The sequence below is a fragment of the Benincasa hispida genome, chromosome 3 (assembly GCF_027475165.1).
Source record: "Benincasa hispida cultivar pf3 chromosome 3, pf3_genome.v1.1, whole genome shotgun sequence".
In the NCBI taxonomy this organism is placed as follows: Eukaryota; Viridiplantae; Streptophyta; class Magnoliopsida; order Cucurbitales; family Cucurbitaceae; genus Benincasa; species Benincasa hispida.
Window position 1 is genome coordinate 49,291,090 of NC_143480.1, and position 72,089 is coordinate 49,363,178.

General features: G+C 32.9%; 4 protein-coding genes and 1 pseudogene across 5 annotated transcripts in view; 2 read left to right on the plus strand and 3 right to left on the minus strand.

Moving 5' to 3' along the window:
- The first annotated feature begins 26,159 nt into the window (after positions 1–26,159).
- On the plus strand, positions 26,160–27,794 carry LOC120074432 (mogroside I-E synthase-like). The gene is made up of 2 exons (XM_039027551.2): positions 26,160–26,776; positions 26,863–27,794. Exons 1-2 carry the CDS (start codon positions 26,290–26,292, stop codon positions 27,792–27,794), a joined length of 1,419 nt encoding a protein of 472 aa, XP_038883479.2. The 5' UTR covers positions 26,160–26,289.
- A 1,778-nt stretch (positions 27,795–29,572) lies between these two features.
- Positions 29,573–30,751, minus strand: LOC120072885 (18.1 kDa class I heat shock protein-like). Its single transcript, XM_039025414.2, has one exon. It carries the CDS (start codon positions 30,157–30,159, stop codon positions 29,728–29,730), a length of 432 nt encoding a protein of 143 aa, XP_038881342.2. The 5' UTR covers positions 30,160–30,751; the 3' UTR covers positions 29,573–29,727.
- A 9,042-nt stretch (positions 30,752–39,793) lies between these two features.
- Positions 39,794–40,853, plus strand: LOC120074247 (copper transporter 2 pseudogene; annotated as a pseudogene). Its single transcript, XR_016528588.1, has one exon. The product of XR_016528588.1 is annotated as a copper transporter 2 pseudogene (transcript).
- Positions 40,854–42,260: 1,407 nt separating this feature from the next.
- PAS1 (FKBP-type peptidyl-prolyl cis-trans isomerase family protein) lies at positions 42,261–56,587 on the minus strand. The gene is made up of 21 exons (XM_039025806.2): positions 56,430–56,587; positions 55,996–56,086; positions 55,784–55,868; positions 55,562–55,631; positions 55,215–55,312; positions 54,989–55,111; positions 54,672–54,704; positions 54,223–54,281; positions 53,998–54,082; positions 53,754–53,912; positions 53,510–53,567; positions 53,055–53,200; positions 52,473–52,570; positions 52,213–52,282; positions 51,606–51,665; positions 51,425–51,481; positions 44,001–44,069; positions 43,804–43,881; positions 43,273–43,374; positions 43,125–43,196; positions 42,261–43,006 (listed from the first exon to the last, which is right to left on the minus strand). Exons 2-21 carry the CDS (start codon positions 56,061–56,063, stop codon positions 42,731–42,733), a joined length of 1,866 nt encoding a protein of 621 aa, XP_038881734.2. The 5' UTR covers positions 56,064–56,086; positions 56,430–56,587; the 3' UTR covers positions 42,261–42,730.
- Positions 56,588–69,766: 13,179 nt separating this feature from the next.
- LOC120074329 (uncharacterized) overlaps positions 69,767–72,089 on the minus strand; it is a 2,642-nt gene continuing 319 nt past the window's right edge. The window contains exons 1-5 of the mRNA XM_039027419.2: positions 71,623–72,089; positions 71,234–71,539; positions 70,807–71,155; positions 70,559–70,693; positions 69,767–70,453 (exon numbers count right to left, since the gene is read on the minus strand). The exon at positions 71,623–72,089 is cut by the window's right edge and continues 319 nt beyond it. Of these exons, the coding sequence (XP_038883347.1) occupies positions 70,338–70,453; positions 70,559–70,693; positions 70,807–71,155; positions 71,234–71,539; positions 71,623–71,913 (1,197 nt within the window). The 5' untranslated portion in view covers positions 71,914–72,089 and the 3' untranslated portion in view covers positions 69,767–70,337. The remainder of the gene's footprint in view (positions 70,454–70,558; positions 70,694–70,806; positions 71,156–71,233; positions 71,540–71,622) is intronic.

Below are 72,089 nucleotides of genomic sequence, written 5' to 3' on the forward strand. Positions count from 1 at the left end.
GAGCCTTCACTAGGAGTCCCTGCTTTTGGATTTTGGCTCGATCCAATACCCAGTCGAGCTTATGACCGAGCCATATACCAATCTTCCCCTCCCCCTACCCAGTCTCAATCATGCCTTAATGTCATATGCTTCTGGATTTTGGCCTGGTCCAATACCCGGTTGGGTGTCGAACTAGGCCACATACCAATCTTCTCCACCCTTAAGCCCGGCCACTCTCGTATGAAGCCCGGTCGGGCGTCCTCTACCCTTCCCCGATTTTGCCCCCTTCCCTCTTGTCCTTTCCTCTCTATCCCACCTATACCCGATCAAATTATACATGGGCCCGACGATCTAGCACCGGGTGCCAATCTTCCCCAAATCTCTTCCCCATTCTTCTCCGCCCGGTCACATACTCGGTCATTTTCGTATGAAGCTCGGTCAGATGCCACCTACCCCTACCCGATTTTACCCCCTTCCCCCTCGTCTTTTCCTCTCTTTTTCGCCCATACCCAGTCGAAATATACATGGGGGCCCGACCGATCTAACACCAGGCGCAATCTTCCTCAAATCTTCCCCAAATCTTCTCCAATCTTCTCTGTCCGGTGACATACATGGTCACCATCGTTTGAAGCCCAGCCGAGTAAGACCGATTTTTGGAAACTCATTTTTAGGCCCAAAATTATTCAAAAAATGTCGAACATAATGTTTCTAGGAAAAAAATTAACATTCAACATAGATCTAACATAGATTTCAAATAATCATTTTATAGCATCTAAGATAAACTAACATTGAGTGAAAAAAATGAAAATCCATACCTCATTAGTTAAAAAATCCTAAATAATCTTCAATGAAAAGGAAAATGGTCAGGGAAATGGAGATAAATGGAATGAGATTGAGAAAATGGTAGGGGTGACCGAAAATGGCAAGGGAAAATAGTGAGAGTGGGGTTTGGAGGGTTTGAGTAACTTTTGAAATGTGGATGGCATTAGGGTAATTTTACTTAGTTTTCAAAATTGTGGGGGTAAAAAAAAATCTTTTTAAAAAGGGTCCAAAACTCAAAACTAAAACTTCAAAATGGCTATTTTTGTCAATTGCCCATTAGGAAATTTAATTAGATTTAAATTTGATTTTTTTTTAGAAAAAAAGTTAATTTGTTTAAATTTTAAATAAAATTTGGTCTTATCCCAAATTTTATTTATCAAATTTGAATTTATATTTCCAAGTCAGATTAGAGTTGAGGTTAAGACTTCTATTTATTTCAAATTATTGAATTTTTATTTTCAAGTCAAAATAGATTGTGGATAAAATATTTAATTTCTTTTGAATTAAGAAATTTGGCCATAATTCAAATTTCGTACAAAATTTAAATTCTTAAGCTTTTATCTCCAAATCAAATTGAGTTAGGAATAAATTTTGAAATTTCTCATAAATTAAAATTTTGACCATATTCTAAATTTTATCCCAAATTCAAATCTCAAAATTTAGATTCTTATCCTCATGACAAATTAAATTGCGAATAAGATCTTAAATTTATCTCAAATTAAAGTTTGGTCATGTTCTAAACTTTATCCTAGATTTTAATTAAACTTATTTATTAAATTCGTAGTATAATTAATAGAACCAAAATCAAGAATAAATGACTTATATCTTGACTTCAACTTTATCTTTTTTGAGATCCACACACTCTCGAGAAGAGAACATTTATTGAAGGAATGTCACGTCATAATCAAATTAACGATGAAATTACAAAATAATTGAATTTTGGATGAATTAAAAATTGACATGTGTCTCAAATTGAAATCGTAAACATAAGCTAACAAATTCTGATGATGTCATGTATTTTCATCATGACCATTGAATTAAATACAATTAATTTGTATAATTTGATATTATTATTTAAGTTAAAGTCAAATCGGGCCCAATAATATGCATAATTTAACTCAATTGTTAAATAAGGTCTAAGTTCAATTAGTTGGGCCTAGGGGCTGGGTCCATGAACCAACCAATTCCAAGTCCGTAAAGTGCACTAGAGAACTCTATAAATAGAGAAGTTCTATTCATTTGTTGGAGTTGGGAATTCTACATCCTAAAGAGCCTAGAGAGAATTCTCTACAATCAGAAAACTTCTTGACTCCTGAAGACTGAATCACTCTTTAGAATCAAAGATTCTTCCAAGACTTCAATTTCGAAGACATCCCATAGAGCGTAGAGAGAATTTTCTACAATCGGAAGACTTCTTAACTCCTAAAGACTGAACTACTCCTTAGAACCAAAGATTCTTCCAAGACTTCAACTTCGAGAACTTCATGTTTCACTTCTCCAAATCAAGTATATGCATACAATTGAGAGAATCAGAGGATGAAGTTATAGAGATCAAACAACATTCGCCATCAAATTAACATCAATACAAGTTCAACTCCACAAAAAAAATTTCTCTAGAAACCTCGTATGAACATCTACTTGTGATTGTGAAGATTATGGAGCCAAACTAGCCAGAAGAATATATTCATCGTTGCAATTTTTTGATGCATTATATGCTCTATGGACAATGTTATATAATTAATAGAGATAATAGTTTTGTAACATTGCACGAAAAGAAATGGTCTTATTGTAAAATAAAAGGAGACTATGGAACTAATTCAACATCTTATGTTCCACTTAAATAACAAAAAATATGTATCCATTTGGGGTGTTCAATACATCGGATAAAAATCTGATCAACTCAATTCAATTCTTATGATTTGAATTGTAATACATTCAAATAAATGAAAATTGTATGAGTTATGTTAGTTTATAGGTTCACTTAAAATACCGAAATCAACTCAAACCAATTCGAATTTATTATTAATTTTAAGAATATGTTTTTATTACTTATGATACAATTATATATACATATAATGATGTTAATTTAATTTAGGGTTGTTTTCAAATATAATAAATGAGTCAACTTATTTATAAATATAGCAAAATGTCTATTAGTGTCTATTACGGATAAATAATAACATTTTTCTATATTTAAAAATATTTCTCGCACTTTTGTCATTTAAAACAATTACCCTTTAATTTAATGTCATGATTATTTGGATAACTCTAACAAATCCTAAAAACAGGTTTTTTTTATCATTATGGAAAGAAAATTTTTATAATATTAATTAAAATTGAGTTGTAAATCTTAATTCAATATATATAAATAGTTAAATAAAATTTTTACGTATTAGCATTTTTACATATTTTTAGAACAAAAATTTAAATAAATTAATCGAGTAATTCAAACCAACCCAATATTTCATCGTTGGATTGAGTTGTATTCATTATTTAATAAAGGTTATTCGAGTTGAAGAAACTTACAACCCGAACAATTGAATTGAGTTGTTTCCTACAAAACACCCTTAATCTTGAATATAATAATATAATAAACTTAAAAGGGAAAATTGTTGAAAAAAATAAGGGCATTAGCGAAATATATGAAATAAAATTAAAAAAGAAAAGGTAAGAAAAAAAAACTAAAAACAAAATTAGATTCGATTAACAAGAAGTAAGATAATAATTATCACAAAAAAGAAAAAACTTAAAAAGAAAAAAGAAGAAAGAAAATACAGCAAGAAAGAGAGGAAGATAGAAATCTGAAGATAAGCGGTTTTTTAGAAGGACGGGTACACATGGAATTCGAAATTTCGAGGCAGACCAATAATTTCCACTCAATACTCAGGATTAGATTATCAACTTATTTAGATTATATTGGATTGAAATAATCGATTTACTTAAAATAATCCAAACTAACTCAAACTTATTATAATTTTAATATATATATTTTTTAATTATAATATAATTATGTATACATATATTCATTTTAGTTTTTTTATTTATTTATTATTCAACAATTCCCATTAAAATTGAGTTTCCACTAGAAGAATTTCGGGCTTTAATGTCGGTTGTCTTTAATATCGGTTTTAAACTGACATTAAAGGGCTTTAATAACACTGTTTTTAATGTCAGTTGCAACCGACATTAAAGCCCTTTAATGAAATTTGCAACCGACATTAAAGCCTAGAATCTGTCCGTTTTATCAATTATTGTCCCTTTTTTTTAAATTCTGTTGCCGAATCCATTTTTTTGGTCAAAAAGTATAACATGACACATCATCATCAAACCCTGTGGCTATGACATATTATTTATGTATGGATTGCAAATCTATTACATTTAATCCACAAATCCTGCTATAAAATTATAATTTAAAAGGTCGTACAATAATTCAGCCCCTTAGAAACACAAATTACAAGTAATACAAACATTATGATTTTACAAACATTATGAATTTATTGTCCCTCTTCACTTGGTAAGTATGGATCCCTACATAATTCTTCTTAAACAGACCCCCAGCTTCAGCAGTGTCTGGTTATAGGCATCTTTGTCTGACCACTGTTGTTCAAAGAATCACAAACAAAAAAGGTTTAAGACAAATGATTGAAAGTGAAAATGTGATCAGAATTCATATTCAACTAACCGTATTTATTAGGAATGTGTATAAATGGTACATTCAAGGTAAAATTCTTTACTAGAGTTCCCCAAGAAAAAACATAAAGAGGTTGCGCGATACCAAATCTTTACTCCTTTGTTGCACCATAGTTGAATAAATGAGAGAATCTTCTTTTTAAAACTGTGAGTCATTAACTAAAACTTATTAAAACTCTGAGTTAAACATTCTTTTAGTGTATTCAATTAGCATAATGCACATGTTCTCAAGCCAATCAATCGTTTAGTTTCTGCATCTATCGCTTAGCTCCAGCGGCCCATCGTGTAGCTCAATCGTTTAGTAAATGATCTTGCGCATATGCTATCGTTTAGTGACCGCACCCATCATTTACCTCCATCGTTTAGCGCTGACGCTTTATCGTCTAACGCATTCACCTATCGCTTAACATCATCGCCCATCGCTTAGCATTCTGCCTATCATGTAGTATGTCTGCTCATCGTCTAGCGCTCATGCCCATCGTGTAGCGCCATCTTGTAGTCTATCGCTTAGCGCCCGTGTATCTGCTATACAATCGTCCAGCGCCCGCCTACACGATCATCCAACACCAGCGCATCTGCTACACGATCATCTAGCGCCCGCGCATATCTACACGATCGTCTAACGCATCGCTTAGCTCCGCGCATCTGCTATACGATCGTCTACCTCATCGTTTAGCTCCCTACATTGCTACACGATTGTCCAGCGGCCGCCTATACGATCGCCTACCTTATTGTTTAGCTCCCCGCATTACTACACGATCGTCCAACGCCCACCTACACGATCACCTACCTCATCATGTATTACCCATTTACTACACGATCGTCTACCCAGCGCCTTGCGCTCAACATTTCGCTTTTACTGCTCTTGCTCACGCATACCCAACGCAGGAGCAACTCTTGGCAACACCTCTTGCCAATACTTTAACAAATGTATCATATACAACAAAACCATTAATCAAATCAAATTTCAAAGGCCATAAACACATAAAAAGGCCTAAATCTAGGAGCAGAGAGACATATTGAAGTGAAACCGCAGCTGGCTTTCATTGAGACATTTACACAAACATTTGAGAGGCATAACATAAGAACAAAAATTATTGTGAGTTTAAGAGAGGAAAGAGAAGAAGAGCATACTGATCTGGACAAACGTCGAATGGCGAAGTTCAGATCTTCAGATCTGGACTTCGGATCGAATGATGAACGGCGGCATACGGATCCGGGCGACTGGGTGCGGCGGCGCAGGTTGCACGACGAACAAACCTGCACGGAAGTCAGATCTACACCATGATAGACACTTCACCCACGATCAACGAACGAATGGCAAGGGTTTGGAAGAGAGAAATGAGAAAGAAAAGGGTCTGAAGAGGAAAGTGTGAGAATGAGAGGAAAAAGAAAATAGGGGGAGAGTGAAGGGGGAAAATGAAAAAAATGGGGGGAAAATAGAAAACAGGGAGGAGAGTGAAGAGGGAAAAATTAAGCAAGTCTGGTTTAAAACCGACATTAAAGGTATCCCTACAATGTCGGTTTAAAATCGATATTAAAGATCCGCTTTTTAAAAAAAACAAAACCGACATTATACATTCGATTTTACTTTTTTCAACCGACATTAAAGTTCAAAATTCTTGTAGTGTTCTAATCTTTGTTCAGTCTAGGAAAATAATTAAATAAAACTTTTACATATTAACATTTTACTTTTTTTAGAATAAAAATTTCAATAAATGATCGAGTAACCCAATCCAACCCAACGGGTGGGTTTCATTTTTTAACCAGGATTATTTGAGTCGTTGAATAAAGTTGTAATCCAAACGATTGGATTGGGTCTAAAATGTCATTTAATCCAATGTAACTCAACTCACCCATAAATACCCTTAACTGAACTCAGCAAAGACAAAAAGTTTACTCTACTTTTGCAAATTGTTTCATAACTACCATATTTTTGCTAATATTTTTTTAAAATCCTCCTGGTTCGAAACTTAATCCTTCATGCACATAACCAAAGCAATTGGTATTGATGTTTGTTCAATATTAAGTAGAGGTACTATACATGAATATTAAATGTGTTTTTCATGACTTTTAAACTTAATAGATTATTAAAAATGATCCTTTAATGTTTGAATGAAATTTTACATAGTGGATGTTAGTTGTTATTAAAAAGAAATAATGAGAATGGTTAGAGAAATTCTAAAAATTGATTAAAACTACTTAAAACTACTTTTATTTTGATTGATAGTACAAAAGTTGAAATGTCACGGATATGTTAGATATAAACTTGAAAATTTTTAGGTTATATTTGTAATTTAATCTTAAGTTTTTTAAGTAATTAAAGAATAGAGACTTTTATGGAACAATTTTCCAAATAGTAGTGTAAATGAAAACAAATAACTATATATTAATGATTGAAATGGGAATAAACAAAAAGAAAAATAAATATGAATACCAACATAACTTATTAGTAAATAAGTACCTGTCACGCTATAAAAACTCTTAAAGTCTAAGATTAAATTTCATTTATTGTGATTAACTAAATAATTAAACAAATTAATAATGAGAAATTTAGTTAATATGAATATAGCTCAACCGATATCAATTTATAGAATCAATACCATTTAAGCCATTGGTATTCATGTTTATTCAACATTTTTATGATGATATTAAGTAGAGGTACTATATATGAATATTAAGTGTGTTTTTCATGACTCTTAAACTTAATAGATTATTAAAAATGTTTCTTTAATGTTTGAAATTTTAGAGTGGATGCTACTCATTATTAAAAAGAAATAATGAGAATGGATAGAGAAATTCTAAAAATTGATTAAAATTACTTAAAACTACTCTTGTAAGAGATAGTAAAAAAGTTTTAAATTTATCATCAATCTAATAGATACAAAAATGAAAATGTAACAGATATAATAGATATAAATTTAAAAGTTTTTAGACTATATTTTTAATTTAATCTTAAGCTTTTTAAGTAATTAAAGAATAGAGACTTTTATGGAACAATTTTCCAAATAACAGTGTAAATGAAAACAAATAACTAAATATTATTGATTGAAATGGGAATAAATAAAAATAAAAATAAATATGAATACCAACATAACTAATTAGTAAATAAGTACCTATCACGCCCTAAAAACTCATAAAGTCTAAGATTAAATTTCATTTATTGTGATTAACTAAATAATTAAATAAGTTAATAATGTCAAATTTGGTTAACATGAACATAGCTCAATTGATATCAATTTGTACAGTCAACTTCGAGGAATGAGATTCAATTCTTCATCCCTATGCTCTGTCAAAATTAAGGCTTGGCAATTCCTCTTCTTTCCACTCTGCCCTCTCTGGATTCTGGAAAGAAGATCAAGCAGGCATGTCCTGGCTCGGTTGTCAGCTATCAGGATTAGTCATTTTTGTCAATTTCAGAAGTATAATGAAGATGGAAGGTAGAGAATTGAGAGAGTTCTGACACGATTTGGTGAATAGTGGCAAGCGTTTCCTCTGTATCTTGAGATTCGATGTTGTTTACGATCGAGAATCAGGGGAATAGATCAAACAGGTAGTGGGAGAAACAACGGATGATCAAAACGACATCATTGTGGAGCGGGTGACTCAAGAGATGGTTTTGTCCCACCCTGCAATTGGTGGATTTCTGATGCATTGCGGTTGGAACTCGAGGCTGGAGGGTGTGGTGGATGGAGTTTCGTTGATATGGAAAAAAAATCTAGTACTATCGTAGTACTAACTTCTTTCATTCATTATTTAATACATGTCATTAAACGATTTATTAATTTATTATTTATTTATTTTATAGACCCACATAATTTTTAAACTCTACTATTGTAGCAAGCAATTCATGAAGGTAGTATGAAAAATTATTCGATGTTCAGAGACCAACCCATGAACACTACTTGGATTGACAGAGTTTGGAAAATTGGGACTGAAAGGAGTGAAAAATGGGACAAATTAACGGTGAAGGTGATGGTCAGAGAATTGATGGATGGCCCAAAAAGAATGGAGATCGAGAGATCAATGGACAAGCTCTCAAAATTGGCTAATAATCAAAGTGGTATCAAAGGTGCGTCCTCTTTTCATAACTTGGAAGTTTTCATTGACGACTTCAAAAAACTAAGACCCTATCATTAAACACCTAAATCATAAATAAATAAACAAATAAATATAAATTTTTGCTCTTTATTTCAAGAGTATCATTTTACTTTTAAAAATTGCTGCATTATTACATTTTCATAAACATTTCAAAACTATTCTTAAATCTTAAATAGATTTGAATGAATTGAGACTAAGAACAACATTGTGCAGTGACCTAGCTGGAACGGTGTAATTCCAAATTATTTCTTAGGTCAAAGTCACGTTATTTCAAGTCTTATTGTCCATGCAAATTTGTTCTAAAGGATTCCTACTCCAATGTAGGTTTTGAAACGTTTATGAAGCTCAAGAGTAATATTATAACTTATGAAAGTAGGGATATTTTGAAAACAAAAGATAAAGTTGTGCGAATATTTTTATAATGTAACTTCAATTCAATGATTATAAGGAGTAGCTACATTCTTGTGACCACATCAAATAACTTTTAGGGGGTGTTTGACAACCAATGAGAGTTGGGTTGAGTTGGTATTTTTTACCAACTCAATATTTGACAACCAACTTTAAATGTTGGTCAGGTTGAGTTGGTTATTTTACCAACTCAGCCCAACTCTCCCCAATTCTTTCTCCCTTCAATGTTTTTAATGGTTCCACTCATCGATCTCCGTTGGCAATTACCGCTAACATACTCCGATGACCACCTTTAGGTGGCAACTTCAACAAGCAACTCCGAGCTCCGACAACCACCTCCAACGACACTCTAACAATCAATTCCGACAACCACCTTAGTAAAAAAAAAAAAAAAAAACTTTGACTTCCACATTCACACAACCAACTTCAACGAAGAACTCCGGGCTCCACCAACCACCTCCGACGACAACTCTAGCGACTAACTCCAATGACTACCTTCGCACAAGCAACTTCGGCGACATACTCTGCCTACCACCTTCATGTGCCCAACTTCGACGACCACTGATAAAAATAAAATGATGGGTTTAATTACCCACCATTTTATCACTTTCACTCTCACCCGTTTTTCCACGTGTTTTCATTACTCTCCCAACTCCCTCAATTACTTTGTCGTTTCTCTCTCTCATGCTCTCTTCACATTTACTCCCATTCTCTCATCTTCTCTCTTCTTTTTTCGTCTAGTTCGTCTTTCTCATTTTCTCTCTTCTTTCTCTATCTGGCTTGTATGGGTTTTATTTTTCCCTTTCTTTCTCAACTCCTCCTTTCTCTTTTTTTTTTCTATGGTTGTTCTTTTAGATCTAATTATTCTTCTTCTATTTCCTTTTTTCTCAGATCTAAAAAATATTACATACAACATCCTATTACTGGTTCACTAAACAAAAGTTTAATGATATGTTTTAAACAACATATCCCTTGATGTTTTCAAATATTACATAATTCTAATGAAATAGTGGAATTTAAAATTATGGCTCAAGTTTTTTTTTTAAGATAGTTTGTACACTGATGTAACATAATAGTAGAAAAAACATACATCAATATTTCTAAAATCATTTCACCGGTTTTAGAAAAAGGTAAATCCATATTCCACAAGTTGGTCAAAAAAGACCATCTAATAGTTGGTTTGATGATTTAAATTGTAAGATTTTGGTTTTTTTCAAGATTAACATTAAGTGTCATTCCTTCTATGAATCGCCCCATCTATCCTCCTGAGGAGAAGTTTGGTTTCAAACCCCGGTCCAAATAGGAGAAGTACGCCATGCTGCTAGGAGAAGCGGTGGAGTGTTGCACCCTAGATGGCGAGAGTCCAGTAGCCGAAAGCATCACTAGCTTACGCTCTAACCCGAGTAGCATGGGGCATGTGGAATCCCATGTGAATCAGCAAGGACCACCTTGCAAGGCTAAATACTCTAAAACAATGTCAATAGTTTCATTTGATGGCACTAATCCTTTCAGGTCTTTTTAATTTTTATGGTAATTAATAATTAAGTTGGGTTTTTTAATTGAAAAATCACTTCTATATGAGTGTTTAAAAAATTGAATTCAAAATTTTATGTTCTATTATGAATATTTTGTAGAGAATTTATTATGTTTTGAGAATGGAAAAGAATTGGAAGTTTTTTTTGTTTTTATCATAGAAAAGTTAGAAAACAAAAAAAACAAAAAAACAGCACCAGATACCCCAACTCAACTCAATTTTGCATCCAAACACAGACAATAATTATCATCTCAACTCAACTCTGCATACCAAACACAGACAATGTAACTCTCCAGATAATAATTATCAACTCAACTCAACTCAACTTAACTCTCTATTTTTATCGAGCATCAAACACCCTCTTAGTTTTAGTATGAGTTGTTAAGCCTTGTAGACTTTCAAAAAAGAAAAAAGTTGTTAAGTCTGTGTAGTTCAATATATACTTGCATCTTTTTTGGGAAATTTGTCTAGATGACCCAAAAATTGGGCCCAAAATGTCAATTGATCCTCTGGTAACGTCATTGCCATACAAAATTACTTAATTTGCCCTTACTTCGTCTTCTTACCTTTTTACTGAGAAAACCCACCAAAAATAAACTATTATTCATTCAAATTTTCCAAGGCTAATGACTTCGTATTGCTCATAAACGAAAAAAACTATTTTCAGCTTGCAAACAATTCTACTTCCGGCTTTCAATCGAATCTTATCGGTAAATCTTTCTTTCAATATGGTTTTTTTTTGTTTGTTTTTTTGGTTTTGGATGTGTTTTGTGGTTGAAGACGAGTAGAAAATGTTTGTGAGCGAGATAAGTGAAAGTGAAATCGGTAGAGCGACATCAAGAAAGCGACACCGGAGAGATAAGTGAACCTATGGTTTTTTTGTTTGTTTTTCTGGTTTTCGATGTGTTATGTGGTTGAAGACGAGTAAAAAGAGAAAATGTGAGGGAGATAAGGGAGAGTGACATCAGAGAGAGCGCCATCGGAGAGAGCGACACCAGCGAGAGCAATTCTAGCGAGAGCGATACCAGCGAGAACCATTCTAGTGAGAGTGATTCCAGCGAGAGTCATTCTAGCGAGATTTAAACAGAATGTTGTTTTACATTTTTTTTTCTAAAGGAGTTTACTGATTAAATTTTTTTAATAAATGCAAGAGTGATTTAAGATGGCTACACGTTTCAGAATAGCTGAAGCTGACAGATTTTCTGGTCAGGTAGCCAGCTTGGCCCACATTGCCAGTGCAAACAAGATTGTCAAAAAGAAGCTCACGCCAACGTAGTTGGCCATGTTCAAGAGAACAGTTTTTGGGCGATTTTTTGACGTTGATATGGTGTTCAACAGCCCAATTGTCCATCACATGTTGCTCAGAGAAGTGAAGAGGACAAAATCAGACTCAATGACATTCGCTGTCCGTAGGAAGGTTGTCACCTTTTCGAAGGATGACTTTTTGGTGATGACTGGTTTGTGGTAATCCCCATCACGAGTTGATCGAAACCAGCAGTCCTCATATGAGCTTACCATCAAGTATTTTAGTAATCGAGTGACAAAGGACACTTTACATCTTTGTGAACTCGAAGAAAAATACAAGGACTTAAAGTTTGAAAACGATGATGATGTTGTGAAGATCAGCCTAGTTTACTATACTGAGGTCGCAATGATGGGGAAAAACAAGCAGAAAACTGCAATCGACCTCAAACGTTTCAAGGACGTTCAAAGCTTAGAGTACTATAATAGTCTTGATTGGGGTACCATTATTTGGGAGAGGACATTGGATGCCCTAAAGAGTGCCTTGAATGATAAAAGCAGTCTATACAAGATAGGGGTCAAATTAAATAAAAACTATGTTGTGAAATATTCCTTACGTGGATTTCCACAAGCGTTCCAGGTAAATTTGATTAACATAATAATCGTGTTGTTTGATCTAAAATTTCGATTGTTCTTAATATATTTTAAATTTTATTTAGGTATGGACGTACGAGATCCTAGCTTCATCGATAGTTGGGAACATTGCGAAGTGAAGGAGCAAGGTGGCTTTGCCCTGCATATTACGATGGTCATACTCCCACTTAGTGTCCTTCAAAGTACTCGAGAGAGAGATATTCGAGTCTAACAATGTAAGTTTACTCTATGCATAACATGTTTAGCTGGTTGTTAAATTGACACTAATAAGTTTACTAGGTTGTTAATGCAGATAAAGGTTAAAGAGGGTATTGTGATGTCGAATGCTGAAAGGGAGTTTTGGGATACCCCAGTGGAACGACAACCTATATTTAAGCTAGGTGCAGATGATGATAGTTCTGAAAGTGGCTCAAGGTCGACGAGTGAGGGGGGTAGTCCCGAGAGTGAAAGTGACGGTGTTGACCATCGTGGAGATGCCAATGATGAGGTTATCAGGGTTGAGGGAGGGGATGATTCCGAGCATTCTGAGCACGAGGATGTTGAATATGGAAGGGTGGAAGGAGGGACATACACACATAGTGATGATATGTTCGATGATATGATGGAGGACATACGCGAGGAGGACGAGTTGAACCAAGTTGATATCTTTCATGCGGACTCCGGTACAGAGCGTCCTGTGGATAAGAAGTGTCCTGAGTGTGTTGCCCGCTGCAGGGAGGGAGCCAATGCAGACGAGTCTACTTATTTGTACTTGCGATCCATTAACAACGCACTATCAAGGTTGGATGGCCGTATATCAGGTTTAGATAGTCGTGTCTCCAGTATGGAGGAAAACATGACTGACATGAAAGGGCAATTGTCGACCATCCTTTCATTGTTGCAGTCTATACACAAGGTTTGCATCCTTTTATTTCTTTATGTGTTTAGCTTTCAAGTGTTCATGAACTCACCATTTTCCTTTACTAATTGAAGGGTTCCACGTTGAATGAGGAGATGACCAAGTCACCCATCCCATCTCGAGAGCCCGATACGACTACAACTGCCTCTAACACTCCCATCCCCATCCCCCTCTATAGTCCTGATACCACCCCTTCACCTACTCCTAACCCCCCTGTACAGCCCGATACCACAATTACCACGACATCATCGATTGACGTCGAACCTATACAGGCCGACATCCCACAGACAAAGCCCGACATGTCTGCCTTAGTCACCATGCCACCTACAGAGGCTGACATGTCTAGCATCCCAAAGGCAGACACTTCTAGGATTGTTACGACCACAGAAGAAGTTCCACTAGTGAGTAATTTATTGATCAGTAATCTTTGTTTATATTTTTATATTTCTTGATGAGTAACATTTTGTTATCTGTTTATATAGGATTTTTGAAGAATTAGTCATAAGAAAAAACCGGTTGATAAATATACACCCTCAGCCCAAGTAAATAAGAAAAGTGTGGCTAAACATCCTCTCCCAGATGTAGCTACATCAACATCCAGATCGATCGTCACATATAACGTAGCACACGCCATTCCACACAATATCATGACAGAAATGATGGGTTGGATCTCGGACGATAATACAAACAACGAGGTTCGAGAGAACTCCTTCAAACTACTCGACAAGCAATTCTTCAAGGAATTGATTACCCCAAATTCGTTGGTCGAGTGTGATGTAAGTGTCCTAGTCTTTACGTCTTTACATGTTGGCTATCATGTACTTTTACTAACATATTCTTTTTTCGTGCAGACCATAAACACTTTATTTTATTTTATGAAAGATAAATTTTATACCCGGCCCGACATGTGCATGCATAAGTTCACCATCTTGCCAATTAGTGTAACGGTAAATTTTGATATTTCGTTTCTTAACTTCTCATTTCGTTAAGTTTCTTGGTCTTTACTTCTTTACTTAATTTCTCATTTTATTTGACAGAGTCACCTCAATGCTCGTGGCGGGGTATTTAAAAGAATAAAGAATAAGTCACTTCTGGAGGCTGCCCTAGCTTGGGAAGATGAAGACACGTATAAGGATTACGTCACCGGTAAATTCGATGTCAAATGGGCAAATGTGGATTTCATTTACACGGCGATGAATATCAGTGACCACTGGATGGTCCTTGCCATGGACATTAACAGAGGCCACATATTCGTGTTCGATTTACTTCCGTCATACACACCAATGACAAAGCTGTTGAATTGGCTAGAGCCATTGACGGTCACAGTACCATCCCTACTTCACTACTGTGACGTGGATCGATCGAAGCTGGACCTGTCCATAGCCCGTTGGAAAATCTCGCGACCTAAGAACGTCGACATACAACACGGGTCGCTTGATTATGACATCTTCACAATAAAACTTCTGGAACACCTAGTGACTGATGTTGATCCATCCGTAATCACTCAGGAGAAGATGAGTGAATATAGAATGCAATTAGCATGTCAGCTATGGGCAAACACTCCATATTTTTTATATGTATACAACATTGTATTTTTTATTCTTTGTAAAAACATTCATTTATTTTTTATGTATGTAAAAACATTCATTTCTTTTTTATGTATGTAAAAGAATTCATATTTTTTATGAAAGTTCGAAGTTCAAAGTTCAAAGCTCAAAGTTCAGTATCAGAATTTTATCAGAACATGCATTTTTTATGTATAATGGAGCTACTGCTCTTTTCATTATATAATTGAATTTTATCAGTATCAGAACAAAGCACATCCAAAACCAATTATACAACACATCCAATTGAAAGAACATTCATTGTATAATCTTTGTTTGCTATCCATTTTGTTTCACGTGTGTGTTCTATAAAAACATTCATTGTATAATTGGTTTTGGATGTGTTCTACTACTGCTCTTATCAGTATCAAAATTTTATCAGAATATGTAAATTCAAAGTTCAAAGTCCAACATCAGAATTTTATCAGAACATGCATAATTAAGCTTAGAACATTATATGGTTCAAGGTTCAAAGTTCAAAGATTGAGAGAGCGAGATGTTAAAAGAGAGCGAGATTATGAGAGAGAGTGAGATGTTCAGATAGAGCGAGATGTTCAGAGAGAGCGAGATTGAGAAAGAGCGAGATTGTAAGAGAGAGCGAGATTGAGAGAGCGAGATGTTCAAAGAGAGAGAGATTGAAAGAGCGAAATGTTCGGAGAGAGCGATATTGAGAGAGTATTTGTTATTCATTTTGTTACAAGTATGAGGATTGAGAGAGTATGAAGTCATTGTTTTTACACGTATGAAGATTAAGATAGTATTTGTTATCCATTTTGTTTCAAGTATGAAGATTGAAAGAGTATGAAGTCATTGTTTTTTGTTACATGTATGAAGATTGAGAGAATATTTGTTATCCACTTTCGTTACAAGTATGAAGATTGATAGAGTATGAAGTTAATGTTTTTTGTTTTCAGTATGAAGATTGAGAGAGTATGAAGTTATCCATTTTTGTTACAAATATGAAGACTGAGAGAGTATGAAGATGGAGAGAGTATGCAGATGGAGAGAGTAAGCAAATTAAGAAAGTATGAATATTGCTATTATATAAATAGTCCAGCTTGTTATTGTTTTTTGTTTACAAGATGAAAGTATCAAGTATCAAGTGTTACAAGTATGAAGTATGAAAAACAATGAAGTATGTTACAAGTATGAAAAAGTATGAAATATGTCACAAGTATGACATATGAAAAAATGGTCAACGGTATTTATAACTAAACTGAATGAGGGGTGTTTGTGTCTCGGTCTCTGGCATTTTTGGCACATCGCACGGTTGTAAGCGGTTCAGTACAATTTTGGCAATTATGTCCATAATTCCCACACCGACCACACTTCATTTATCTGCAAAATTCTCCTCTGGATGGTATTCTTCTCACTCTCCGTCGCCCAGCTTGTGGCACAAACTTGGAGGAAGGATAATCTTTTCTACGTATCCAGAAGGTCTTTTCCATTTAAATATGTGGCCAAGTGGATTTATAGGCTATGCATACGCAGTCATTAGAGAGTCAACTGTATAAAATCAACTGCAAAGACCGTGGATGGGTATATTTCTTTCCTTGGCAGCAATAATTGCATAGGAACATGGGATACTAAGTGATTCGAATTCCTTACACGTACATTCCTTCGTGTGAAGATTGAAAATACAGTCCAATCGATTATCTCACACGTGTACCTGATAACAATAAATAGGCTCCACCTGATATCGTCTGCCCTTATCAGCTTCACTTGCCAATCGGGTTTCACAGTAGTCAGAATGCAATGTCGTTCGAGATGCCTAGTAATTCTTCCATTCATAGAACCATGATTGGAGCATTCCTCTAACATGTTCAATCAAGCATACTATGGGCATCAATCGATACTCTTTAGTTAAGGAATTGAAACACTTTGCACTGTTGGATGTCATGTTATCATATCTTCATTTTTGTTTGGTAAACCTGTGCCCACCTTTGAAGACCGATGTCTTCTAAATATTTCGTGACAACACCATCTCTAAAATTGCAGAGTTCGTCACATTTTGTTTGGAACTCTGTCATGCAAAATGCCCTTGTTGCATCTCTAAATATCCCAACAACCGTGCTATCCTTAAAGTTTGTAACCAGATTCTGTTCTATATGCAATGTGCACAATCCATGAAATGCTATGGGAAAAAATGCACGAATAGCATGACCGATAGATACCATCCAATCAGACACAAACACCAGATCAGGTTCTCCGATACTGCATTTCAAATTTGACATAAACCATTTCCATGATCGATCGATTTCGTTGTCCACTATTGCATATGCTAGTGGGTATAACTGATTGTTCTCGTCCATAGAAACCGAAACCAACATGGTGCCTTTATATTTTCTTTTCAAGTACGACCCATCAACAATAATACAAGGCCGACAGCTTGCAAAACCTCTAATACAAGGCCCTAATGCCATAAACATATACTTGAAATGCACCTCATCTTTAAGTTCGATCTCAAAGACTGTACCCGAATTCTCTATTTTTAGCGCTTCTCCATAGGTATGTAGTATGGAGTATGAGTATTCTGGAGTACCTCTAGTGAGATCATACGCGGCTTCCCTTGCACGCCACGCTTTATCATAACTTATGTTCACGCCATAATCTCTCCTCATATCCTCAACGATATGACAAGGTTTATAAACACGTATTATGCCCATGAACTTATCTTTGATGAGTTGACCAACAACCGTAGCAGTTGCTTGTCTATGGTCGTGATTCAAAATTCCTATGGAACATATGTATGAACTGCAGTACTTTAACCTTGAATATATCAGACTCTTCCATTTTGACTGCACGAAGACTCCACTTACATGTCTCCCCAATGCATTTGACAGTGAACAAAGACTTGGTTGATTTCCTGACCTTAAATTCAAAATTTTTATTGATGGACAGAATAGACAATCTCATTTTCAAATCCTTTTTGCTCAAAAATAGTTGACCAACTTCAATGTCCTCTGTCCCAGCTGAAGAGGTGCCAGGCATAATCAACTCTATCCTATGACTTGAAGAGACATATGGTGGAACCACTGAAGCTGTTATAGAACAACGCATATCTCCATGATCACGATCCATTTCATTCAATCCTACTGGTTGGTCATTCACATCCACATCCACTGAAGGATCACAATCCATATAATCGAATGTTGATGGTACAGTGTTGGTAGGCAGTGAAATATCAGTGTTGGTAGACAATGGAATATCATTCTCTTCCCGACGAAACTGATATGATTCCTCGTATTTTCTGTCCACAGTTGTATCATCATGACTCACATCTCTAAACCCTATTCCAACCCTTTCGTCCTATTTAGACTTCAGCGTTACAGCTATCTGAAGTCTACTAACCTCTTCTTGCAAAAGAAAGAACTCAAGATCATCATCATCCGTTATGCATTGTGGAGGAGATTCAAATTCAAGATTATATTTAACTTTCAGGATAAGATCAAACTCTGAAGAACTCATTTTTGTAGCCCTGTAAATGCGAGATTTAAGTTCTTCATAATTCACTGTAGGGGGCACAACGATTCTTTTCAACTGTCCCCCAATATACGAACTTTCATTCTCATCCTAATCACCTCCAAATCAAATAAATAGACACTTTCCTGTTATCCTACAAAGCAAGAGAACATTTTTCATTAAGTTGTGCAAGCAATTAAAGTATACTCTCGCTCTCTCTCAAAATCTCGCTCTCTCAATCTCACTCTCGCTCTCGCTCTCAAAATCTCGCTCTCTCAAAATCTCGTTCTCTCTCATAATCTCGCTCTCTCTCTTACTCTTCCTCTTTCTTACTCTCTCCCAATACAAAATTTCGTAATGCTACCCTTCCAGAAATAACACATCAAAAATAATTAAACAGACTCAAAATAATATTTCACCTTTCTGAAAAAGTTGTTCTGCTCCTTGCTGAGAAAGTCTCGTCTTGGAAATCCCCGTTCAACAAAACACTGTCGAAAATGAGAGAAGTAATCAACTTTGAAATGGAGTTTAGAGTTTAAAGAAATCACCATTGTATTGTGTTTAGGTATTATTGATTTGATTTGAGGCTTCTGTCGTGACATTTTGTCAAATCAACAGTATACTAACGAGCAATCACATCAACCAAGGAATTTCAAGCGAGAGCGTATCATCAGGCAATAGTGAGATTTACCTCGTGAGACCAGTGTAAGGGCAAATTAAGTAATTTGGTATGGTGATGATGTCAGCAAAGGGTCAATTGATATTATTTTTTAAAAAATGGTCATTTGACATTTTGGGCCCAATTTTTGGGTCATCCAAACAAATTTCCCATCTTTTTTTTATATTATATTGAATGCATTAAAATATTTCTCTCTTTTTCTCTTCCATTATTTATAAATGTTAAAAATATTGTTATGAAATCTTTAAAATAGTATAGTTGTATATATCTAATCTGTATATGTTTCAATATGAAATTATATATCTAATTGAACTTTAAGTTTTGTCTCTAATAATTATTTGTTAAATATTTTTTAATTTATTTAAAAAAGACAACATTTTTTTTTCAAATAGGAAAAGATAACACTTAACCCACATAATTAAAAGTCTAGAGGTTACACTTATACATATATCTCGTCAACATCTCCTTATGAATTAAGGTAACTTTTGTAGAAATTTTAATTTTTAAGATCACATGAATTAAATTTAGTCATAACTTTGAAAGTTCTTGACCTTATTTAACCTAATTATGTGTAGGGGTGCATGTAAAATTAAAATGAGCTTTTTTTTTAGTACTTGAGTTCTATATTTAATGCCACCTATTATTCATAGATATTAAATGATTAATGATAAAATAAGTACAAGGACTAAAATGAAGGCTTTCTATAACTTAAAATAACTAAAATAATAGAAAATAAATGTTTATATGTTGTAAATTTGAAGAGCACAACGGAAACACAAATTGTAATAAAATATAATAGAATAATAGAATAAATAAATATTAAATAAATGACACATAATATATAAATAAATTGATTAAATTAAATTAACAAAATAAGGAAATTTCTCAAATTTCTCAACTTTCTCCAATTTGTTTGGAATTTGCCCAATGTATGTTATTTTGAGATCCACCAAATGCCACTATTTGTAAGGAAAGTGGCAAGTAGGATGTGAATTTACATGGGTACCAAGCATGAATTATTACAAGGCAGATGGACAATATGAAAAATAATACATGGCTTTTAGGACACTAAGAATTGATCATCTATTTTTATCATATTTATAATACTCCCTTAGATGCCTATATATATATATATATATATAATATGCCTCGTTAAAACCTTACTAGGATTCAATGGGAAAAAAATCTAGTGAAGGAAAAAAAAAACTATATATTTCATATAATACATACTCCTAAAATAATACAATATATTTACTCCTCTTCACAAAAACATCACTTAAGATCTCCAGTTGTCGCATTCCAATGTTATGCACCAATATTTTAAAAGTTGCAGTTGGTAATGCCTTTGTAAATAAGTCTACCAGATTATCTTTCAAACAAATTTGTTGTACAGTGATGTCGTCATTTTCTTCAAGATCATGAGTATAGAAAAGCATCGACAAAATATGTTTTGCTCTATCTTCTTTAATATATCTTCCTTTGATTTGGGCTATCAAGTTGTGTTGTCTTTGTATAATATTGTTGGAAGATTTTTATTAGAAGACAAGCCACACATTTCAAATGTGTTGAGTCATTGACCTTAGCCATACACATTCTCGACTAGCCTCGTAAATTGCAAGAATTTCAGCATGATTTGAGAAAGTAGTCATTATGGTCTATTTCACCGATCGCCATGATATAGCAATTCCTCCATATGTGAACAGATAACCTACTTGAAATCTAGCTTTGTGTGAATCAGATAAAATCTAGAATCTGCATAACCAACTAGATCAAAATTTGATTTATTTGTATAAAATAAACTTATATAAATTGTTCCTCGGAGATAACAGAGTATATGCTTAATTTCGTTCTAATGTCTTTTTGTAGGAGAAAAACTATATCTAGCTAATAAATTTACTGAAAATACAATATCTGGTCTTGTATTATTAGTAAGTTTCATCGGTGCACCAATTGCACTAAGATATGGTACTTCAAGGCCAAGAAGTTCTTCATTATCTTCTCGAGGTCGAAATATATCTTTCTTTATGCCCAATTAATGGACTTCCATTGGAATATTTAATGGATGTGCTTTGTCCATATAAAATCTTTTCAAAATTTTTCTTGTATAAGTTGACTGATGAATAAATATTCCATCTACTAAATGCTCAATTTGCAAACCAAGGCAAATTTTATTTTCTCGAAATCTTTCATCTCAAATTTTTTTTCTTAGGATATTCTATTGCTTTTGGAAGCTCTTCAGGAGTTCCAATTATATTCAAGTCATCAATATATACAGTTATAATAAAAAATCTTGATTGTGATTTCTTTATAAAAAGACGCAGACAGGATTATTTGATATCTTTTTTTCAATAAATATCTACACAGACGATTGTACCACATCCGTCCTAATTGTTTCAATCCATATATTGATCTGTAACTTTATTGAATACCATTCTCGGGAATTTGATATATATGTTTCAAATACCTTAAATTCTTCTGGAATTCTCGTATAAATATCATTATCAAGAGATCCATATAAATATGTTGTGACTATATCTATAAGATGCTCCAGACTTTTGTACACAATTAAGCCAACTAAATATCTTAGTGTAATTGCATTCACCACTGGAGAATATGTCTCCTCATAATCGATACCAAGTTTTTGTGAAAAACCTTGTGCAACTAGTCTTGCTTTGTATCTTGTGACCTCATTATTTTCATTTCTTTTTCTCACGACTACCCATTTCTATCCCACAGGTTTGACACCTTCTGGTGTTCGGACTACTAGTCCAAAAATCTATCATTTTGAAAGTGAATTTAATTGTGTCTCGATTACTTCTTTCCACTAAAGCAAATCTTTTCTATGTGGACATTCTTCAACAGATTTTGGTTCAGGATCCTCATTTTCAGACAATATCAAGAGAAATATTATACGTAAAATGTTGTCAATAACTACATTAGTTCAATTTCACTTTTTCCAATTTCTTAATTTCTCCCCTTAATGTTAGAAAAATTGTCTCAATAAAATGACAATCAACAAATCGTGCAATAAATACATCACCCGTTAGGGGTTCAAGATATTTAATAATTGATGGGGAATCATATCCAACATATACTCCTAACCTCATTTGATGACTCATCTTAGTGCATTGTGATGGAGTAATTGGAACATATACTGCACGCCAAAAATCTTAGATGGGAAATATTTGGCTTATGACCATAAGCTAATTGTAATGATAAGCTACTGGCCTAATGCATACAAGTGATGTTGCATGCAAAATAGCATGTCCTCATACAGATGAAGGAAGCTTAGCTCTCATAAGTAATGGTCTTGCAATTAATTGCAAACGTTTTATGAACGATTCTGCTAAACCATTCTGTGTATGAACATGAGCTACATGTTGTTCAACACTTATCCCAATTGACATACAATAATTTCAAAAGCTTGGGATACAAATTCACCAGCATTATCAAGAAGAATGGTCTTAATTGTATAATCAGGAAATTGTGCTCTTAACCTAATTATTTGAGCAAGTAATCTTGCAAATGACTTGATAATAAGCACACGTGTGGCCATCTACTGGATGCATTTATTAATACCATAAAATATCTAAATGGTCCACTGGGTGGGTTAATAGGTCCACATATATCACCATGAATTCGTTCTAAAAATGCAGGTGATTCAGTCTCCACTTTAGCTGTGATGGTTTAATTATCAATTTTTCTTGACAACAAGCATCACATGATAATTCATTAGATTGAAGAATCTTCTAATTCTTCAATAAGTATCCATTTGAATTCTCAATAATTCTTCTTATCATTATAGATTCTGGATGACCTAATCGGTCATGCCAAATTGTAAATATGTCTGGATTCATGAACTTTAGGTTCATTGTTACATATGTTTCAATTACTCGCATATGAGTATAATATAATCCAGAAGATAAAGTAAGCAACTTTTTCATTATAGGTTTTTTATTTGAGATAATGGGTATGACATATAGATATTCCACATTATTCTTACTATCAATCTCAATATGATAACCATTGCAACGTATATCTTTAAAACTTAGAAGATTTCTCTTTGATTGACTAGAGAACAATGTATTATCAATTGTAAATTTTGTTCCCTTAGACAAAATAATATTTGCTTTTCCAAAACCTTCAATCAAATTTGCAAAACCTGATATTATATTTACTTTTGCTTTCAGCATTGTCAATTTGAAAAAGTATTTTTTATTTGTAAGTATTGTGTGTGTAATTGCACTCTCTGTCAAACATTGATCTTTTTTGCTCATTTTTTAAATACCTAACATATGAAAATGATCCATGTCTCTTCATTAAAAGAAAATAATTAAAATAAGAAAAGCAATACTTAAAATATACAAAAGTTACTAAAAAAATCATGAAGATAGATAAAAGAAAACAACAACATTAAGTCTAGATATTCTCAAAGTCAAAAGAAATATTTGATGTTCCATCAACTGTACCAATCTTCTCTTCAGGAGATTCAAAGAAGTCTGCCACATCGAAATTTTTCATGTGGGATGGGTCAAATATGTCATTATCGTAGTATGCAAAATTTGTTTCCACATTTTTCTTTTTTCCTTCAGGGAGGCTTGATTGAGGTCAACTAAGTGTTTAGACGTACGACAAGTATGTGACCAATACCCAGTCCATTCCGCATCGAAAGCAACTATTTTCAACACTTTTTTAACTTTTATCTTGTGGAGCTCTTCCTTTATGATTATCATTTTGTGTGGTTCTTTTGAAATTTAAATGATTAGAATGACCACCATGAAAATAATAATTATTTCTTCCTCTACCACGGTTATTACCTCAACCACGACCTCGACCACGATTATTAACCTTCACAACATTTACTTCAGGGAATGGTGTTGTTCCAGTTGGTCGAGATTCGTGGTTCTTCATCAATAACTCGTTATTTTGTTCCACCACGAGAAGACATGAAATTAGTTCAGAATATTGTCTAAAACCTTCCTCTCAATATTGCTGTTGTAGGAGCATATTCGAGACATGAAATGTCGAAAATATATTCTCTAACATATTAGTAATTTTCTCTCCGCATAATACAAATTTTAAACTAATTTTAAATAATGTGGAGTTGTAATCACTTATTGATTTGAAATCTTGTAGCCTCAAGTGCATCAACTCATAGCGAGCTTTAGGAATAATAACTATTTTTTTATGATCATACCTTTCTTTCAAATTTTTTCACAAAATACAAGGATCTTTTATTGTAACATACTTCATTTTCAATCCCTCGTGGAGATGATGACGAATGAAAATCATAGTTTTTGCTTTGTTCTAACTAGATGTCGTATTTTCTTCTTTAATAATCTTCCCAAGATTCATAGCATCTAGGTGGATTTCGGCATCAAGTACCCATGACAAATACTTATTACCATTAATATTAAGGGCGGCAAATTCTAATTTTGTGAGATTTATCATGGCAGCACCATCATAAAATATTGTACTTATGTTTGAAATTTAATAGATATTGAATATGCAAAATAACATTAAATTTATTAATTATAACGAAGAGAAAAAAATCGATATACCTTTAGGATCTACTTTTAGCAGAAAAAACGACAAGAGTCCCCCATCCAGGATGGGAAGAAGTGCTATATGAAGACTTCGAGATCAAATAGAAGGAACCCCGAATATAAGACGGAGCTACAAAGCTCTGTAATGAAGGCTAAAGCCCTGGGGAGCAATACCTTTATCACAGTTCAAGCTACGTATGGCTGGCGCACAACCTATGGGCTTCTTAGCCAAAAGAAAAAAAAAAGATGTATGTTGATAACGTATTATGAATTTGGGGAGCATAAAGGGAACACGGATGGTAATAAAATATAATATAATAATAAAATAAAACAAATTAACAAAATAAGAAATGTGAAAATTTTCAAAATTCTCCAATTTGTATAGAATTTGCCCAATGTGTGCATTTTGAGATCCACCAAATGTCGTATTTATAGGCAAAATGGCAAGTAAGATAGGGACTTACATGGACACTAGCATAAATTATTACAAGATATATGGACAATATAAAAAATGACACGTGGCTTTTAGGACACTAAATATTGGATATTTATTTTTAGGAAATTATAATATTATAGATATAAATGCAAATAAACATTGTTTCTTAGATTTGCCCAACAACAATACCATTTTAGTGAATGGATATTAAAGTTTATGATAAGCTACGTTTTTTTCCTAGTAAGTTTTTTTTTTTTTTAAATATAGTGCAAACATACATGATACTTGTTAAATTAAAAAAGAATTATACTTGGGCACATCTTGTTCTATCGCCCACTTCAAACATACAATATAAAATATTTAAAAATATTTGTTTATAAAAAGAAAAAGAATTTAACATATGACAAAAGAATGGTGTGCAACCCAAAACGGGATAATAAATTAAACATCATCCCAAGGATAAAAGTTCGTCATTTCTTAGAAATTGTGAGAGACTTAACATGTTTTTCCACTCTTAGATAGCCATTTGGCTAATTTCTATCTTAAATTTTGCTAATTCAATAATATAAGTTTATCATAAATAAAATCTACGAAATTTGTTTGATTGACGAATCTTAAAATGGCTAAATTGGAAGTTCTTAAATAATAACGACCAAAGAAGAAAATTAATAACTCCAATGTTAACGGGATTTTGTCCTTCTCAATTGGAATATTCAGAAATGAAAATGAAAAGAAAAAGACCCTCTTAAAACTAACGAAAATCCTATAAAACTTCACTAGCCAATTGTCAACACATTGGAAAAGCTACACAAACCATATTTTCTTCCTTGGATGTACCAGTAAGGTTAAAATATTATTTTTAATTTTAGTTCATATATTTATAATGATCCAAATTTAATCATTCTACTTCAATAAATCTTAAACTCAGTCCAAAATGCAAGTTTATTGTTGATTTTTAAAAGACTTTTTTGTTATTTACAAGAATTTAAAATTGAACAATTAAAAGTATAGAGACGGAACAATCTTTAAAATGGAATGTATTTTGATACAGTCTCTTCATCTACCATAAGAAAAGATATATAATTCTTAAATATATAATTCTCCATCTCCAAGAAAAGATATATAATTCTTAGAAAACAAAAAATTGCACACTATATAAACACACTATAATACTCTGTTAATCAAATTTGAATTTGGGTATAGATTCATAATCCACGCTTTATCATTCCTTTTCATGGGGCTTTCTCCTACCGATCATGTTATCCTTTTTCCCTTTCCAGCCAAAGGCCACATCAAGCCCTTCCTCTGTCTCGCCCGCCTCCTCTGCAACGCCGGTCTCCGAGTCACCTTCCTCAACACCGAACACCACCACCGTAACATCCACAATCTCACCCACCTCGCCGCCCAACTTCCCTCCCTTCATTTCCAATCCATTTCCGATGGCCTCCCGCCATCTGAACCCCAAAATCTTCTCGACGGAAAGCTCTTTAAATCCATGCCCCAAGTCACCAAACCCCTCTTCCGGGAACTTCTCCTCTCCTACGATAATGGAACTTCTCCAATCACTTGTGTTATTACAGATGTCATTCTTCGTTTTCCAATGGATGTAGCTCAAGAATTGGGTATCCCTGTATTTTGCTTCTCCACTTTCAGTGCCCGTTTCTTGTTTCTTTACTTCTCCATTCCCAAGCTTCTTGAAGATGGACAGATTCCGTACCCAGGTAACTTTCTTGGATTCAATTTTCTTGAATAGAGATTGAAAGTTGGAGTTAAAACTTAAAACCCTTTCCGTTTTTTCTGTTTGTAGTGGGAAATTCAAACCAACAACTCCATGGCATTCCTGGGGGAGAAGGTCTTTTAAGATGTAAAGATTTGCCAGGATATTGGTCAGTCGAAGCTGTAGCAAAACACAACCCAATGAACTTTGTGAACCAAACTTTGGCCACATCTAAATCCTGTGGTCTAATTCTCAACACATTCGAGGAACTCGAAGCTCCATTTGTGACGAGTCTTTCAAAGATATATAACAAAGTTTACACAATTGGACCGATTCACTCTCTGTTGAAGAACTTAGTCCAATCCCAGTGTGAATTTTGGAAAGAAGATCACAGTTGCTTGGCATGGCTCGACTCACAGGCTCCAAGATCCGTGATGTTCATCAGTTTCGGGAGTTTGGTGAAGTTAACAAGCTCGCAATTGAGGGAGTTTTGGAATGGGTTAGTGAATAGCGGAAAGGCATTTTTGTTGGTGTTGAGATCAGATGTGTTAATTGAAGAAGCAGGGGAAGAAGATGAGAAACAGAGAGAATTGGTTATTAGAGAGATAACTATGGAAACGAATGAAGAGGGAAGATGGGTGATTGTGAATTGGGCTCCGCAAGAAGAGGTTTTGAGCCACGAAGCCATTGGTGGGTTCTTGACTCATTCAGGATGGAACTCAACATTGGAGAGCCTGGCTGTTGGGGTTCGTATGATCTCTTGGCCGCAAATTGGAGACCAACCCAGTAACGCAACCTGGCTCACTAAGGTCTGGAAAATTGGGGTTCAAATGGAGGATTTATATGACCGCTCTACCGTTGAGACCATGGTTAGGTCTATAATGGAACATCAAGATCAGAAAATGGAGAATGCCATTGCAGAATTAGCAAAACTAGCCAAGGATAGAGTTAGTAAAGATGGGACATCCTATCGAAATTTACAACGTTTGGTTGAAGATATTAAAGAAATTAAACTAAATTAAGGCCTCCCATTTTAGTGGTTTGATTGAGTATTTCAAACATGTGACAATTGAGATTCAATCCTACAGAGTATATATTATTGAGTTATAATAAAGTTGACCATTAATGTTTAATTTATAGGATATTGTGGATATTGGTCTTCATTTATCTATCAATATACCTTTTAGAAAATAAAGTTTTCAAAACTTTGAAATCATATGGTATTTTTCTAAAAAATTTGCATCTCATTTATATGGGAGTGTTTTCACTATATATAAGTTTTACTCTCTTTTCGAAGCAAACAAATTTTGAAAAAAAAAAAAAAGAAAAAAAAAGACAAGAAATATATTGCAAAATGATTTCTCGAAAAAAAATCGAAAGAAGAGTCCTCGATATTAAATCGTTGGTAGAGAGTTCAATTAACATAATTGCTAGTATCGATAGAACTTTTATTTGTATTCACACATATATACATTGTTAATAAATTACTCCTTATATGTCGTAGCATTGATAGATAAGATATTGCCGATGACTTTTGACATCTTTAGGATTGAGATTGCTATAACTAATGGTAAGTTAACATAATATTTTTTAAATTAATATTTAATTTTTTATTAAAAATAATAAAAACAATTAAAAGTTCTAAATTTTTTTCTCAAAGAATTATTTTAGAATGATGGTAAACAGTCACATTAATTTTAAACGTTAAGAATTGTTGATGTCAAAATCCGAACTAGAAGTACATAACCTTTTCATGATATTAGCAACGAATTTGATTAAGGGAAGAAAAACATGATCTATAAAAGAAAAAAAATCTGCAAACTAGTAGTGCTTACCACTGTATTTAATGCTTAAATTAAAGAGTGAAAAAGTGTAGAAAAGTAAGATTCAATTTATTTCATATGAAGCCATAATGATATATTTATAGAGATGATTGATCTAATTTATTTCGATAGGATTTGAGAGTGTCTTTAAGATAATTATACAACCTAGCAAGATTTGAGAGTGTCTTTGAGATAATTATACAACCTACCAGACGATCAAAGATCAAAAAACATACCTTATTTCACATTTGGTTAAAATCAACCTTAGCCTTGATCGAGACTGAAGTTGAACGTCTTTCCTTAAACTTTTTTCGATCCTAAGATGATGCTTTTAGTCGACATATACGTGAAACATTATCCCAATAATTATTTTACTAAGATCAACCTCGACCTTTGCCTTGATGAAATCGAGATTGAACACACTAATTTAAATATTAACATGAATTAATCCTCTCTCTTAAAATCCAAATAATGTAAGATATTATCTTTAACCTAATCTTATTATTTTTTTCGAATTGTATCTCGATTAGACTCTTCTACTTTTGAAACAAAATTAAAAGTTCAAAAAATAAAATTAAAAAGTAAGAATTTTCATATGAATGACCAGATTATTTTTATACCCTAAGTTCATAAATATCAAATGACTTGAATCCCAAACACAATCTAATCTATTGCTTAGATCATAAATAAAATCACTTCAAATTATCCATTTGGACCTCGAAGGTGATTCATATTCGAAGAAAGTTATAAGGTTGTAAAATTTTAATAATAAGCAAGAATTTATATGCTAATCTATCAACGGAAATAGAATTTCAGAAAATTTTAATATGTGACATTAAGTAAAAATAATAGTTTTGTTTGTTGTTAAAACTATTTTAACGAACCAAATTTAGGTTATCCTTGAAAAGAAAATTGTTGCAAGTCATGAAAGTCTTAGTATCATAATTCAAATAGTTCATGGAGAGAAGTTATAGTAGTGTAATAAATCAACACTGAAACTTCAGATTCACATATTCATTTGCGAAATTTGAACACATTTTTCCACAGATTTATTCAACTAACTCCATTCATTACACATCAACCAAACAAACAAGTGGCAACACCACCAATGATCAAGTCCACTTTCATCTCTTCAGCCCGATATTTCAACCGATTTGATCGCCGGCTTCTTCTCCGGCACCTTCGGGACAGTGACCGTCAGAACCCCATTCTCCATCCCCGCCTTCACCTCATCCACTTTAGCATTATGCGGCAACCTGAATCTCCTCAGGAACTTCCCTTTCCCCCTCTCAACACGGTGCCACTTCTCGTTCTTCTCCTCCTTCTCCACCCCCCTCTCGCCGCTGATCTGAAGCACACCGCCGTCCTCCACCTCCACTTTCACCTCCTCCTTCTTCAACCCCGGCAGATCGGCCTTGAAAATATGGGCCTCTGGGGTCTCCTTCCAATCGATCTGCGTGTTAGCGAATGAGGACACTTCGCCGACGCTGGCCGGTGCCCAGAGATCCGACAAGAAGGGGTCGAAGACGCCCCTGTTGCCAAACAGACTAGGAATTAGAGACATTTTGAGTTAGGTTTGATTGATGAGCAGAGTATGAGATGATGCGCGCTTTGTGTTCGATGAAATGTCTGAGAGATTGTGGGATGCGCTGTAAGTTTTCGATGGGTAATTAATTTGAGAGTTCTCTGTTGTTGTGGAGTTTATGGGGGATGGAGAGTTTATATAGGGAGAAATGGATTGGTGATGAGGAGTTTCGAGGATGTTCTTTGGGTTTCTATAATGGGTAATTGCTGGCAGTGTTGTTCTTCATCCTTCCACCACCTTCTTCTACCTTCTTTTACCTCTGCGTGGGCAATGAAGATGGCTTCTTTTGTATTCGATGATTCGTTCATAACTGAACCGAGCATCATCGAGGAGCTTCTGGTGAGTTCCACTTCGCACCTTCTATTAAAGCTTCGGAATTTATGTAATTGGGCAGCCCAATGAAATTTGGATGGGATTGGAATTTGGCCTGTCCGCATCCTTATTGGGTCAACAGCAAATTTAGTCAAAATATCTAATAGTGTAGCACTTTTTAAATCTAATTAACATATGACAAATTGTAACCGAATAGGTTTACAAAATTTTATATATTACGATTTTGCTCTTTCTTCTTCCTAATCACTGCATTCTTCCTTCTTTTCTTATCTTATCTTTCTTCCTTCTTCTGTACAGTGTCAGTTTCCTTCTTGCTTTTTTTTTTTTTTTTAAGTTTCCGATTTCCTCTGAGTTCTCTAATTTCTTATCTTAACACATGTGAGATCAAAGGGGAGAGAGAGATACGCGGTGAGAGCGAAAATAGGGGTTGGGATGGGCAAGGACACCATATGGCAGAATGGTACTGGAGTGACGATGAGCGGTAGACGACGTGTGCGAAGAAACTGTCTGTTCGATTACCAACGGCAACACTGTTTACAGAGGGGGAGAGAGCCCGATTGAGGGGATGAAGAGAAAGGAAATGTTGAAATTTTAGGGTGATCGAGGGTTGATAATATGTTATTAGGACACAAGAATATAGATAAATAATTGTTGTTATCGGTGATAGAAGCTGTTATTGATAGAAGGACATTAAGGATAGATGCTATCATTGATAACAAAGGTTTGGGGAAGGATGCGAGAAAAGTTATTAGTTATAGAAACTCTCATTGATAATATGATATAGATAACTAATACAATGTTATCATGATAGAGGTTATGTTTAAAAAAAATATCAGTGATAGAAGTTGTCACTGATAGCATGTTATCAATACTAGAAGCTATCATTAATAACTACAATTTTGAAATCAACATGGAAGCAAGGTGGAGACATTTTGTTGTCTATAATTTCTAAAAGAAAAATTATAACAAATAGCAAAAGTTATTAGAGATAGCACATTTCTCAAATTAAAAACTATAACTAATAGCCACGTCATTGATAGCAGCTATCAATGATACCAACTGATAGCACATTTCTCAAATCGAAAGCTATCACCGATAGTAGCTATTAGTGATAGCAACTGATAACAGCTATCAGTGATAGCTTTTAATTTGAAAAAATTGAGAAGAAAAGTGCAAAACAATGGCTGAGCATGGGCTTTTTAGTATTTTATCAATTTTTGTTTTATATTTGCAATTATTTTTCTCTTATTCTTTAAATTCTAATATTTATGGGCTTATGATTATCTATACAAGCAACCCTCCTTTTTTAAAAAAGAAAAATGTTAAAAAAAAAAATTCTTTTTTGACAATATATGTGGAGTAAAGAATCAAACCTAATTGATATTACCGGTAATATGCTAGATGAGTTATGTTTATTTGGTGGAAAAAATCGTTCTTTTGTGTCATGTACTTTCAAAATGTCTATTTTGAAATCTTATACTATTAAAAAATGAGCAATACTTTGATACATATCAAGATGCACTCATTTTTGCACATCTCACTCTAATCACATACAAAGAAAAAATAAGGAAAAAGTAAGAATAGTTTCCTATGTGACAAATATGAGTAGACAATTGTTAGGATGCAGAAAGATAAATGTAACCTAAGATGTAATTAAATATTATTTTCAAGATATTGGTAGATCTGGAGACAGTACATACATTGGTGAAATTTTCATGAATTTTGAAGAAAGTGGAGAATTTGGAGGAATTTCCTATTTTCATAATTTCTTATTTTTTTTTATTTTATTTATTTATATATTATGTTTTATTTATTTTAATATTATATTTTCTCGATATCCTTATTCCCGTTGCGCCTAACTTTTACAATAAGTTATCAGCACGAGCTTCTTTCATTTTTCCTACTAAAGGTAGGTCCTAAAGATATGTCACTTTTCCCCTTTTCATTATAATTAATAAATTAAATGTTATTTTGCATATTTAGTTCTTATTAAATTTCTAATATAAATACAACGTTTTGTGATAGTGTTGTCATGACAAACCTTATGAAATTAAAATTCGCAGCCCTTGACATTAGTGGCAATAATTATTTGTCATAGGTGCTTGATGTCGAAATCCATCTCGATGCTATGAACCTTGGGAAAGAAAATACGACATCCAGTCAGGAAAAAATTTTAAAAAAAAAAATATGATTTTTCTTTGTCATCATTCCACGAGGGATTGAAAATAGAGTATCTTACAATAAAATATCCTCGTATCTTGTGAAAAAAAAAACTTGAAAGAGATGTATGATCATAAAAAAGAATAGTTATTCTTCCTAAAGCTCATTACGACTTACGAGTGGATGCATTTGAGGTTACAAGATTTTAAATCAATAAGTGATACATTTCCACATTATTTAAAATCAGTTCGAAATTGTTGTTATTGCAAAGAGAAAATTACTGATGCTCCATATATTAAAGAAGACATTTTCTACATTTCATGTCTTGAATATGCTAGAGAAATATTTTAAACGGTATTCTGAACAAATTTCATGTCTTCTCATGGTCAAATAAAATAACGAGTTATTGATAAAAAAAATCTTGAATCTTGACCAACCGGAACGACATCATTCCCTGAAGTGAATGTTGTGAATTTTAATAATTATCTTGTTTGAGGTCGTGGTCGTGGTCGTGATCATGATCATGATCAAGGTCATGACCACGGTAAAGGAATAAATAATTTTTATTTTCGTGGTGGACGCTATAATCATCAAAATTTCAAGAAAACCACACGAAATAATGATCATAAAGGAAAAACTCCATAAAATAAGAATTCAAAAGGTGATGAACAAAAATGCTCTTGATGTAGTATGACTGTGCATTAGTCACGTATTTGTCGTACATCAAAACACTTTGTTAATCTATATCAAACATCCCTGAAGGAAAAAGGAAAAAATGTGAAAGAAAATTTTGCATACTAGGATAATGATATATTTGACCCATCTCGTATAAAAAATTGGATGTGGCGGACTTCTTTGAATCTCCTAAAGAGAAGATTGGCAAAGTTGATAGAACATCAAGTGTCTCTTTTGACTTTGAAAATATCTAGACTTAATGTTCTTTTTTTTTTTTATCCATCTTCATGTTTTATTTTTTTTAATAGATGTTAACTTTTGTATATTCTAAATGATTTTTTCTTATTGTAATTATTTTCTTTTAATAAAGAAATCTAGATCATTTTCATATGTTCAGTGATTAAAAAATGAGCAAAGAAGATCTATGTCTGGCGGACAGTACAACTACACACACAATACTTACAAGTAAAAAAATATTTTTCCAAATTGACAATGCTAAAAGAAAAAATAAGTACAATATCAGGTTCGAACCTGATTGAAGGATTTGAAAAAGAAAATATTATTTTGCTTAGAGGAACAAAATTTACAATTAATAGTGCATTGTTCTCTAGTCAATCAAAGAGTATTATACTAAGTTTTAAAGATATATGTTGCAATGGTTATCATATTGAGGCTGATAGTAAAAATAATATGGAAAATCTATATATTATCTTCATTGTCTCAAATGAAAAACGTATATTGGAAAAGTTGTCTACTTTATCTTCTGGATTATATTATACTCATATACGAGTAATTGAAACATATACAACAATGAACATAAAGTTCATGAATCAGATATATTTGCTATTTGGCATGGCATATTAACTCATTCAGGGAGGTGATAAGAAGAGAATTTACATGGATATCCATTGAAGAGTCAGAAGATTCTTCAATCTAATGTATCATGTGATGCTTGCTCTCAAAGAAAATTAATAATTAGACCATCACTAGCCAAAATGGGAATTGAATCGCCTGTATTTTTAGAATGAATTCGTGGAGATATATGTGGACCTATTAACCCACCAAATGAACCATTTAAGTATTTTATGGTATCAATAGACGCATCCAGCAGATGGTCACACATATGCTTATTATCAAGTCAAAACTTTGCATTTGCAAGATTACTGGCTCAAATAATTAAGTTAAGAGCACAATTTTCTGATTATACAATTAAGACTCAAACATATGTATGGGGATAGACTATTTTGCATGCAGTGTCACTTGTACACATTATGTCATTAGCTTATCATAAGTACTCGCTCTTACAGTTAATTTATGGCCATGAACCAAATATTTCTCATTTAAGAATTTTTGGATGTGCAACATATGTTTCAGTTGATCCACCTCAATGCGCTAAAAGATTAAGAATATATGTTAGATATGATTCCCTATCAATAATTAAATATCTTGAACCCAACAAATATAGTAATAGGGACCACTTAATCGAAAATAATATATAACAATAGGAAAAGAACCAAAATAAAAAATTATGCCTTTAACAAAAATTATGTAGTGCCTATCACATATTTATATCTATCTTCCCGAAAGAGATAAAGAAGAGGCTTACACTAGATTCTGAATGAGAAGTCTGAACATTGTGGAAAAAAAAAGTCCCATATGTGTAGAAGACCAAAAGATTGAGATGGAAAATAAGAAGATGAATCACGGCAACTAAGTCACATATACCAGCTGCAAATGTTCCATCGAAAATTGATATCCCAATACAACAAGTTGTCACTAATGAGTCTGGAATACGCCAGAAGCGTGGTAGACCAATGGGTTGCAAAGATAAAAATTCTTGAAGAAGAAAAACAATTAACAGTAAAAAAAAAAAACTTGGTTGGGGATGTAAATACCATGAAGAAATCCTTGACATGACTAGTGAGGAAGGTGAAATACCTAAAGATAATAATGAGATTTCAATAAACTATGTCATGACAGTAAAAAGATGAAACCAAACTAATGTAGTTATTGACAACATTTTTGCGTATAATGTTGCTCTTGAAGAATGTCAACATAGAAAAGAGTGGCTTCAATGGAAAGAAGCAATTGACGCAGAATTAAACTCACTTTCAAAACGTCAAACTTTGGACTAGTAATTCGAACACCAGAAGGTATCAAACCTATAGGATAAAAATGGATATTTATGAGGAAAAAAATGAAAATAATGAGGTCTACAAGATATAAAGCAAGACTAGTTGCACAAGATTTTTCACAAAGACCTAGTATTGACTTTGAGGAGACATATTCTTCAGTGGTGAATGCAATTACATTAAAATATTTAATTGGCCTGCCTGTGTATGAAAGTCTGAACATGCATCTTATGAATGTAGTCATGACATACTTATATGGATCTCTTGATAATGATATTTATATAAAAATCCCATAATGATTTAAGATACCTGAAACATATAAATCAAGTTCCCGAGAATTGAATTCAATTAAAGTTACAGAGATCACTATATGCATTAAAATAATCATGATGAATGTGGTACAATTGCCTAAGTGAATATTTGCTGAAAGAAGGATATCAAAATAATCAAATATTCTATGTTTTTATAAAGACGTCACAGTCAGGATTTGCAATTATAATTGTATATGTTAATGACTTAAATAAAATTGGCTCCTGAAGAGCTTTCAAAAAGAATATAATATCTTAAGAAAGAATTTGAGATGAAAGATCTTGGAAAAACAAAATTTTGCCTTGGATTGTAAAGAGCATTTAGCATATGGAATATTTGTCCATCAGTCAATTTATACAGGAAAAATTTTGAAAATATTTTATATGGATAAAGCACATTCACTAAACATTCTAATGAAATTTCGTTCACTAGATGTGAAGAAAGATATATTTCGACCTCGAGATAATAACGAAGAACTTCTTGGTACTAAAGTACCATATCTTAGTGCAATTTGTGCACTTATATATCTTGTTAATAATACAAGACCAGTTATTTCCTTTTCACTAAATTTATTCGCTAGATATAGTTCTTCTCCAATAAAAAGATATTGGAACGGAATTAAGCATATATTCCGTTATCTTCAAGGAACGATTGATTTGGGTTTGCTTTATTCAAATAAATAAAATTTTGACCTAGTTGGTTATGCAGATTCTAGATATTTATCTGATCCACATAAAACTAGATCTCAAATAGGTTATCTATTCCCATGTGGAGGAACTACTTTATCTGACGACTAGTGAAACAAACCATAACAATCACTTCTTCAAATCATGCTGAAATCCTTGCAATCCATGAGGCTAGTCGAGAATGTGTATGGCTAAGATCAATGACTCAGCACATTCGTGGAACGTGTGCCTTAACTTCTAATAAAAATCTTCCAACAATATTATACAAAAACAACATAGCTTGCACAGCCCAAATCAAATGAGGATATATTAAAAGGAGATAGAACAAAGTATATTTCACCAAAGCTTTTCTACTCTCGTGATCGTGAAAAAAAATGGCAGCATCACTGTAAAACAAATTTGTTCAAAAGATAACTTGGCAAACTTATTTACAAAGACATTACCTACCGTAACCTCTGAAAAATTGATGCACAACATTGGAATGCAGTAACTTAGAAATCTCAATTGATATTTTCATGAGGATAAAAAAATGTACTGTATTCTTTTTAAGAGTATTAGATTATATGAAATATGTACTCTTTTTCCTTTACTAGGATTTTTTTCCCAATGAGTTTTTTCCTAGTAAGGTTTTAACGAGACAAATTTCATATATGATGGATATCTAAGAGATAGTATTATAAATATGTTAAATTAGGTGTAATATAGATGTCCAAGCTTAGCATCTTAAAGACAACAATTGTCAAACTCCTATCATCCATGTATCACTCTACATGTTATCCATGGGTCTCATGCCTACATATTCTAAGTGTCCATGTAAAGCCAGCTCCTACTTGCTATTTTGCCTGTAAATAGAGGCATTTGGTAGATCTTGAGAGAATATATACATTGGTGAAAATTTCATGAATTTTGGAGAAAGAGGAGAAATTTTTATTTATTTATATATTATGTTTTATTTATTTTAATATTATATTTTCTCGATATCTATATTCGCATTGCACCTCATTTTTATAACAGTTCAGATATTATTTATTTATTACATATGTAAAGTTAAAAAATATTTTAAACTTTAAATAAAAACTTCAACATTTTACGTGTATAACATGTATTCGTTACTCTTGAAATGTAGCCATAAATTTGTATTTAATCATTTTATTGTGTATAAAATTTGTGATAAAATTTTGCAAATGGAACTAACTTGGTCCCTTTTTAAAAATACAAGAACAAAAACTTAGGTTTTGAAAAATAAATAAAATTAAAAGAACATATTTTAAAACGAACGTTTTGAAAGTATAGTGATCAAAATGAACTAAAACAATATATATATATATATATATATATATATATATATTAATATATATATATATATTAATTAAATGTTTTATTTTTATTTTCAAATAGGATAATGAAAAACCTTTGTCGCTCTACATACATGCATACATACACGTATATATATATATATATACACATACACATACATATATACATTGGACTGCAGCATTATAAATATGAGAGTAGAAATTGGAGTCTTCAACCTATGGAAGAATATTGTTAAATTATGCTAGATGAAATTATTAAAATTTTAATTAATCGAAGATAGCTCTATTTGATAGTTGTCCTACTATATTAATATTGTTTATATCCGTGAGTGTATGAATCAGCTTACGCGCATATCGACTAATCTTATGGGACAACCCACCTGATCCTACAACATTTGTGTCTCAAGGAAACTCGTAAGATATTAAATTCTAGGTAGATGACCACAATAGATTGAATCCATGATTTCTTAGCCCTTTATTAAAGAGATGTTGTATTATTTACCATTAAGTCAATCCATGATGATTTATTCTACTATATTAATCTTTGAGAGAATGTTTTGAGTGAGAGGGAAAGTTTCGGTGAGAGTTCTAGTTAAGAGTATATAGATAAGCTTAGTTTGATATTAGTAAGGGCTTATTAATTTTAGTTAGCCAAGGTGTCTTGGTTATGAATATAGGTTGGTTTTGTCGCATGTTGCAATTTTAGGAGAGAAAACCCTCTCCACGGACTACCATCTATATTGTTGTTTTGTTTTATATTGCAATACATGATTTGATATTGTTATTAGAGGTATTCTAACAAGTTTCTTTTAAATTTCTTGGCAAATAGACGAATGAGAGGAAATGATATAACAAAACATAGACGGCACGTTATTATTTCTTTACGATTTCACCTCTTTCCTTTTTTTTGAAAAATTATTTGTTGAGACCATCACAATGTGATTAACAATCTTTTACCATTGGATGTACAAGAGAGAAGTAATTTGAATTGATATATATCTAATAGTCAATAGAAGGCATGCAAAGTTTTTAACTAGCATCCAACAGTTATCATGAGCCAACAACATTACGATGCTATTATTAAATAAAATTTTCTTTCTTCCTTATTAAAGTCCACTGACAAGCTTTTGAAATCACTAACTATTTCCCCATAGTGTTCCTGCTCAAGGTATTATAGACTCAAAAAGGTACAAACCAAGACGGAAACAACACCAAGGATAAACTGAGGTGGAATGAGCCCAATGCCAACCAGACTCGAGATGAACAAAAAAAAAAAAAATTTGAATGCTCCCTTGGACGCACCTATCTTGATGCATCTCAAGTATGGTCCAATAAACTACAGCCATGTGAAAGTTTTAATTTTTTTTCTTTTAGTTTCTTTTTTATGTGGTAAACAAGTGGGGAGTATATGAGTGACTACACCTAATCATTGCTCAAATGAATAGAGACACGAAGGCCGAGCATAATACCAACCAAACTAAGAAGGCTGAGCACGAGGTGAGCTCTTAACTCAAGTGGAGGTTAGTTCATTCTAGTTCTCTATAAAAACTTGCTACATCGTTCTTTTCTAATCTAACTTAAGCATTGAAGTCTATGACTGCATCACACATGTGCAACTCTTTTTCTTTTGTAAGTCATTTCATCTCATGGGGTGAGATAGAGTTCTAATTCTTTTCTATTCTCCAAGTGAATCGAACAACACAAGCTTTATGGAAACCTTCTAAAACAAAAACATGTCCACATCTCAGATTTTTCTGAAGTGGACATCTGAATTCAAGAAATCAAACAGTTTGCTCATTGTTGCAATATTACTTCATTCTCTCATGTGAGGAGGGAAAGTGGTCCACAATTTGCCCTTTTTTTAGCTTCTTCCTGAACCTGAATGACTTCCCTTCCTTATGACTTCATTGTTCTATTAATTAATGAACAATCAATTAGGTTGCAGTACTATAATAAAACAGAGAAAAAAAGTTGGAACTTTCTCTAATAATCAATATATAAGATTATAAAGCAAATATAAAGTCAATTCACTTGAGATTAAAAAAAGAAACAAAATGAGATTAGTGTGGTTTAAAGAGCCAGAAAGTAACTGAGTTTGTAAATGAAAAGCATTATATATATATTCTCCTTCAATTTCATCACTTGCAACTGAAGAAATTTCAGAACCAAACAAACACTAAACAACAAAACAAACCACATTGATCTTTAGACGGACAAACCTAATGACTTAATTTTTAGTTAATCACAACATTAATAATTAAACTGCTGCTAATTAATCATCTCTAGTTTGGCTTAGCCCTGTCTCTGATCTCCATTGTTAATATATATACTAATAAGCAGCCAAATCCCATCATTCCCTCTCTTTCATTCTTCCTCAGGTTGAAGTTTAGACATGGAATCTATGCCCATGTCTCCTCCAGCCATGGATGGCAACACCAGCATGAACAACTCAATCGGTGATTCTCCAATGATGACGCCGATGACGACGACAAATATGCAGATGAGTTTCTATTGGGGCAAAGATGCTGTGGTTCTATTTTCCGGGTGGCCTAAAGAGAGCCTTGGCTTATACATATTGGCCTTCTTCTTCATCTTCCTGCTGGCCTTCGCGGTCGAGTTCTTGAGCCACACGCCGCCAAACAAGCTCAGTAAGAGCCCCATCGCCAGCGCTTCCATTCAGGCCGTCGTCTACGCTTTCAGGACAAGCTTGGTTTATCTAGTTATGTTGGCTGTTATGTCTTTCAACGTTGGGATCTTTATAGCAGCTGTGGCAGGCCATACTCTTGGATTTTTTGTAGTCAAAGTTCGTGCTCTTACTGTTGCAAAGGGGACTGATTCTAATGAAGTTTGATTGCAATTTGAGCTCTTTTTTTCTTTTTTTTTTTTTTTTTTTTGGTATTTTTGAGCTGCTTGTTTTTCATTTCCTTTATGGTGATTGTAATGAAAAAGCTTCCTTATTACCCATATCTTCGCTTGAGAAGATGGGGTTCTATTAATGTTGGGTTTCCCTCTGTGTGTGTGTGTGTTAATTGTAAGTTTGTAAATGAAGCCAGTGGGAATCATTTGGTGTTTATTATTTTTTTTACGGTAATGTTATCACATCCAAAACATGAAGTGTGCTATACAGTCACGGGCTTAGGAGGATAAATATTTAAAAGAGATAGCAAGGGGAAAATAAATTAAGGGTAAAACAAGGTTGGGGTCATAAAATCAATGTGTTTGTATTTATTATAAAGCTTATACTACCCGTTTCGAGTTCGAAGGTTTGATTCCCGACCCACATATTGTCAAAACAAAAATTGTGTTTGTTTATAAAGTTCAAAATTTCCACAAGTCTTTGTTCCAATCAAACTGAATGACATACTTAATCTTTGAATATTGAAGAAAATGTATTTAATTCTAAATTTTCTAAATGTAATTTTTTAGTCCTCAAGTTTGATGAATAAGTATGGTTGATCCCTATGTTTTTAAAATATACATTTTTTAATCTAAGCTTTTAAGAAATGTTTAAAATGTCATGTAGTATTTTATTATTATTATTTTAAATAATTATATGACATTTTAAATTTTAAAATTAATTTTAGAGAGAAGATATAATATTTTAAAGTTTTTTTTTTCCTAGTTTAAAATATCATAGGACTATTCAAAATAATGAAAAATAAATTATTTTAGAGTCCTTTTTCAAAAGTCAAGGACAAAAAAATGCTCATTTGGAAAACATAAAGGCAAAATGCACTTATTAAGTTATTATTAAAAACTGAAGAACTAAAAACCTACATTTTAAAAATTCAATAGGATTAAAAATGCAACTTTTCCAAGAACCTTGTACATGATGTTAATGAAATCTTTTTTAAAACAAATTAGAAAGTGCATCAAAGAAAACAATTACTTATAGTAGTTAAATCACTACTAAATCCAAAAATTAAAATTTTTTATAGAATGTTAGGAATCTTAGAACATGAAATTTTGCTTACCTTTGCAATATATTTGATATTAGTCTGGAAAGTGAGAGAATTTTCAATTTTTGATCTCTAAAAACTTCGGAATATTAATAGCTCACCATAGATGTGGAAATTCAGATTATTTTTCTTTTTGTCAACTTGGCGTAGAGCACAACTTGATTGGGGAAAGGTTAAGGCATCTAGCATTTTTCACTTTGGATGAGATGCAAAAATTCAAAGGCCAAGTCTACAGCGACAACACCAAACAAAAGATACCAATAATTTAAATTTAAAAAAAAATGAGAGAATTTTAAGGGAGAATAGAAGCAAGGAGCCAGGGAAAAGAATAAGGGTTTTCAATTTTATTTATATTCACAAAGCAATATTTCAAGATTTTTACCTTAAAATTGAAAAACATCTACATCTAAACATAGCATAGCATTGCATAACTCTTAACTTTATTTTCATTATGGTAGCTTCCCTTAGGTCTAAATTCATCAAAAGTAAATTGTAATGAAGTATTTTGCATTTTCATGGAAGTAAAAATATTACTCTCATTGCATGAAAAAAACTAATATAAAAGAGCGTATTCCAACATTGACAAATATTCTGTTATAATACTTCATCTAATCAATCCTTGTGGGCATGCTCGACTCTTCCAACAATTTTTGCTAATGTTTGGATACTGTGTTATTGTACATAAACAAATCCTAAATTCTAGAAGACATTTCACCTCCACAGACCTTATGATCACAGGTGAATGGAGGTAGTATTAAGAAACAATTGAAGGTGATCATTGAAACATGGAACTTCCCTAGGATTCCTCCGAAAGGTTGAACTTATAGATTCAAGAGACTAAGAAAAGTATGGATGATTCTTTATCCTGCATCTCTGCTTAATCTTAATGTACATTATCCAATTAGATTATTGTATTAACTCATAGTGCCCTTGAAGCAAAGCTGAGCTACTCCTAATATGTTCACTTCTCTTTTTATGATCTATAGTATGGAACATCTATTTAGCCCAAGGGCTGAAAATATTCGTCTACCGGCAGGCCAGAAGCGGGATAACCAATCCCTTGGATGGTCATCTGCTGTACTATCATCACTAAATTCAGAGGATTTGTCATCCTCGTTTTCTTCTAACTTATCAGAGTTTTCCTGGATTTCACCTGAGTTATGACCTTCTCTATCTCCATCTCCAACCTCTGAAATTTCCCCCGGTTTTTTGTCAAATAGTCCTTTGAACTGTTTCCTTGCTTTCTTCTCCACTTCCTATAGATAGAATGATGAAGCTAGATAGAATGATGAAGCAGAAGAGTAAAACGATGCCTTTAAAGTACTTTTACTCCCATCTTTAATGGAAAATTAGAAATGACGATGTTATTCTGACCTGTTCCTTTTGTTTCAGTTTTAGGAGGGCTGATGTGGCATCCGCTTCAGATGATTTATCAACTTTTTTCATCTATTAGTACGGAAAATTTAATTTAGAAATGGGAGTAAAACATCCAAAGCCGAACATTGAAAATAAGAAAATTGACCATTTCAAAGTCGTTCCTTGCTTCCTCAAAATCTCCAAGGGTCATGTAGGCCATTCCTCGACGGTACAAAGCCTTCGCATTTGCAGGGTTTGCATCTATAACCTGCATAATTCCACTTAAGAAAACATTTTGAAAAACTAATGTGAAAGGACACGGTAAAAAGCTTATTAAAATGTGTAATCAAATAAAACCATTCAGTCGGCTTGTTATATTTTAACTGACTTTAAAATATAATTTATTTTATATTTTAAATCATATTGCTCAACCAAAAAAATGAAATCTATTAAAATCCCAAATGCGCCCCTGCTTCCCCACACCTCTTTCCCCCAACTTTTTGTTTCCGGTTGGGATGCAGGGCACAATCATGGCTCAGAAGAATACAGACCGAGAATCCTGTCACTTGTCAGATACTGCATTGAGACATACTAGCGTCATTCAGATTCAAATAGAATCTATGAATGCCGCCATCAATTTGGTTGCTAAGATCAAACGGTGATTTCATGGATGGACTGAAAAAGTCATAAAACATACCTTGTTACACATCTCAATAGACTTCCTGCATTCTCCCAGTTTCAAGTAGCAGGCAGCGACATTCAGATTTAACAAATTCTTGAAAGATAAAATATAAAATGATTAATAAACAATCTTAAACAGACTACGTTAGAAGCAATCCAGGTAAAATGTACAAATTTAAGATGACTCAAGATCAAATGCTTGCAAGTACTTACTCGGGTATTAGAAAAAACTTTTCCTTCTTCATCGTCTTGTGGATTGACATGATTAAATTCACGAAGCACCTGCAGAATCACAGATGCCAGTAACAATTAAAGACAATTAACAGCTTAAAGATTATTTGCTTTGATCACTCGATCCAATAAAGTTTGATAGAAAAAGATGTGGAATGTCGTAATCTAATTTCCAGTTCAAACTATACACAATAATATCTGAAACGGCCCCTATTTAATAAGAGGTTCTCTCGAGGCAGTCATAACCCCTTGAAGCTGACGACAGCACTAACTGTTCCAGGATATATGTATATAAAACTTCTTAATTTTACTTTGAAAAATAAATTTTTTAATATAAAACTGAGCTTTCATTGAGAAACAAGAAAGAATGAGCAAGTTTTTTGGGCTGGTACATCATATTATAGGTCTCAACCTTTCAATTTTATTTATCAACAGAATAAAAGAGATTCGAGAGCTCCCTACCTCTCCAATGCCTCAAAGAGACGATTACATTCACCAATTTCTCAATGCCTTTACTCCTATTACATACTCATATATGTATACCCCTCTCACTTTCACTCTTCTAACCCTAACTAACAATGTTTTCTCACATGTACCTTAGTGATCGAGGGCCTATCATTACCCATCCCCCAAAGAGCCAACTTGTCCTCAAGGTGGAAATCAGGAAATTGATCTTTGATCACCGAGGAGAGCTCCGAAGTAGCATCAATGGGTAAGAAGTCATTCTCCCAACGAATCAACACTTCAAAGGCTCCTTCCGTAGGCGAATTACGCATACCCAGGACTTTTGCTGGCTGTAAAACATAAGATAAATCTGGTGCTAGTGTAGGGGGAAGAGGTAGCACTGGAAGGTTGGAACCTGCAACTTTCTTCAGGAGCAAAACATGGAAATCAGGGTGAATCCCTGAATTCGATGGTAATGCCAAGCGATCTTCCCTATTCGCGCAGCTATCTAATAAGGACCAACAAACCTAAGGGCTAGCTTTGGGTGAGTGTGCTATCCAGCGCTGATACCATCCTACAATTACACGTTGCTCCAACAAGAATTTTAAGCTCTTCTAGTCAGTACGGACCGTAAATTTCCGCCGCAATAGGTAGGATCTCCATTTCCTCACTGCCAACACTATAGCCATAAGTTCCCGTTCATAAATAGCCTTAAACCGTTGCATAGGGGGAAGGGCCTGACTAAAGAAAGCTATGGGCCGCTTCTGTTGCAACAGCGTCGCTCCCACGCCTACACCCCAAGCATCCATCTCTACTACAAAGGTTTCTTTGAAATTTGGTAGGGCCAGCACCGGTACAGCAATCATGGCAGATTTGAAGTGATAGAAAGCTTCTTCAGCCTCTGAATTCCGCACAAAATTTCCTTTCTTTGGCAAAGTCAATGGTACTGCAATTGTGCCATAGTTAGCGACAAATTTACAATAGTAACCTATCAATCCCAATGAATTCCGGAGTTCTTAAACATTTTTGGGGACCGGCCATTTCTCCATGGCTTCAATTTTTGTTGGATCAGCTGGCACCCCTTCAACGAAGACAATGTGTCCTAAATACTCTATCCGTGAAGCTGCAAAATGGCACTTCTTCCCATTTGCCACAAACTGATTTTCAATCAAAACTTGCATCACCATGGTCAAGTGGCTCACGTGTTCTTCCAAGGACTTGCTATAAATTAAAATATCATCAAAGAACACAAGGACAAATTTACACAAATATGGATGTAAAATATCATTCATGATAGTTTGAAAAGCCGAAAGAGCGTTTTGCAGCCCAAATGGCATTACCAGGAATGCATAGTGTCCTTCGTGTGTCTTAAAGGCGGTCTAATGGACGTTGGCCGGTTTAACTCAGATTTGGTGATACCCCAACTTTAAGTAGATCTTCGAAAATATGGTAGCCCCAAATAGCTCATCTAAAAGCTTGTTGGAATTTCTATATTTGTATATGAATATTTATTTCTCCTTTATTGTCTTTATCCTTTCCATATTTGTAAAAAGTCTCTCCTATATAAGAAGACTTGATCTACACATATTAAATAAGAAAAAGGAGATTAATATTTTTATTCCTCCAATTTCTACATGGTATCAAAGCAAGGTTAATCTTGGTTGTTAAACAAAAACCCTAGCCGGTACCACCACCATCACGAAACCCTAGCCACCGCACTGGAACCCTAGCCGCCGATGTCAAACAGCGCACCCTACTTCCGTAGCCACAGTCATCTACGCTCGTGAGTCATTTCTGTGGTTGTCACCAAAACCTCCACCACCACGCACAGCCCTGAAGACCCGCAACTTCCATTGGAGTTCGCTCAGTAGTCCAACGCACCCAGACCTGCATCTCAGTTCGCCGTCACTCAATTCCATCGTCCATGGAGTTCACGCCTCCCAGACACTGACCAGTCCGTGCACCTTGCCTATATGTGTGTTCGCAACCCCTAGATCCACGAAGCTCGCCCAGATCTATCTCTGAATCCGCTCTCTCGCCATGGGTTTCTTGTCAATGCCTTCAACCAACTCAGCCTAGCCGATTTTGCCACAGATCCACATGCTCCAATCATCAGCGACGCTACACGTCCATTCACGCCATCTACCACCGTTCACTCGTGGGCCTCAATTTGGTGTGGTTTTTTTGGTCCATTTGGTTTGATTAAGATAAGTCGGTTCGTTTTTTGGTTCGGTTCAGTTAGTGGCTCGGTTCGGTTGGTTTAGTTAATTCTAGTTTGGTTCAAAGTTGGTTTGGGTTGTTTCTATTGGATTTGGTTTAAAAACTCTTTCTCTTTTTGGGGTGGATCTCTACTATTTGTTAAATCTTCTATCAAGTTACAAGAGCAAATTCATCAAATCCTACAACTGCCAATCACCAATTTTCCATCTAATAATTCATGTGTTTCTTTGACTCACACAGTCCCAAGACATTCTCGATTAGTAATTCATCTTCGTGGATTATTGATTCCGAAGTTTCGAATCATATGACTAGTTCTTCTTCTTTTAGTTCATACTCTCCATTATATTACAATGAGAAAATTAGAATTGTCGATGGTAGTTTTTCTTCTGTTGCAGGAAAAAGAACTATTAAATTGACTGAAAATATTTCTCTCTAGTCTGTCTTACATGTTCCAAAATTAGCCTGTAATCTTTTATCCGTTTCTAAACTTTCCAAAGCTTCTAACTGTCGTGTTACATTCTTTAAATCTCATTGCATTTTTCAATATCAGGATTCGGGGAGGATGATTGGGAGTGTTAGGATGCTTGATAGTCTCTACTACTTTGATGGTCTTTTAGCAATAAAATAACTCAAGGTCTTAGTAGTATCAGTTCTCTTTCTGTTAAAGAACAAATTATACTGTGGCATCATAGACTAGGGCATCCCAATTTTTCTTATCTCTAATATTTATTTCCAAATTTATTTAAGGGATTGATTGTTCATCTTTTGATTGTGAAGGTTGTATTTTCGCAAAAAACCATTGGTCCACATTTGTTCCAAAACCTTACAAGGCTTCAAAACCTTTTTTATTTAGTTCATACCAATGTTTGAGGTCCTAAAATTCCGACTCATAGTGAAAAAAGATGGTTTGTTACTTTTATTGATGATCATACTCATTTATCTTGGGTTTATTTAATGCAAAAAAAAAAAAAAAGGTGGAAGACATTTTTGAACCTGTTTACTTTATGATTGAAACCCAATCTCAAACCAAAATCTGCATTTTACGCTTTGATAATGGAATGAGTACTTTAATGAGTTTTTTGGCAAATTTTTGAAAGACAAAGGTATTATTCATCAGTCTACATGTCGGGATACTACCCAACAAAATGGGATTGCTGAAAAAAAAAATAGGCATTTACTTGAAGTGGCACGTGCTATAATGTTTTCTATGTAAGTTCCAAAATATCTATGGGAGGAAGCAATTCTTATAGCTACCTTCCTAATAAATAGAATGCCTAGTAAGATCTTGAATTTTAAGACTCTCATCAACTGCCTTAAAAAAGAATTTATAACATCCCGCATATATTTTGAATTACCCCTCAAAGTTTTTGGGTGTACTACTTATGTTCACATACCTGATCAATTCTGGTCCAAACTTGATCATAGGGTTGTTAAATGCATTTTGTGGGTTATTCTTTAAATAAAAAAGGTATAAATGTTTTGATCCTCTGACAAAAAAGGTCATAAATGGATGTGTCTTTTCTAAAAAATCAATCCTATTTTCCCCAAAATTCTCTTCAAGGGGAGAAACCAAATTTGAAAGAAAATTTTGGGATGTTTGTATTCCTTTTTCCAATTCTAATTGTTTAGATGTTATTAGTTCTATGATGTCAAGTGTAGAAAAATCTCAATCAGGGGGAGAAATACTACAAAATGATCGTATTGATCAAGTGCCTGAGTTTAAGTTTTATACTAGAAGAAAATTCAATCAAGGGAACCAAGACAAGATAGTTGGTCCTTCACAAGACCAATCTGAGACCCCGACGACTAAAACTGGTAATTTTTCTTCTATTCCTACTCCTTCAACTACTCAAAATACTTTTCCAGTAGTGTCAAATCTCGATGTTCCCATTGCCCTTAGAAAAGGTATTCAAAGTTGTACCAAATATCCTATTGCAAACTTTATGTCATATCAAAAATTTTCGAATAGTCATGGATCTTTCACATCCAGGATTGATGACTTGTTTGTCCCAAAGAATATACATGAAGCTTTAAATGATCCAAATTGGAAATTAGCTGTTATGGAGTAGATGAATGCTCTAAAATAAAATGGAACTTGGGAAATAGTAGAATTATCTAAGAATAAAAAGTCGGTGGGATGTAAATGGGTGTTTACCATAAAGTGTCATGCTGATGGTAGTGTTGAAAGATACAAGACTAGACTGGAAGCTAAAGGATTCACTCAGATATACGGAATTGATTATCAAGAAACATTTGCCGTTGTTACAAAAATTAACTCTATTAGAGTCCTTTTATCTCTTGCAGTTAACTTAGATGGGCCGCTTTACCAACTTAATGTGAAAAATGCTTTTCTAAATGGTGATCTTGAGGAAGAGGTCTTTATGAGCTTACCACAAGGTTTTGAGGAGCTTGGCTATGGTAAAATTTGCAAATTAAAAAAATCTCTCTATGGTCTTAAACAGTCCCCAAGAGCTTGATTTGAACATTTTGGAAAAGTTGTGTCCAGATTGAATTTTTTCAAAGTCAAGCAAATCATACATTATTTTATAAACATTCAAAGAATAATAAAATCTCAATTTTGATTGTTTATGTAGATGATATTATTCTTACAAGTGATGATGAAGTAGGCTTAGCTGATCTCAAGAAAAAACTAGCTTGTGAATTTCAAATTAAGAACTTGAGAACGTTGAAATATTTCCTAAGAATGGAATTTGCAAGATCAAATAAGGGGATCTTTGTTAACTAAAGAATGTATACCCTTGACATACTTAAAGAAACAGGCTTGCTTGGTTGCAGAAACTCCTATTGAACCTAATATAAAGCTTTTAGCAGCAAAAGCAGAAGAAATAAAGGACAAGGAACGATATCAAAGGCTTGTTGGTAGATTAATTTATCTGTCTTCACACGTCCTGATATTGCATTTGTTGTGAGCATGGTTAGTCAGTTTATGCATGCTCTTAGACCGACTTTTTTGAAGCTTCCAACAGAATTTTGAGATATTTGAAAGAGTCTCCTGGAAAAGGTATTCTATTCAAAAGGAATAATCACTTCCAAATAGAAGTCTACACTGATGCAGATTAGGCTGGAAGTACAAGTACTATAGATAGAAGATCTACCTGTGGTTATTGTCCTTCGTTGGAGGAAATTTGGTTTTTTGGAGAAGTAAAAAACAAAATGTGGTGGCCAGAAGTAGTGCTGAAGCAGAGTTGAGACTCTTGGCTCATGGAATTTGTACGGGCATATGGATCAAAAAGATACTTTAAGAGTTGAAGATTTCTTTGACTATGCCTATACGGATTTATTGTGACAATAAAGCTACAATTTTCACTGCCCATAATCCAGTTCTACATAATAGAACAAAACATATTGCGGTTGCTAAGCATTTTATTAAAGAAAAGATTGAAACATGAACCATATGTATTCCTTATCTTCCTACATCAGAGCAACTTGTTGATGAGTTAACTAAAGGCCATCCAAAGAAACAATGACAGATTGATTGACAAGTTGGCTATGGAAGACATCTTCAAACAGCTTAAGGGGGAGTGTTGGAATTTCTATATTTGTATATGAATATTTATTTTTCCTTTATTGTCTTTATTCTTTCCATATTTTTAAAAGGTCTTTCTCTTATATAAGAAGACCTAATCTGCCCATATTAAATAAGAAAAAGGAGATTAATATTATTAAATAAGAAAAAGGAGATTAATATTTTTATTCCTCCAATTTCTACAAAGCTCATCAACTACAAGTATTGGATATGTATCTGGAGTGGCATTGTTGAGGGCTCGGTAATCCACGCAAAACCTCTGACTCCCATCTTTTTTCTTTACTAATAGAATCGAGCTTGAGAATGAGTTGTGGCTTGGTTGTATTATCCCGGCCATCAACATCTCTTCAACGAGTCTTTCGATCTCATCTTTCTGAAACTGTGGATATCGGCATGGCGGTACATTGATTGGCCCCGCTCCTTACTCTAGCTCAATGGCGTGGTCGTGTTCTCTGATTGGGGGTAGAGTGTCGGGGGTCGAGAACATCTGTGAGTACTATGCCAAGACATCTAGAATTTCCATAGGCAACTCGTGTTTATCCTGAAGTGTATTCTTGCTACTGTTTCTCTCAAGTCCGGAAGTCAACAGCTTGAGTTGTCCTCACAAGCTGTCGAGACTTCCATTCATCTCGCTAAACCCCATTTTCACCTTGTTTCCAACGTTTCTTGTCTCCCACCGATCTCAACCAGCTTTAATTCCACAACTAATACTCTTCCTTCCATCTTCCCCACCATACCCAAGATCCATTGCTCTGATACCAAAATTTATAGGTCTCAACCTTTCAATTTTATTTATCAATAGAACAAGGGATATTCGAGAGCCCCCTACCTCCCCAATGCCTCAAAGAGACGATTACATTCACCAATTTCTCAATGTCTCTACTCCTATTACATGCTCATATATATATATACCCTCTCACCTTCACTCTTCTAACCCTAACTAACAATACTCTTCTGGGCCCACACCTAATAACTAACATATTCCCTCAAGTCAGCTCACCTCTCTTCCTCACCCGTTTTCTCACTTATACCTTGTGATCGGGGCCTATCACATTTCTTCTACTGGGTTAGCATATTAATTTAACAAAAAAGTCTTTGGACTACGTGTTATGACCTGTGAAATGATGTCAATGGAATATTTATGCAAAATTTCTACTAAACACAAGGTGAAAAGAGTACGAGCAGAATAGATTGCCTTCTCATACTTGGCTTTAGCAAGTTCAAATTTCCCTTCCTTGAAGAGTCTGTTGCCCTGGAAATGAAGTATAAAATAAGTGTCATTTGGAATCATAGCACAAAAGATACTGCAGAATAATGTAGCGTAATAATGCCCAATACTAGCCAAGACACCAAAACAGACATAAGGGATAAGATACCGTGTTTCTGATCTTCTCTGCTTCATCCATTATGCTCTTGAAGTCCAGACCATCCCATTCCTGTGATAATGAGCCATGCTTATCATATAACACCATTTGATACCCCCAAAAAAAACATAGTGCACCTCAATTTATTACGTACATTGTTATCTTGAGAATCTTTTGGCTGTTTAAGATTATGTTTTGGACACATAAATTGAAATCTTTCCCAAATTGAAATGGATAGCTTCATATATCCAAGTATGAAAATGAAAAGAATATGTCCAAATATATGGGACACTCCTTGGTATTAGTATGCTTTATCATCCATTTTCATTCAGCATTTAAAGAACAGTATCAGACTAAACTATGGACATTTTGAACTTATAATTCAAAAATGAGGTTATTGCCAGGATCAGATGTCATAAATGGAGATTATAAACACAGAAATATATGCATTACCAACTTCGAAGGAGATTTTATGCAATATTTGTTTGAAATATGCCGCATAAAAATTGTGAAATAATGAGGAAAACTACTAGAAGTGTAGAATTAAGAACCCATGCGGAGAGTCTAAATCTTAAAAAATCTGAAAAATAATAATAGTATTCATTTCATTGACTCGCACCTTTGGCATTTCAAAACCAAGAAGTTCAATTTCCCATTGAACATGAGCACCTGCTGGAACATCAGCTGGCCTAAGCACATGGAACAAAGCACAAAAGAGATTGTTATTCTTCAAAAGACTGAGAATTATGAATGAGATGATGAATGACAAGAACAATAGTCAAAAACTACATTGATTCATATAAAAAAACGTACATCTAATCATTCCAACAAACAAAGATACAACTGAGTTATTAAAAAGAAAGGTTATGCAGTAGTAACCTTGGAAACTTGTCATACGCATAATCTGGAGGGCAAGTAACTAGGGCTATTTCTCCAGGCAGCATCAAACGGACAGACATTTCAAATCCCTCAGGCACCTATTACACAATCATGGGCCATAAACTTCACCAGTTATCTTTCGCACATGCAGGTCAGAAAGCACAGAGCTCTTGACCCAGAATCCCAGACAATCATTTTAAAACTTGTTGGAACCCTCTCAAACAAACCACCCCAAGAAACCATGAAGAGTAATGTGTCAGTAGAAAAAAACTACTCCGTTTCTAGAGATAAGATCTGGGTCAGGTATCCAATCTACAACTTACTACTAATAAGCTCAGAAAGCATGCAAATGCACTTTACAGTCACACTCCTGGCCGATTCCAAAGGGCTATAACTCTTGCTCATGTCCTTCCAAATGATCTAGACCCTGCAATTTAGTGTGCTATCTAATTTTTTTCATAAAGACATTTCCCTTTTTGCCTATTCTATTTACATAACAATCTCTCTAGTAGGTCAGCTCTCATCATAGAGTTCACGAGCTAAGAGTAAAACCACTGTCAGTAAAAGGGAAAGGCAACTCACAAGCCCTTCTCCAGATCGGAATTCCAAAGGCTGACCATCATTATCAACTTTCGTGTCATAGAAAACTCTCTTATCTTCAACCAGCATGGCCTTGTAATGAACACGTAGTAGACTGTCATGAAGGGGGCAATCCATTGGAAAATCACCTGATTATTCCAGAGAATATGGAAGTATGATCATTGACAACTAAAGTAATATTGATTGACAGTAATATGTTTATGAGATACAAGGCTTAAGTAACTCAAATACGATGATATAAAAATGTACACCTCAGAAGCAGATACAAAATTAACTTTGAACAAACGGGATGATGTTTCATGGGTTATTTTATTTACAAGCGCAAGTATGTCACATACCACAAACATAGAAGGAAGTTTCATTAAATTCATGGCTATAATTTGTCTACATTCCTGATAAATGCCAATTTCATTGTGAATGCAGTTCTGAACTCACACCTTTTCCATCACGAATGCGACGTTTGATCAGGCGTCCATCTCCAAGCATGTCTCTTACCTACTCATTCGTTACTAGAGGATTAAACTCAATAACTGTGAGAGATAAGTTTAGCAAAAGGATAATAAACTAATCAACTTTCTCAAAGCAGGTCACTGACAAAGAACCAATATAAACAAGGATCGTAAATGCACCTCCAAACATATCAATGGAGCAATAATCTGGTTGTACAACGACTTCACTAACCTGAATGAAGTGGACAAGCTCGACTTCAAAATGAACTTCTTCAACACCATCCTCCACCGTAATCAGAGGAGATGGAGTTAAATATTGACTAGTGACAAAGATTACTGCCTTTTCTCCTCGTGTCATCATTCCAATTCCCATTTCTAGACCTTTAGGAACCTGACATGCAAGCAAAGAGATTAAGTGAGAAGTAGACAAATAAAAGAAAAAAGATGGAAAATTAGACAATGACTAGATCATTAACCTCTGACTTTCCAAAAGTGAAAAAATATGGCTCTCCAGTTGTGTGCGATAAAATCACTTTCCCGTCACCTGTCCTAGCAGAAACCCTAGAAGCATCCGCATTTTCAACAAAAATAACAAACTCAATTTGGTGCCCAACATAAAAGAGAGAAAAATTTGGTGCTCAACATATCAAATAAGAACAGAAATAAAAATATAAAAGAGAACTTAAGGAAAGCAAGTATACCAGACTTTTATCTCGTAAGGTTCCCTTGGTGATTCCCAACCCTGCCCCTCACGTATAACCTGTTAGAAAAAAAATCAAAACTTAAAAACTGTAAACTCACCTTTCATATTCTTAAGAGCATTCCACATACTTCTAAAGGTTACAACATTAACTTTCCCAGCACCCCTTACCTTCGACATCCTATCTTAAATTCTCTTACTAATCATATCCCTATTGTCCCCTGAAGTTACCATCCAAATGTTAGGAGATATATATGAACCAACAATTGTTCCATTAAACAGCAATGCTAGTTGCAACTATTAGAAGTTCCACTGATGTATCTAAGTTTGTATACTCGAGATTTGAAATTATTTATTTTAAAATAGTATTTCTTAAAATGTATATTTTTACTCAACTATAGAAGCACTACAAATTACTCAATAATGCTCATTTAATTGTTTATCCAATACCTTCTTCACAACGCCAAAATCATTGCTTACAACCTGCAATCATATCAATAAGAAAAGTTAAATAACGACCAGATCATGATCAGACATAAGACAAGATCTTTTAGGTTAAAGGGTCAAATCTTGCAACCAAAAAAGATGTATGGAGAAGGTTAGAAAGTGAAAAGGTGCAGCATTAATGAGGATCTGTAGATTTCATTTATGATTCTGATGTATCATTTACCACGTGAATCCAATATTTGAGAAGATCTCATTCAAATCCAAGATTTTTATGTGATTTACATGGGAAAAAAATAAAGTTTTAATGTTAAATTTCTTGCCTTGGCCTTAAAGAAATCAATCATCTCAATCTCAAAATGCAGTTCATCTTCCTTCGGGAAGCTGCTACTGACTGAAACCGGGCAGTCCTCTTCACCATAGTGCATTTGAGGTTTCATCTTGAACTGAAACAACAGTAAAAATAATTAATTGTAGTACATGTCCGAGAGAGGTTATTTTTCTCCACCAAGGGAATACAGATGCATTGAGTTCAAGAAAGAAAATTACCATAGCAACTTCACCTTTCAACATTGTCGGAATACCTTCTAGCAATCCCAGTATCATTTTGCTTTTGCCTAAAACATGCCTTGTTGGAGTTCCCTTCCCTGATATGTAAAAAGAAGACATTAGCAACTACACAAATGAAACAAACAATGAAGTTTTTTCCTTTACATTCCAAATCATGATTATAGGGGTTCTGGTTAGAGCCTATAAATTTTCCATCCAATGGCTTCTTCATTCAGTAGAGCCAATGATAACGGAATATGTTCGTGACTCCAATAAAAAATCATCGAGTTCAATGTCATAACTTCTTGCCCAACAACGCATGCCTTAAAAGCATATGGTCAACTCACCTCCAGATTCTAATCGAGTGGATTCAACAACAAATCCATCAAGTGTCCGTATGGTGCAGTGATAGACAACCTACAACCACCAAAGCACACAATATCATTTCCTCTTATCCTATTTACTCGATTCAACACATTCTCTAAGAAACAAATGGATTTGAGACTCGAACACCACATGTACTGCCTACAAGTTCAAACAACAAATATAGAATGGTGTATGTGAGCAACCTGATCACCTTCCGACGGTGTTGATTCACCACCTCCGGGTCTGATCAAAGCTTTCATCAAGCTTCCCGGCACGATTTTGGCTTTCCTTTGGGTCCAGAATTAATATACAAAAGCAAAAATGAAGAACGTCAGAGACCTGATTAGTAAGAATTGCTGATAGGAAAGGTATCTGGGAGGGGGATACGAGAAGAAGTCCGGGCAATAAGGGATACCTCTTCTCATCCTCAGAAGGTTCGTTCTTTTTCTGAGGTAATAGCTCCTGCTCTGTATCAACTGCCATGGCCGATTCACTGAGCCTAAAAACTGAAATGCAGCAGAACAGTGAGCGGTTTGAACTAATTCAGGAAAATCATACACAATTAAGGCCGAGAAGCAGAAGTAGTTGTGATCAATAAATGGCCGACGGGAACTAAAGAAAACAGCAAACTCTAGCCTTCAAGCCGAAATGTGAGAATTCATAGTAGAAATCCAAACAATGTTTCACATCTTCGTATTATCAGAGCATTAAGCAAAAAGAAAACCAGAAACTTCCAGTGAGACTGATCGACACAAGAAGATATTGACTAAGCTGAAACGAATAAGGTTCTAGACTGGAGAAGAATCAAACGTGACAAATTAGCTGAGAAGAATCAGACGTGAGAATTACCTGCAAAGTTAAAGGAAGGAGATGAAGTTGGAGGTCGTAGAGGCAATGACCGGGAATCAACGAACAGCTGAACCACGTTTTTTCTTCGTTGATCTCCTACCAGACAACCGTCCGGCCTGGTCTGAAGATGGAAACTGGTGTGGACAGCGTGCCCGAGCAAACTTGAGGCATGGATCTGGGCTTGGGCCTGGACCGAATTGGGCCCATGAATTTGGATCCCATCCTACCATTTGCATGAATCAAGTGTGTGGTAACATTTTTAAAAAATTAAAAATATAGTAAAATCTATGTCGTACGACTACTACCAATAATAGACTATGTTATTGATAGTCTCTTATTAATGATATTTGTGATATGATCATCACTAATAGATTTTGCTATATTTTCAATTATTTTTAAAATGTTGGTATATACTATCTTAAAAATTTGCAGTAAAATCTATCCATGATAGATTCCAGAGCTAGATCTAAATTTTATTATATCTAAAAATCATTTTGCAATGTGCTATATTTGCTAATACTTTGGGCTAATTTATTATTTTTTCAATTACCTATTTGAGTAATTTAACATTTGAAAAAGTTTACACGCGTGTAAGAATTGAATATATGAACAATTTTCAAATGTAGTATCAATCAAAAGTTTAAATTGATTCATTTATAATAATTTAGAAGTTTAATTGAAATTATATGTTTCGAGCTAAGTAGGTGTAAAATAATAGACTTATGGAAGTTCAAGTTTAAATTTATATCATTATTAGTTTAGAGTTTAAATTAATAAGGAGCAGAAAGTTGTTTTTCCAAAAAAATCAATTTAGGCCTTTTAAATTGAACTTACCAGCCGAGAATTGTTAGTAGTTCAACGATGATTGAGAACAATTCAATCAAATGTCGAAGATGAGCAATTAAAATGGGATATCAAATATCTTAAACATAAAAATTGCTTGTTTAATAAAAATGTTTACAATATTCATTTTCAAACCATCATATTGTTAACAACTAAACGTTGGAAATATCGATGTCAATTAAAATATCGAAATCTTGATTTTATAAAAATATCGATAAAATTTTCTATTTGATTGTGACCTAATTAGATTATATTTGACCATTTTTAATCATCATTTCTATAAAATAAGACAATATTTAGAGGTATATTGTAAATTTCTGTGTAAATGTTAGAGTAGAAATTTAAAAAAGAAATAAAAAATAATAATTATAAAATAATATCAAATTTTATTTTATTTTTTCTAAGTTTTTTTCTTGGAAATGAAAATTTTGAATGGTAAAAGAAGCAAAACTCACATCAATTCAATTTTAAGGTGAAATGATGTGAAAATTCAATAGAAAAAAAGGTTTCAATGAAATTAAAAATAAATATATGTTATTTTTATCAATTTTGGTTTCTTAAAAATGAAAATTTTAGAGGGTAAAAAAAATAAAACTTACATCAATCCAATTTTGAAATGAAATTATGTAAAAAGAAATTATGTAAAAAGAGAGGAAAAATGTTTGAAGTAAGTTAAAAATAAATATATGTTATTATTTTTCTCAATTTTGGTTTCTTGAAAATAAAAGTTTTGGATGATAAAAAAAATATAATTTACATCAATGTATATCAATTCAATTTTGAGGTGAAATTGTACATTGATGTGTGAAACTATACAATTTGTATAAGCAAGACAAGTCTATAAACCTTAAAAACTTCCATTAAACCTAATTACTAAAAGAAAATTCGAAATTTCCATCAAAATTTCGAGATTTCTCAAAATTCCAATGAAAATTTCAAAATTTGGATGGAAAATTCGAAATTTCAAGAATGGAGAAAAATCAAAATTTTTCCATCCTGAAATTTCAAGCGGTCGAAATCTCAAAAATTCGAACTTACTATGGGAAATATTTAAACGCATTATTTATTGGATGTGTATGTTTAATATGCAATATCAATATGGTAGTTGACAATAGTTACCATTTCAATTAAAAATTTGATTTTTTGTCTCGTAATGATTGAACTAAATAAAATACTCAGCAATAAAATATCTATTTCTTCCTAGATTGAAGGTTTAAATTCTCATTGTTCGTTTTTTTTAAAAAAAAAAAAGTAATTTAATAATTATAGTTATTTTGTTTTTTATAATAAGTAGGTAATTGTATAAATTCAAAATTGTTATTTTTGAAATTATATGACCGATTACTAGAAGTCGATTGTATTCATGTGCTTTTGTGCAAGTTAGTTCAACAACTAGTTGACTAGGATAGCGTCCCACCATAATCATCAATACAAGTTTGTAGTGGTTGAAGTTTGTTGATAATTTGAAAAGCTGAGGACATTTTTCCAATTGGTTCCGATCATGAATGATATTAAAATTAACTTGAAATTGACAGTGTAGTCATAAATCTCACCTATGCACCCTCATAACAACTCATAATCAAACCAACTATTTAAATGATATCATCTTACATGGCATAGCAACTTATAACATGACTGAAACACAAATTATTCATCTACTATATTATACCAAATCCTTGAACGTTTTGTATCACATAAAATCAGAAAATATCCTTAAAACACTTTTATTCACTTTAATGCTTGAGTTTCAAGAGAAATTGTCTTCCAAATATAGAACATATTACCTTTCTTATCAAAGCAACACCTTGTTTATAAGATCTAATGGACTCTACTTTGTGGAATAAACCAAACTTTAATAAGTTTTCAAAAGGAAAAAAGTTTTTATCGGAAAAAGGTGCTTATGAAAAAGTGAAAATCCAATTTGAAGAAGAGACGAATTTATAGACTAATTTGTGACATTCAAATAGTCATATTCATTCTTTAAGTTGATTAAAATCTTAAAAAATACAATGGTTCATTGAGGATATTTGATAGCGTGGTTTTCAATTTTAGGAATGTCAATTTCGTTTTGTTCATAGATAATTGAATACTTCTACAGATGAGTTGGCCTGGAGAGGTTTCTCAAATGTTGTCTATTCCTAGTTGAATTTTTTGTTCTTGATTGGCTTTTAAATTGTTGTGATCATGATGTAAGACATTTTTCTGATCTGTCATTTTTAGGTAGGTCATAATGTTATGCAGTTGCTTATAAACAAAAATGCAACTTTAAATAAAGAGTTACATATTGTTTATTTCAAGATATTCTTTGTTTTGATATATGGTTCACATCCGATCTTTGAATAACTATTCAATTCAATTTTCAATGGAATCACAATTTTCATATCTAGAACTCTAATCCTTCCTAGTCACAATTCCTAAGCATCATTAGTGGTCATTTGAGGCAACATTTTGGTAATCATTTGATGAAGGGATATGATCATATGATATGAATGGGTCTTAATTTTAATTAAAATGAGAAAAATGGGAAGAGACCTAAATTATAGGGAGAAACGAGGAAGGAAACAAAAAGGAAGTGGTGGGGAGAAGGAATATTGAAAATCAAAAAGAGGAGAGAGGGGAATCATGATGAAAGCGACGCACCTAACGAACCTAAAGTGTGCCACGCCACGACTGGCAATGGGCTCGCACCGTGTCATTCCCTTACTTCTCCAACCGTTTGGTTCGCGGTCTTGGAAGTTTGTTGAGTCCATGTATTCATACTCAATTTCTTATTCATATTTCTTTTTTGGACAATATTTGTTATTCCTATGCTATAAAAATTATATGCGATTTTAAATATGTACTCAATAGCAAATTCATCGAATAAAGATAAACTATTGTTATAGATTTAGTACACAAGAAAAAGAATGGCATGGATAATAGGTGCTTCAATTGAGTTCTATGTATTGGATTACAAACATTACAAATATTTATAGGTATATAAAAAAATTAACTATTAATCTACTAACTATAACACTAATACATTAATATAAATCTTTCTAATTCAAAAGGGTTATTAATCACTCATGTGATGGATTTACATAAGAGGCTACAAATAGGAAAAAGCCCTCTTAGCCATGTAACCGAAAATACAAAGAAAACTAAAGTTAATTAACCTTGATTACATAACATCTCCCCTCGAATAAATATTAATATTAAGGCGTGAGTTTGGGCTTTAGAGAGAAAATTTTGTCACTAGTCAAAGGCTTTCGTGAATATAACAACTAAGTTAACCCTGACACCATTCAAGGTTCCAAGTCTTGCCATTACTTAAATCGCCTCTGCAAGTATAAAATGATGAGCCCAAATTGCAGCTGCTCTAGATGAAAGGAGAATAGGGGTATTAAGAAAAAGGATTTCCCGAGGATCTAAAACCCCAATCCCTTTGATTTAAAGTTAATGACTTCTCTTGTTCCCACCTTGAAAGTGATTTTATACTCTAAAAGTTGATTCCAAGAATAGTTTCCTGTAGAAAAGTGCAAACATGGTTAGCGGCTCTTGAATCTAATATCCATGTCAAGTGAAAATTTTCCACTAAACATGTTTCAATTACAAGTAAATCTGATTTAACTTTATTTGCGTTTTCCTCTTTCTTTTCAGCCAAATACTTTGGGTAGTTTCGTTTCCAGTGTCCGTCTTCTCCACAATGGAAACATTTTCCTTTGGGAGCCTTGTTTTTCTTTACAGTGGGTTGTTTATTCCCTTTTCCTTTTTTCTTCATCTGTACACTTTTGTCTTCAGATGATGAAGGGACAGACTTTTTTTTGTTAGAGGGTTTTGTTCTTGACGATGAATCCTTCAAAAATTTCTTTTGTCTTGAAACAACATTTGCTTCACTCTCTTTCAATTTCATCATTGATTGATAAGTTTGTAGTTTGTATAATAAAGTAATCAAATCGTAATTAATTTTATTTATTACAGCATTAGTATGGAAGGTCAGGTAGCTCTTCCGAAGAGACTCTAATATCATATTAACTTGACTAGTTTCATCTATGGTAGCCCCGTGAGCTTCTACAACATTAAAACGAATCATCATGTCTAGAACATGTTCCCTGACATTGATTCCATCTTCATGCGCGAGTTATAAACATACTTTATAGCCTCGTGTCATACAGAAGATGACGGTTGCCCAAGCATTTCCTGTAATGACGCTATAATTTCACGGGTTGTGGGCATGACTTCATGTTTCTTGTTGAGCACATCAGATATACTCACTAAGATATAGGCTCTTGCCTTTTCATTTGCCCTTACCCACCTATCATAAGCATCCCGAACCCTTCGGTTTGTAGTCAAACTGGGAATAGGAGGAGATTCCTCTGTTAACACAAATCTCAGATCGTCAACTATTAATACTATGTTTAAATTTGACTTCCAGTTAGAATAACCTTCTCCATTAAATTTGTCGGAACCTAGAAGTTGTATTATCGAGTTTGATATTGCTGAAAAATTTAAACAAATTCTATTAATAATGTGCATCTAAATCCAATTTTAGCAAAATAATAATAATAATAATAAAGTACCCATATATCTTTATTTATTTGCAACAATGCTATAGTGAGTTAGAATAAATACTCCTTCACTAAAGTAAGACATTTTTGACTAAATACTGTCTCCAAAATAACTTATATTCCAACAGTCATTTAGCTACCATTTTCGATCAAGAACTTACTAACATTTAGTAATTCTGTAAGTGTGATCTGCCATTTTTAGATCTTATAGCACAGTATGAACATGCCCCTGAATTAGAAGACAATATACAAGGTGGAATTATAAGCCCTATTCATTTTTTAAGCTTAGGTTCTGAATCCTATGTTACAATCCTCCGAAGGGATCATCGCTGTTAACAACTAGCTAGTGCCACCTAAAAATGACAGCAGGTGCAACATAGGAATCTCACAGTTCAAACTAATGGAGGAGACCGTAGAATACGTTGACACATTTCTTTCACCCACTTACTCTGAACTACTACCCTCATTCACCTTGTTATTGACCCATGCAAACACTTTCTGAATGAAGTAATCGAGGTCAAATCGACACAAAGTCGAGCATGGATCTTACGGAGTGAACTCTTAAGGACGAAAGCTAAAAAACGATATATCAAATATATTGTTAATCTCCCACTGAAGTGTTCTAAATATTTGGATATTCTTTAACTTAGGTTTATTATGACTAATTTTAAACAACCTAAGTCTATATGTTTATGATCCAAGTATAACGTTTATATTTGGATTTAACCTATGATGTCTAGGTTTTAAAACTGATTTTAAACCTCACACCGCTAAGGCAAGCTCATATAACTGCCTAACAATTCTCGTTATCTCAGTCATAATCCCCAAGTAAAAGGTGTTACATAAACCGTCAACTTAAATACCCTCAGCCTTAGACAGGATTGTGAACTAATTGAGTTTGTAACCAAATTTTATAAGATAACGACCTATTTTAACTATTAAAACAAGTTGTTAACATAAGTGAGTATACTTTTTATCTTTGTTATGGATTTTAATGTCTAATTTAATTTTATAACTACTTACAAAAAAAAAAAAAAAAAAAAAAAAAAAAAAAAAATCATGTTGTTGATCATCTATAACATACATAAAAGGCATTCAATATTTAACATAACCTTTATATTAAAACATTTGAAACCCTATACATGCATACTATAAGTTTCAACATTTTATAACATACTTTCAGTGTATGTAATATGCTTCCTATGATGGGATTTTAAATCTACATGACATACTTTATGCATAATCAAGATTTATTTAATTATAATATACATCAAATGCATAAATAACTAAACACAAATTGATAAGGTTTTAGTTTTGGCATTTTTAAGCAATCAAAGGCCTAACTATTACAAAATTACCAAAAATCGGCTTCAAAGACTTTCTGGACCACTTGAACTGCCTTGAATCGGGCAAAACCCAATGAGTATCAACAAGTAATGAATACCATCGAGCATACCACCCAGTATCGAGTATGCTAGTATGCATCGAGTATGACATCAAGCATCATCGAACATCAAGTATTTCACAAAATACCATCGAGTAAATGCATCAAATATCATCGAGTATGGCATCAAGCATCGAGTATTTCATGAAATGTTATCGAGCAAACGCATCGAGTATGGCATCATGCATTGAGCATGTCATCAAGCATCGAGTACCTAGCAATGATTTGAATTTCTAGTTCATGTTGCTCGACCTTCTTCACTTCTTTCTTCAATTACATCCTAAATGCAACTCTAATGACTCCAAACGAATTATAGACACTTAAACACACATTAAGGCCCATCAAACAAGAGCCAACTACAAGAGGTACAACATAATTGAAAAGATTTAAATGCCAAAACATTGAAAAATCATATCAGTTCACCATTTTCATACAACTTATGAAAAATACTCACCAAACTCAAATTAACTGATCATTCAACCCAACATTCTAATTTAAAAGCTTTCATCATGCAATCCCATAGCTTGCATGAAGGTCAGCTCTTTCTTCATGGAGTGATTGGAATTGGATGAATAAGGTGCTTGACCATAGTGGAGAATTGCAACTTTTGAAAATTTTCATTTTGTTGGTTTTTTTTTTCCTTTCAAATTTTGTTTTCAAAAATGATTTCTAAAATCAAATTTACAAATAAACAAATTTATTTGTTTTATTAGTTTTATAAAAATTAATTCAATTGATTAGTTTTAAATAAAAATATTTAATTAAACATTTTAATTAATTTTATTAATTTAATATCTAATATTAAATTTATAAAATACCAATTTTACTACCATGAATTTAATTTCATATAATTAATATCTAAATCATAATTTAAATATTATTCGATTCTCCAATTTTATTTAATTTCAATAAAATTAAATATTTCAATCGTATCGAATACAATTAATAAAAATTCTAATTGAATTTGAACATTTCAACCTAAAAAAAAATCTAACGTAAAAGAAAATATTGTTTGTCAACCCCAGCAATAACACGAATTCTCCAAAATCAAATTGGCATCCATTTAAAAATTTTCGGACCAAAAGTAGATTTTGATCTAATAAATATCAACTAGGTTTATCTATTTAAAATAATATTATTACTCAATTCTAGTTGATTATTCGGAAAAAGTGAAAAAGAAGAGAAGAACGAGAAAAAAGAAAAAGAAATAGCAAGCCACGTGCTCAGTATTGACTTTTCCTGCTTTATATTTACATTATTTTGAACTATGTTGATTTTTATTATTATTCTTTGAATTCAAATTATTATAGCTACTTTAAATTTACTTGCAAACAGAGAAAAAATATTTAATTTGATATTGATGTCATTTATTTTTTGACTGCCTTTTAATGCCACGTTGATGGATATCAATAATGTTAATTGAGAAAACATAAGTTTGGGAACAATAATTTCTTGAAATAAGTTCGATATATTAATGAAAATTAAATTATTGAGCTAAAAATATGTTTTTCAACTTGAATATATATCAAATTATTAAAAACATAACAAAGTAAGTATACTTTAACGAAATTAAAATGTACTTTTTATAAGGTTGGAGATTCAAATCCACATACTTTCACTTGTATTAGAAAAATATATATTAAAAGAATTATAACTTCAATTAAAAAAAATTAAGAGATTGAAATTTCCATTCACATATTATGAATTACAAAAAAAAATAGATTCAATCCTTAAAAAAGTGGAATAGAAATCTATTCTCAAAAGAACTAAAGATAACATATTCAATTTGAAATCATAATTGATAACAAAAATAAGTGTGAGAATTATTTGTTATCATAATATCTAAGTGCACAAAAATGATGCTAAACCATATGGTATGATCGACAATATTTTTTTATTATAGAGATATAATTTTGACTAAAAAAATACGCTAATTTTATGAAATGAAACGTGTAAATTTGAAACAAATATTTAACTACAAAGTATTATGTTGAATGGTAAATAATGCAATGAATTTATCTAAACATAATTGATTGAGGTTAGACATTCAATATATAACATCTAAGAAGGGAGAGTCCATAGGCTTACTCTTTTTAATGTAAGTAAGAAAATAATTCTTAAAATGCTATGATATATTCAAAGAAAGGTATTTAATATATCTAATTACACAAAAGACCCTAACTTCCCCATGCATGTGGTCCTATCTACTAGTACTTCCTTTTTCATTAGACAAGCAAATTTGAATTTGAAATAATTTTTGTAAGTGAATTTAACCCTAATATAATTATTTTTCTTTTTACATAGTAACGTTTTTATTATGAGGAATGTTTGAAAAGAAGACACATTGTTGTATTTCTTTTGAATCAATATAGAATAATACATTATTCTACTTAGAATATCTTAAACTAAACTTTTTGCAATGGCATTTTGAAAGAAAGATCATGGTAAAAATATGTCATACTATATACTCATGCTTTCATGTTTTGTTTCAATTTCGTGGTCATTAATGGATCGTTTGGTTTAAGGATTTTTAGATGCCTGGAAATAAATGGTGTATGGAAATCAAATGTTTGAGAATCAAAGATAACTGTGTTTGGTTGTGCATGGGACTGTTATCAGAATTTTGTGAACAAAAATTGTGTTTGTATTTAATTTATGAAACTAAGCATGAAAATCTTATTATGACTGTAATAGATTGATTTAAAAACTAAATGATATTCAATATATCAATAAAAAAATTAATTAATTATGAATCAATAATAATTTTAGTTATGAATATTTGAAGATTATAATTATAATTATAAATATTCAATATTTTAATTATAACTATAAATATTTTAATAATTTTATAATTAAAATTAACCAGTTCATGGATTTATTGAACGTCATACTAATTATAATCTAACACTTAATCGCTTTTATTATTAATTAAGCTCAACATTAGTAATTTTACTTTTAAATAAATAATATAAGATAATATATTTAAATGGATAATATATTATATCAAAAGTGAAGAAAATGAGATAAATTACTTGATTATTAAAAAAACAATAAAATAATAAATTATTATTATTGAAAATGAAGTTTAATAGTAACTAAATTTAACTGATACTAGTTTACTAATTAAATATATTTAAGATATTATTAGTTAATAAATCAATAATTTACGTAAAAAATAATTCCATTCATTTAATAATTTTTTATTATAAAAATAAGTCAAGTAAATATTTTAATATATCATTATTGATTTATTAAAATAAATATTTATATTATTTTTGTTAAATTAATATTAATTATTAATTAATTAAGTAATTAACTATATTCAAAGTGAAATTATATGTAAAATGAAAAACAAATATAGAGGGAAAAACAGAAAGCTCATAGTTTTGGAAAGGAATAGAAAACCCTTATATGGGAAATGAGAAGACAAAGAAGTGAAAATTATGAAACAGATATAGAAATTTGATACCTATATCAATTCCCATGTAGAAAATCCACCAAGCAAACGACCCCTAATAGGATTAGAAAACTATTAATCATATTGGTGTCTCATATTAATCTTTTTTCACTACATATAGTTTTGCTTTATTATTGCAACAAGAAAAGTTAGAAGTAAAATTGATAGGAATACGTGAAACTAAAAAAACAATGATAGAACGAAAGTGAATGTTAAAACAAAAAACCGACCTAATTTAATTTTATTTCATTTTGATATCAGAAAGGTTGGATTTGAAATACAAGAGAAAGATATTGAAAATAAAAGGATAAATATCAATTTATACCCCTAAACTTTAGGTGTTGTATCAATTTAAACTCTAAACTAATAATTGTATCCATTTAAACTCTTAACTTTTATAAGTGTATCAATTTAAACCTGAACTTTTAGAATTGTATCAATTTAAACTATAAACTATGTTTTATTTGGATACACTTATGAGTGTTTAGGGTTTAATTTTGTGTATTTATGAAAGTTAAGGGTTTAAATTAATGTAATTATTAGTTTGGGATTTAAATTGATACAAGTCTCAAAGTTCAGGATTTAAATTGATACAATCTGCAAAGTTTAGGGATATAAATTTATATTTGTCCAAAATAAAATAATGGGAGTTTTGTAATGAATTTGGGATAGTTAAGGATGAAATAGCAAATATTGAAAAGTGATATTTTTTTTTTTTTGGAAGGAAAAAAGAAATTGCCAAAGCCAAACAAGACCTAAGGGCTCAGGCTTCCACCCAGAGCAAAAAAGTCAAAGAAAACCTCACATGGCCACCATTTGCTATTGAGAGAAACATAATAATTACCCATCTAATAAACCCTACATTCCAATTTGTGCCTTTTTTTTTTTTTCTCCTCATTCTAATTTTGAATTTTTGTTTTTAGAAATTAAGTTTATAGATGATAGTTTTGTCATCTACTTTCGAAATTCTAATAATATTTTCAAGATAGGTCAAATTTAGACCTCTTATCTTTCTTTTGTTTATTTTGTTTTATTTTTCGAGTTTAGACTTCTTATGTATTATCATTTTCTAATTCTATTTCTTATTATTGGCTAATGTTAAAACTAGTTGATAGTATTGTTTAAAATGTCGATTTGGACGAAAATATCGAGGTCTTAATGTTATAGAGATTTCAATGTAAATATGGATAAAATATTGATTTCGAAGGATATTTATACAAAAATTATGAAAAAAATTTCAAAAAAAATAAATTTAAATTAGTAAATAAATACCTTAAGATTTTTAAATAAGTTAACATACCTATTATTTATATTATATTTATATTAGTGGCATTTTGTTGCTTATTTTTTTTATGTTTTATAGATTTTTCTAGGATATAATAGAAATATAGATTTATTCCTTATGCGATGTTGAATTCATGAAAATGTAGAAATATCAACATATCAATGGAAATTTAATACTATAGTTGACAGTAAATTTATATACCATAATATTTAGTAAATGAATGGAATTTTTAAAAAGAAAAAACCATATAAAAAAAGAAAAATCAAAACTTCAACCAAATTCTTAGAAAGTTAAAAGAAGAATAAGAAACTTCCATCTTGTAAATACTTTTTTTTTCCTATTCTAAACTAATTTACCAAATGATAGTATATTGGGGAAGCTTATTATCATCCGTCAATTTTAATATTCCCTAATAATAAAGAATTAAATTGAAAAGAACAAAAGAAAAAACATAAAATCAGGGACTAAAACATATATTTAACTAAGAAAAATAATATGCCGAGTATTTAACATGTTGATATGTATTAAGATAAATATTAGTTTGAGTGAGTTTAGATCGATGAGAATTAACATTTAAATATACCTTCTTCTTGTTCTTTCTGTAGTGAAATTTGATGTTCAATTTTAAAAAATAAAAAATAAAAAAACAAAGTTTAAAATGAAAAAGGAATTAAGGTAAAAGAGTATTGAACACATTCTCGGGGAAAGCAAAAGCCACTGCATTCTCTTCCTTCTAGACGAAATCTAAGTATCGGCCTCAATTTTTATTTAACTTATAATTGTTGGTAGATTCAAATTTATGACTTTAATTTCCTTTTAAAGTTCCCATGCTTAGGTTTTCCTTTACTCGATTTTATTTAAACAATTAATCAAATCATTTTTTAAGCGGCTACTTGGTAGGGGTTTTTTTCTTTATATTTTTCCCATTTTTATTTTTAATTTTGTTTTTTCTTCTAAAAAAATTATTTTAAATGAAAAAAATGATTAAAAATATTAAATATTATGGTTATTTTTTTTAAATTTGAAAACGGTCTTTTTATTTAAATAAATTAATAAATAAAAAACAAAATATTAAAGTAAAATAAACATTTTTTACTCGTTTCTGAAAAAACTATTTACAAAATTAAACATTATTTTCACTTTAAATTTAATAATAAAAACAATTAATGTAACCAAATTAAACTTTGATCACTCCACTAATTTTTATCATGGATAAAATATAAGTTAAATTACTCATATTTAAGATTTGTATCTATTTGAAATTAATTTTATATAAAATGAAATTTAAACTTAAAATTAAATATCTGTAAATTTGAAAACATAACAAAACCCTGATAACATGAGACTAAAAATAATTCGAGTGAAAATATACATCATGTAGTATTTAGATTATAAAAGAACCATCCATAGGAAAATCATTATAAATAATTGCTCATAAAAATGAAAAAAAAAAATACTCCAGTAGCATGAATGTGTAAAAAATAATTATTTAAGTCACATGAATTACATGTTCTTTAACCTTAAGGTGAAGGTTCGAATCCATAAAGAGATTAAGGAGATTTTAGTCAAAAGGAATAAAGAATGCAATCTACTTAACAAAGATTACTTATAAATTGTAGACTATATGCTTTTAAGCTATAGATATAAATTAGGTAATGTTAGAATTCCATTTAAATCATTAATAAATAAATAAGCATGAACTAAAAGGTAAGAAAAGAGTGGAAAAGAGGAGAGAGGAGAGAGGAGAAAAAGGAAAAAGGAAAAATAAAATTTGTTATATATTATTTTATTGGTGCATGGGGAGGGGACAAATTAGAATCCAAAACATAGTTTTCCTAATTTGCCCTTTCACAAAAAACAAAAGAAGCCAACTTACTTAACACTTTTTTTTCTCTTCTTCTGCAGAGTTTTTAACACAAAACCAAAAGAAAGAAAGAAAAAGGAAAAACCCCTCTTTACCTTTTCTTCCCATTCCAATTAACATTCATTCTAAGTTGGCTTTTTCAGCCCCAAATCAAAATTAACAATTAGAACCCCACTTAAACACAAGTTTATTTCATCTAAATCTAAAATCCTGATCCCCAAAAAACCAAAAACCCTTTTTCTTTTATCTTCTTTTCCTTTCCTTTCCTTTCCTTTCTCCCAACAACACCTTTCCTATTAAACAAATACTCTATTCCTATAATAACCCATTAATCTAACAAAGCTTGATTAACTTTTCTTTATCATAATCTACCCTTTTTTAATTCCCCTAAAATAACACAGCAGTTAGTAAAGTAAAAATCTAATCACCACCCCTTTGCTTTATTCTAATGGCGGTGTTGTTGTCGCTTCAGTAAGTCCACTCTTGTGGAAGCCCAATGTCATGGTTTACTGCCGGCACCGCCCCTCGGAGATTCGCCTTTGCCTGCGACACCAAACTTTCACTTCGCATCCTAACAGAAACATCTGAGATAATAGGGAAAAAGAATAACACTAACATCAGCAAAAATGGCGGAAATAAATTGATGGGTTTTGAAGAAATGAGGATTTAAGGAAGACCCATTTTCTCACCGTTCTTCCCTGCGTTGAAAGCTGTGGGGGAGCGAGTTTGAAGTTGTTGGGGTTGAATACGCTGAACGTACATGTCGTCTAGATTCAGATTCAGGGCTTGCATCACTCTAGCAGGAACCAAAACAGTCGAACATGCTGTTGGAAGAAAATTCCCCCATTAAAATGACAACAAAGGAACTCGAATGGGCAGGGAAATCGAGATTTGGAGGTGAATCTGAGATTGGAAGGGAAGGAAACTCGTTACAGACCTGGCTTCTTGCGGGGTTCAGAGACGGTGCCGCCGGCTTGTCGAGGCAAAAACACACCTGTACCGGCGCATTCCCTCTTGCCGCCGGGAGCGCCGAGAAAGACCGCCCTCATGCCAGAACCGTTCGGCGGGGGGTTGACAGTGTGTTTACGAGGAGGAGCCGCCCAGGTGGGTTGGGACGTTAACCCAGCAGTTGCAGAGCGACAGTTTCTGCCGTTGAAGAACTCGCTATTTCTCCCCCTGTTTTGCAGCATTTGGGGCTGATGGTGTCTCACAGAACCCTTTGTTTGTCTTACACGAGCGGTCGAGTTCATTTGCTCGATAAGCTGCTGTCGTCTCAGATGTAGAAACTGCATACAAACAAAATCCCATAAGAGACAAAGTTGAGAGACGAATGAAAACTTCAGGGAATGAACCGTACTACTTACTTGGGAAGCCTGCAGCTGCTGGTAAACTTCGGCTTCGGGCTCACGGTTTTTGAGCGGAACAGAAACGGGAGAGGGCTTTCTAGGGGGAGCAAGAGGTCCACGAGAGTTAATGAAACCATATGCTTCTTCATTCATCCGCATCTTCGAGACTTCACCGGCAGCGGCAAAAAGTAGATCCAAAGTGAGTTGCGGATGAGAAGCTTGGTAATGGCCATTGGGGCTTCCCCTGCTAGAGCCCTGTTTGCAGCCGCACCCACTTCCCATAGCGCACAGCGTTGACTGCGGTGAGCCAGAAGATCCCCAAACCTGTAGAAAAAAAGAGTTCAAATCAGAAAGAGAACAAAAATGAGGAATAAAAGAAGAAACCAAATATAACATCCGACTCATACATGAGAGTTGTCAAGTCCAAAACCATCTTCCAGAGTGGAACGCGTCATTTGATGCGTCAATCCAGCTATATATTCCTCCTCATCACTCTCTGTTTCGCTGGAACCAACCAGAGATTCAACCGGCGAACCAAGATCAGAAGCATACCCAAAAGGCCCAAACGGGTACAACCCAACACCATGTCTCCCATTCTTAACATCATTACCCCCACACTTTTCCTCAAGGAACAAGTCGTCGTCGTTAAGAAACTTAGGAGGAAGCCAGAACTCACCATCGTCCAAACTCTCAGCCATTATTACAGAAAGCTGGAAAAAAGAAAAACACCCCCAGAAGAAGTAAAGCAAACAACAACGACTTGTTATCCCGACTTCACTAAAAGGAAAACAGAGAGAGAAAGAGGAATGAGAGAGGAGAGAGTATTTGGGATTGTGTTTTGCGGCTTGGTTAAGGTCTAATAATAAAAGAAGGA

Bases quoted from the DNA above. Each gene is read 5' to 3' on its own strand.
- LOC120072885 (XM_039025414.2), bottom strand. From the start codon at position 30,159: ATGTCTCTAATTCCTAGTCTGTTTGGCAACAGGGGCGTCTTCGACCCC.
- LOC120074432 (XM_039027551.2), top strand. From the start codon at position 26,290: ATGGGGCTTTCTCCTACCGATCATGTTATCCTTTTTCCCTTTCCAGCC. The intron at 26,777-26,862 runs GTAACTTTCTTG...TTCTGTTTGTAG, and splicing joins TGGACAGATTCCGTACCCAG to TGGGAAATTCAAACCAACAA.
- PAS1 (XM_039025806.2), bottom strand. From the start codon at position 56,063: ATGGCAGTTGATACAGAGCAGGAGCTATTACCTCAGAAAAAGAACGAA. The intron at 55,632-55,783 runs GTTGCTCACATA...TGGTGGTTGTAG, and splicing joins CACCGTCGGAAGGTGATCAG to GTTGTCTATCACTGCACCAT. The intron at 54,083-54,222 runs GTATACTTGCTT...GGATGCTTCTAG, and splicing joins CCTTACGAGATAAAAGTCTG to GGTTTCTGCTAGGACAGGTG.